At 39.1% G+C, this 60,948-nt stretch overlaps 2 protein-coding genes across 5 annotated transcripts; one reads left to right on the top strand and one right to left on the bottom strand.

Moving 5' to 3' along the window:
• The first annotated feature begins 815 nt into the window (after nt 1-815).
• Nucleotides 816-37,934, top strand: LOC149019232 (acyl-CoA-binding domain-containing protein 4-like). Of its 2 annotated transcripts, XM_089153269.1 has the most exons (19): nt 816-1,130; nt 1,706-1,776; nt 3,575-3,638; nt 3,741-3,812; nt 13,544-13,741; nt 13,851-13,928; nt 18,109-18,219; nt 18,314-18,380; nt 18,493-18,554; nt 18,721-18,863; nt 19,626-19,752; nt 19,835-19,949; nt 29,424-29,512; nt 30,035-30,118; nt 30,199-30,384; nt 30,632-30,787; nt 34,474-34,533; nt 36,609-36,796; nt 37,097-37,934. In XM_089153269.1, the coding sequence occupies exons 1-18, from the start codon at nt 972-974 to the stop codon at nt 36,774-36,776; spliced, it is 2,010 nt and encodes a 669-aa protein (XP_089009395.1). In that variant the 5' UTR covers nt 816-971; the 3' UTR covers nt 36,777-36,796; nt 37,097-37,934. The 2 variants fall into 2 exon arrangements, with proteins under 2 accessions (XP_089009395.1, XP_089009394.1); XM_089153268.1 differs by lacking the exon at nt 37,097-37,934 and having other exon boundaries at nt 36,609-37,089.
• Nucleotides 37,935-38,574: 640 nt separating this feature from the next.
• LOC149019231 (mitochondrial thiamine diphosphate carrier 2-like) lies at nt 38,575-57,349 on the bottom strand. 3 transcript variants are annotated; one of them, XM_089153271.1, is made up of 9 exons: nt 56,810-57,349; nt 56,236-56,647; nt 50,389-50,527; nt 49,581-49,697; nt 47,339-47,450; nt 42,874-43,001; nt 41,128-41,280; nt 40,560-40,688; nt 38,577-39,152 (listed from the first exon to the last, which is right to left on the bottom strand). In XM_089153271.1, the coding sequence occupies exons 3-9, from the start codon at nt 50,503-50,505 to the stop codon at nt 38,904-38,906; spliced, it is 1,005 nt and encodes a 334-aa protein (XP_089009397.1). In that variant the 5' UTR covers nt 50,506-50,527; nt 56,236-56,647; nt 56,810-57,349; the 3' UTR covers nt 38,577-38,903. The 3 variants fall into 3 exon arrangements, with proteins under 3 accessions (XP_089009398.1, XP_089009397.1, XP_089009396.1); XM_089153272.1 differs by lacking the exons at nt 56,236-56,647; nt 56,810-57,349 and adding an exon at nt 50,628-56,179 and having other exon boundaries at nt 38,575-39,152; XM_089153270.1 differs by having other exon boundaries at nt 56,236-57,349.
• Nucleotides 57,350-60,948: the final 3,599 nt, after the last annotated feature.

The following is a 60,948-nucleotide window of genomic DNA, read 5'->3' as shown; positions in this document are numbered from 1 at the left end:
GGGTGTGATAGAAGCAAACTAGATCATAAGCATTTCAATAAGACAAACCCTTTATAAATACCCAAAAGCGATCATGATGCTACGACTAAAGGAGGGGAATAGGGTACATGATAAGCGACCAAACTCTAACACATCCATCCTCGGCCCCAGAGATTAATAGTGAATCACCTTCTATGAGTACTAAGCCATGGCTTCTGAACCATGGATTTTTAGTTATCTAGTTCCACAACCATGGGTTGATCATGCTAAGATGAAGTGTGCATCCTCACTACAACCCAAAAAAAATCCTAATTCATAATTGATTCAAGTTTGACTGACCTCTTAATTTTTTTTTTTTTTTTTTGGGGGGGGGGGGGGGTGTGTTTCAATGGTATTCAATTCACATATTTTCCATGTTTCACCATACCATTAAAGGGTTGTATATCATGTGGTATTATTTTTTTTTGTGTGGGGGGATTCAGAATTTTATTTAAGGTTGAAACCTATAAAGAAAATTACAACCTAAATGATCTATAAAGTAGTGGCCAACACTTTCGGTTGTTTGTGTTTTGGGGGGGGGGGGGGGACGATCAAGTTTGTTCATTATTACTGCAGAAAGCCAGTGAATTTATTGACATACGGAAACCGGTTCGTTCAAATAAAAAATCAGGCCGGACCAATTGGATAGGGAAATGCTGGCGTACTCCGCGCGCTATACTTACGTTGACTATTTCGACTCATTCGTATGGTGAAGACCAGCAACCTGTGTGAGAGAGGGAGAGGCACTTAAGCAGTGAAAGACACTTGACCCCGCGAAAGACAGCGAAGAGGTTTTACCACTCGTTATTTTATGTACCTGCAACTCTTTTAAATTTCGAAGCTCACCTGACGCAGAAGCGTTTTGGTTAGTCTTGCACCGAAGGCAACTCGGCTTTCGTCTTAAGCATCCATATTGCCCTTACAGTTTGTTCTTCTGTTTTTTAACTGGCAGAATGGCGATGGCGAGAGCAAGCTCTGGCCTCGCTTACCCGCAGAGATTCCATGCTGCCGCTGCGTATGTTGGTTTTGATGGATCTTCGGATTCCTCCAAAGGCGTGATTTCAAAGTTCCAGAACGATACGGCTTTATTGCTCTACGGATTATATCAACAGGTAAGCATCTAATTGTATAAAACGACTGAGTGCCGGCGCTATTGTGGGGAATATTATGTTGTTTTTTTCACATTTTTTTGGTTTAATCCTCCAATTTGCGGACATATTTTGCGTATGTGTGGTACTGCGTTGTTATAGTTTGTCAATTGTGTTAGTTGATGTAATTTGATCGAGGAACTTAAAAATTCAGTTAGATCCGGGTTCATAATTCCATAACATTCTGTAGATTTTCTCAAGCCGGAATCGGCAAAAGCAGATCGATTATTAAACACCGATCTTTCGACGAGATCTCTGCTTGAACATCCTGAAAACATTTATTCTGTGCTGAGGGTTGTTTTTTTTCTAGTAATTCCGTGAAGACGAAGGAATTATAATGCTTTTATTGTTGAGTTTTGTTCAAAATAGGCTTCTCTGCATGGTTTGAGATTATTTAAAACATGAGATGCCACTGAAAGCGCACCGTTATCTTGAACTTTGGAATTAGTATATTAGTCATCCTCTGCTTTCAAAAGAACAATAAAACAAAAAAGTTACACGAATGTAACCTACAAACTGAATTTGGTATGTCATTGCAGGCAACAGTGGGACCCTGTAACATTCCTAAACCTCGAGCTTGGAATCCTGTTGAGCAAAGCAAATGGACAAGGTACCATCTATGAACAGAGTAGCAATTGCTCCTTGTCAGTGTTATATCTTCAGTTTGAAGTTGAAGTACAAGTCCTTCTGGATTGCTTATAAAGTTGAGGAAAGTGAAGTTCGTGCTATCAAGGTTTAATTTTATATTCATGATACGCTCAGTTTGTTTCTCAATATTGTATATTGAGGATTCCAATATGCATAACCGTGTTGGTCACAATTAGACTGTAGCCATGACTTTGATTCAGCCATGTTATAGCTTAAATGGAGTGAAAAGTTTTGGATACATAGATTTCCAGGTCTACTGTTCATATGTCAAATCTCATTATGTTCAGAGTTCGTGACAAGGCAAAACGAAATTAGAACTACATGAGTGTTGATGGGATTATAGTGGGTATATGGATGTATGTATGTATACATATGGGAGTCCATGGCCTTAGACGAGGGTAATGAATGAATTAGAAGCTAAAATTTGAGACTATTCAAGCTAAGCGATTCCTTAGATATTCAACAGCACATCATTTGCTTTTGTGGGGCAAAACTGGGTCTTGGACTCATGGTTACAAACCTACTTGGTAATCAATGTCTTGTAAGTGATTTATTTTTTATTTTATTTGTAGAATTACCCTGTTCCAAATTGGATTGTTGGCAAAACCTGGCCTCATTCAAATCTCTAGAACCCTGGCCAGAAAAAGAAAATAAGAGGTGGAAGAAAGTTGTGGAGCATACAATGAACAGAGGGGATTCTCTTTCCTCAAAAGTGGATGGCAATTGGCAAGCTTTTGTAAAACATGCATTTAGCAGTTTCAATATAACATCGATACAGTTACCTGACTACCATAGCCAGCTGGGTGCAATTGCACCACAATTATTGTAATTCAATTATTGGCATAATCCATGCATCAATCATATACTAGTATAGCAAACTTTGAACATCACAGATCAGGTCTGGGGACTGAATTTAATTTTATAAAATCTGAAAAAGTTTGTAGAGGAACATTTTTTCCCCCTCTTTGCTTCCCTTCAGGGTTTGGCAATGAATTTCTTTATTCATCACCCGTCCAAAAAAAATCGATAGTCACTTGACCACCAAAGTCAGCTGGGTGCAATTGCAGTGCAATAATTGTAATTACAATTAGGTTTTTATTTTTTATTTTTTTTACCCTTTGACCTTAAAATGATCCCATGCTTCTTGTTACATGGTAACTAAGGATACGACCAATATTTTGTGATGTTAGGGAATAAATTTTATCATTTAGGAAACCAAAAAAAAAGAAAAAGAAAATGAAATATAAGTATAAGATGTCAAAAAGCAACCACTTAGCCAATAAAGCGTTAATAAGTCGTACAAGGCGTCGCCTAGAGACTAAGGTGTGGATCTTTTTGCACATTCAAAAGGTGGACCATGGCCTTGGTGCCCATAAAATGCCTTGTCATTAAGGTGTCACTTTGCAGATGCTTTGATAATTATGCCCCTGATTGCTTTCAAGTTTCTTTCTAGATTGTCCTTTATCCCCCACCCTCTCCAAAAAGAGTAAAAAGAATAAAAATAACATAAAATATATTTAGTGGTGTGCTAAATTTGTTTGTCTTACTAACAAGAAAAGAAAACTTGTTTGGTTCATCTCTTCACCCTAATCAGGCTTCAGCCTAATCTCGTGATGGAGCATTCCAATCACAGAGCATTCCATCTCGAATTTTAATGTAGTTATTTCAATTGTGGTTTTCTATTGCATTGATATTTAATTATTGATCAGTTGTCACTATGATTTTTCATTTTCTTCTTAAATATGTTTCAACTTTTACAGTTGGCATGGTCTGGGAAACATGGCCTCAACAGAAGCGATGCGTCTTTTTGTTAAGATCTTGGAGGTGCCAAGAGAGTCTTTAGCAGTTCCCTCCCCACTTTATGTTATGATGGAATGTTTAAACTTTCAGTGATCTTATTATTTCTTGTGTGATTTGTTTTTATAGGAAGAAGAACCAGAGTGGTATTCAAAGGTACCTGAATTTGTGATTGAACCCGTTGTGGATGTGGAGGTTAATGTGAGTTCTTCAAATTTGATTGAGAGTTTGATCCCACTCCCCTAGTCTTAATTTTTTAAGTTATATGTTAGTCTATTATGAACTTCCTGTTTTCGTTGTATTTGTTTTTACGGAGAACCAATTTGGGTTTATGCCGGGAAGATCTACAACGGAGGCTATTTACTTAATTAGGAGACTTATGGAAAGGTATAGAGAATGTAGGAAAGATCTTTATATGGTTTTTATTGACCTAGAAAAAGCTTATGATAGAGTCCCTATAGCGTTAATTTGGGAAGTACTAGAGAAAAGAAGTGTTGCAAGTAAATATATAGATATAGTTAAGGATATGTATGATGGTTCGGTGACTAGTGTTAGAACAGTGGGGGGACAAAGTAATGAATTCCCGATAACAGTTGGATTACATCAAGGGTCAACTTTAAGCCCATATCTATTTGCATTGGTAATGGATGAATTAACCAAAGACATTCAAGATGAGGTCCCCTGGTGTATGCTTTTTGCGGATGATATTGTGTTGATTGATGAGACCCAAGTGGGGATTAATACCAAATTAGAATCATGGAGATTAGCTTTGGAATCAAAAGGCTTTAAACTTAGTAGATCGAAGACAGAATATTTAGTTTGTAACTTTAGTCATGATCGGGCAGATGATGAGGTGGTGATACTTGACAATAAAGAGATTCCTCAGAGTGATTGCTTTAGGTACCTAGGTTCAATCATAAGTAAAAGAGGTGATTTAGAAGATGAGGTTTCCCAAAGGATTAAAATAGGGTGGATGAAGTGGAGAGGTGCGTCTGGGGTCTTATGTGATCGGCGTATTCCATTAAAGCTTAAAGGAAAATTTTATAGGACCGTTGTTCGACCAGCTATGATGTACGGTGCAAAGTGTTGGGCTGTTAAAAAGAATCATATAGATAAACTCAGTGTAGCAGAAATGAGAATGCTAAGATGGATGAGTGGCAAAACTAGGATGGATAAGATAAGAAACGATCATATTAGAGTTGGTTTGGGAGTTGCTCCCATAAGTGATAAGCTTAGAGAAAGTCGTTTGAGGTGGCACGGCCACGTTCAACGGAGACCTATAAATGCTCTTGTACGGAGAAGTGATATAATCCATATTGAAGGAACTAGAAGAGCTAGGGGTAGACCTAAGATAACTTTAGGAGAAGTGGTGAGAAAGGATATGTATAGCTTAGGCCTTGTATCTAGCATGGCCTCGAACAGAACTGATTGGAGGGCAAGAATCCATGTAGCCGACCCCATTTAGTTGGGACAAGGCTTATTGTTGTTGTTGTTGTTGTTGTTGTTGTTGTATTTTAACTTCCTCTTCCGTATGATTATTTTTGAGCTATTTGCTTTTAATATCAGTTTTAATTAATTTTCTAGAGTGATGCTTCTATGAATTAAGAGGATTAGCCTTGGCGCAACAGTAAATGTTGCTCCATTGTGACCAAGTTGTCTAGGGTTCAAGTCTTGAAATAGCCTTTTCACAACAGCAAGGTTAAGGCTGCCTATGTTATGACCCTCATCAGATGTTGCAAGTGGTGGGAGCCTTGTGCACTAGGTGTGCTTGTTCTTTTATGAAACACTTCTTTGCTTCTTACGAGTGATTCTTATAGCAAATGATACTTACCAACTTACCCTAAATGATACCTCTAATCTATATGAAGCCACCCTAGAAGACCTCCCTCGACCCTCCAGGAAAACAATAAATATAGAGCAAATTACATATAGACGCCTAAGGTTTGCAATCAATTACAGCTACTACCCCTTAAAAAATAAAGTACAAACACACCCTTAAAACTACTACCCCTAAAAAATCATTTACAAACACACCCTTAAGAGTTAACACTATTAAGTTTGAAACTGAGAAGACCATAATACCATTACTTATCCATCTTAACATTAGTTGACATGACTTAGCTACCCTTACTAAGAACCCAAGTTGAATTTATCCCACAACCCAGTTTGGCCTTCTTCCCCTCATCAAGCGTGCAGTGTTTGGTATATAACATCTTGGTGGGAGTGTAGGCCACTGGCGAGAACAAAGACAGCTCCGTGAGTGTGCAACATGTGGATGATGTGAACCAGATCCGGGGCCACTCAAGAGCCAAAACAGGGCAGCAGCCCAACACCTGATAGCCCTAAAGGAAATTTTTCATAAAGTAGGACTAGTTGGATTCAGCATGTTAGTAGGAGTTCAAATCTACTTTTGTTTTGGTATTTGGTTTAGTTTTAGTCAAGTAATGAGAGAGTCCTAGTCAAGTTAGGAGTACTACACAGAGAGGGATTCTTTTAATGGTAGTCCAAGTTCTACTGGGAGAATAATCCTACTCATGTTTTGTAATTTGAATCATCCGAGGATGAGTTAAGTTAGAGTCCAAGGTAAAATAGGAGTCCTAGTCTGATTTACTTTCAAATGTTGAGTCCTAGTATGAATTCTTCATGTAGGCTATAAATATAGCCTATTGCTTGTAAAGAAAACAGCTTATAGTTATTGAATAAACTTGTGTTGAAAGAGAATTGATCAAGTCGGGGCCTCGGGGGTTTCCAAGAGGAGGCCTGTGGCTGCTGGTGCTCTTATTTTCTGCAAGTTTTCGACTCCCCTCTCCCTTACAAGTAAGTACCAAAATCTGCCATCCCTGCCTCTTCCCTTCTTCTTCACTCTTCTCCATTGCACCTTTCTTTTTTGCTTCCCCCTAGCTTACGGCAATCCCTGTCCCCTTCCCCAATCCTAGTTCTCCTAATCCCAATTCCTTACCCCATTGCAGCCATCATTCTTCCCCTCCCCTAGCCTGCAGCAGCCTTGTGCCTTTTCCCCTAGTCCTAATTTTCAGCTTCCCTAACCCCATTAGAGCCGCCCTTCTTCCTTTCCCTGTCTTTCTTGCGGCAGCCCTAGTTCTTTTCCTCCCCTCACCCCCCCCCCAAAAAAAAAAAAAAAGAAAAAAAGAAGAGGAAAAGCCTAGACCCTAGGTCTCCATTCCATTACCGAAATCCCAATCCTGTTCAGCTGAATCACCCCTTCCCCTTTCCTAACATCTGGTCCCCATCCCCATCCCCATCCCTAATTTCTTCTCAAAACACTAAAACGTTCTGCACATTATCCTCTTCCCCAAACCGTAGAAACCCTTTCTTCTAATTAGATCTTTTAATCTCTTCAAAAGAATCCTAATTTCTTTTTAGATTCATCATCCCTTACCCCTCCTTTACCTTCGACCTTATCCCTAATCCTAGCCACCCCCTTGAAACCCTAAATTCTAGAAGAAAACCCTAATCTTCCTAAACCCTAGCCTTGAAGTTTCAAATATGAACTTAAAATTACAGCAAGGTTCAGTTGTAAAAATTCACTGAACTCTAGCGTCTAAGCCCTACCCAAACCTATAGGCCCTATCCCCAAGCCCTAGAACCATTCAAGACAGCCCTACACCATTCCTTTGTTCCATTGTCACTCAAGGAGAGTTTTCACTTGTGAATGAAGTTACATGATAGAGTTCTTATTTTTACTACTTTACTCAAGAATTGTTCAATGAATCTGTTGATTTGGAATCATGGGATGAATAGATGTGGCAGATGATGAATCAATCTTTCTTTCTACTTTGGTCGCTTTATCTTTGCTAGTGCTGTCTATAATAATAATGTAATGACTGACGAATCAAAACTTTCAAGTGGAACTTCTTTTGTCAGTTGGTATTTTTTTCTTATCCATTATCCGTGGGTCTTTAAAAAAAAATGAAATTTATAAGTGTTGTAGGGTTGTAGAACCCTAATTTTACTGCTTGTTCACTTAAATTGATCCTGAAAACTGTCCGTCGATTTGGGGTCACATCAGTGGACCAGAAGTTTACAAGTTTGGTGACTAGAGTAATGTTCTTTTCAATGCATGAAAAGACCACCATTGTAAAAGTTTACGAGTTTTGTTGTTCTTGGGAGATGACCATAGCCAAAGGGGATAGAGAGAGTTCTGCGCAAATTCTTCCTTTCTACGTACTATTTATGAATTTAAGGGTTGTCAGTTGTGTTTTGTTCATTCCCTCCTGTTATCGATGATCTCCTTCAGGTGGTGAGGGAATTCTGCTGGGTCCTCTGTCGCTGATGCTGTGCAATTTGGCATATTGGTTTATAATGTAATCAGGATCAAAGCAGAACCCATCTGGCTAGTTATAGTGCCTGTTTGTGTGCTCTTTTGATGTTTCAAAAACCAGCCTGGGTTCGAGGACACGATGATAAGTTAGTTTTCCCGGGAGTAGTCAAACCTTGAAGGGTGATTGGCAGATGAGGACACCATGGGAAATCAAAGATGCAGAGGAGGTGAAGATCAGGATCGACATGCCGGGGCTACCCAAGGAAGAGGTGAAGGGTGTTTTTGGTTCTCCGAGGCCTCAAGGCAGATGGGTCCTCTCTCTCTTGATGTCTCACAAAGTTCTCCCTCAATCAATCATGGGGTTTCTCTTGTTTGTGAAAAGGGAAAGAGAGAGAAAAAGAGGCTTGGGTTGGTTTGGGTAGAGAAGACAAAAAACAGAGAAGGATGTGTGAACCACAATGTTCATTGAGATGTTGAGATGACTTTTGTTTTTAGGTTAAAACCTTTCACCTTCCTTAAGGAAGAAGATAGAAAAAAGATATGATATGGTAAAATTGGCATTATGAAAAATACCTAAATAAGAGTAATATTGGCAAATATTTGTTTAGTGATGACATCATCACTTAACAGTAGGGGTGCACTTGTAATTGATTTTTTTAGGGGTTGTAATTGATTGCAAATCCGGGGGTTTGTATGTTATTTGCTCTAAAATATTAAATAAATAAATAACAATCTATGGAATCAAAGATCTATTTCAGCGTCACTCTTTGAAATTAAGTTGAAACTCCCTTGCAGGCTCTATTGCTGATTTCTGGAGTAGTTGGATGTGCATTCTTTGTTGTAGAAATAATGGCTGTCAAGGTGTAATCTTGGCCCCACAACATAGGTATCCATCCTCCTTAGGTCCTGGCGGGTACCTTGATTGTCACAAGCACCTTGTGGATGTTGCTCCATGTTAAGGATACTCTATGTGTTTGGTCAAATAGAAGCTGAGACAACTATGGTATAAAAACATTTGGTTGAGAATAACTATGTCCAGATTCATTGTATGTGGGATAGGACTTAGGAGTTGACTGTGAAAAGCCTTTTACCCAGTCCTCCTACCTTAAGTGTAACATTTGTTCTCGTTATTTATAAAAGCAGCCTCTGTCATATGTGACAAGCCAAAATTATTCTCTCTTTCTCTTTCTCAACTTATTCCATGTCTGAAAATTAGATAAAGTCATCCTGAAGTGATTGGTATTCGACGCTGAGGATCCCTTGAATTTCATTTCATATCCAATTCAACTTTTCAGCTATTGTGCAACTGCAAATGTCAGAATTATTGCAAAGCTAGTGATGAAGAAACACCACTAAACAAAGCTTATTCTAATGGGAATAGGTCCACGGTAGGGTATATATGTAAGGCCTTTGATCCCATGAGTTTTCAATGTAACAGGCCATTTTAATGGACCTGAAGTCCGTGTAATAAGCTTGCATACGTAATTAGCTAGGTTGTTTCTTTATTTTGCTTATTTTGTTTATTTTTAATTGTTAGATCAGTTCAACCTGTTCTATGTGGTCCAGTTTAAGTAGCAGATCACTGTACAGTTATTTTAATTGGGCGAGATTAGGATTCTATAGGTTCACATCTATTTCCTTTGATATTTCATTTTCATAGTCAGTTTAGTATACCTTATTAATGAAGGTTGGGTTAGGCTTTGTTTTGCAATGCAAGAGTCTACTTCTGATTAATGAAAAGTTTTTTCTTGCTCTTCGCTTCTTCAGCCATTTCCAAATAGGGACTTGTTTGGTAACAACTTGAGAATTGTTTTCCTGCTGTTGACAGCATTTGGGACTCGAAAATGGGAAGACGGTAATTGGTATTCCTTAAAACCGGGCTTTGTTTCTGTGCCAAAGATTAAGCATGGTTCGGAAACATGCTGAAGCACCTTTTGAACCGAGTGGGGTAAAGGGTGAAAGTCACTTACTGGATTTCCTCGCTTCTTTATCTTCTTCTCCTCCCTTGCATCATCTCCCACACCGATGTCGTCCCTTCCCCTGAAACTCTGCAAAGCATTCTCTCCATCCTCAATTCCTTAAAATTGAAGGGCTCCTGGATCCAGTTTCAGCAGATTCTACATCCTTGCCCCCAAATCTTCCCTCCAAATGTCGATCCCACTGATTTTGTTGCTGTCTTCGAATTCCTGGCCACTGAAGTCACAGCGTTTCCTGCTGAATTGGGCCTGATATAGTCCATAGATGTTTTGGTGGTTCTTATTTCAGGTTTTCTCCTAGGACAGGATGAATCTGATCCTGTTGGTTGGAAAACTGGGTTAGTATCTGGTACTGAGTTGTCTTTGAAACAGTAAAGCAGGACAGTACATGTATATTCTGTTATCTTGTACTGTATGGACCTACCAGCAGGATACCACATGCATGTTCTGGTTTTTTTTTTTAAAGGTTTGAACTACCAGCTGTGGAATCTTGGTATTCTGCTTCTTTTAAATGCTCTTTTACAGTTTATGAATGATTAGTGGATGTTTGTATTGGAAAAAAATAAAAGTGATTATTGGATATAAACAGTCAGTCTATTGTTTTTCTGGTGGTAATTGATCTGTATGAAAGCTTGAAAATTTGGTGACCTGGCAATTGTCGTCCTATTTTGTCCTAACTATCAACGTCTTTGACTCTTTGTTTTTCAATTTAAAATTTGCTCTTATAAAAGGAATGGTTATATAAATATTTAGTGCAGATTCCAGGTGTCCCCTTTCCTCTCTTATTCCTTTCTTTTATACTTGGCATTTTACTTTTTGTTTATTTATTTATTTATTTGAGTGGAAATATTTAGGCAAATAATATACAAATCCTATGAGTTTGTTGCTTTGAGCTTGTAATGTGGAATTGGGAAAACAGGATTATTGTAGTTGACCTAGTATTTGGAATGTGGCTTTGTGTAGTTGTCCTTTATATTACATGGGCATGATAATTATAAAGCTTATGTATGAAAATGCTGGTCATGACTGATAACCTTGCAAGTTGCAACGGGGGTGATGCAGGTCCAAGCACCAAATTGGCCAACTTCCCTTTTAAATCAACATAGCATTGATAGATATGGGTGATAGGGCTTTTGTTCGGCAGGTTTATGTAGTCATAGGCCAATATGGCCCATAGGTTTAATGTTTAGGCCAAGCAAGGAAGTAAGTTTTTATTTCAGTTTTATTGGTCTAATTATCTAAATTCTGTCCAACTTAGGTTCTGAGGGCAGAGTAGTCTTTTTAATCTTTTATTTTAGTTTAAGTTATGTGTGATTCAGTCTAGGATATAATAAGGAGTCCTTTTAAGTTTAGTTGTAAGAGCCCTATTTGAATTTGACTAGTATGTTGGGTACAAGTGTACAACTAGGAAAATCAGTATCTAAGTCCTACTTTCACTAGGACTTCTTATGTAAGGCTATAAATAAAGCTCTAGGCATGCAACAAATGACCGAATGGAGAAAATAATTAATAAATAGGGTTGCAGCCTAAGAGCCAGGTGTTGGTAGAGCTTCTCATCAGTGGTAAGGGATCTCCATGTGATCAGGTAAGCAACTTAGGGTTTTAATTTGAAGGATTCTCCTCCACTAGTGCTTGCAGCCTACCTCCACTATTCCATCTCCATCTCATCCGGTCATCCCATTACCAGACTTGTGTTACAGGTCAGTAACAAGTCAGCAGTTCATTCCATTCCCCTTCTAATATCATCTTTATTTTTTATTTTCTTGAATTTTTGACTCTCAAGAGACCCAAAATTCAAGGTCAGATTTACGCTAATCTAACCATTACATCTGTCCAAACTTTAGGTACATCAGCCCCCAACCCTAGTGACCTTAGAACTCAATTTGACCCCATTCTGACTGCCTGATTTCAAGATATAAATTTTGCTTGAGTTTTCATACTCCTTAAGATCTCCAAAATAAGGACACCCTTATATCTTCTAATCTAACCATCCAAAACCAACCAAACTTGGGGGATCATATCCTTAAACATTACCTACACTCCCTAAAAGTTTCGCTCCATTCCCATGACTTTTCATTCCAATTTTACAAGAACCTGCCCCATCCCACCGGATATTCCACCGTTTTAAATTTCTCCTAATCTAACACCCTGTTATCCTTGATATTCTTCCATAGCGATTAATCCAACCAGGGAAAGATAGCCTGTAGTTTAAGTGCAATTGAGGAAACACCCATAATCCACACCATATCCCATAACCAAAATTTCAAGAAACCCTTTCTTGGTCTTATATGAGTTGGTCCTCTTAAATTTTTTTTAGAAGAATTGGGTCTCATTCACTTGAGGCTAAATCAAGGGGTGGGGGTGTGTTGCTAGGGTCAGAGGTGTAGAGTATAGCAGGGATTGGGGGGGGGTGTGCGGGCAGGGTTTGGGGTGTGAAGTACTGCAACAGGGTGGCGTAGCGAGTGCATTGTGGTGGCAGTGTGTGTGTGGGTTGTCAAGTGCAGCATGGTTGCATTAGTGCAGGAATTGCAGCTGGGCGAAGGGCAACAATAATGTGCTTTGGCATGGTGGCAAGAAGGGTTGGGTAATGCAGTCATATTAAATTAGATTTAAGTCATTCTTATGTCATATTTTTCTTGAGGTTTTCGTAAAGAGGGGGGAAAAATCAATTGGTAGTGGTACTAAATTTCTGTGTTATCAGTTTTTACCAGACACCCAATAATCATTTGCAGAATGATTTTTCAATTAAGAAACCAAAAAAGATCATTCTGTCAGAGGATAGCATTCTCAGCATGGGGTCGTTACTGAACAGGCTCTTCGCCTTTTTTCAAATTTCTACAACTAGGCATTTTTTTGATATTAAGCAGAACAGCCGTCTGATTTGACTGAAAGTAACTGAATCTTAAAAATCCTTACTTGAGTTGGTTCAAGTTTCACTCAATTCTGACCAGCTGATTGGCTACTGAAATGAAACCTATACTTTACCTTTTGCCTTGTTAGACCCTATTTTTAGATTTGATTCTAGTTCTGATTTGCTGAACCTATCAAGCTATTGTTTATAGGTTATTTTCATGTATACCTATCATCAATAGTCAAGTTGCCCTTTTACTTCTCATTCCTCTCTCTACTAGGAATCTTCCAACTCCAAAATTTAACCACCTGGTATAGTTGTAACTTTCTGCATATCTTATGGACACTCGAGTGCTCAACCTAAGTTTCAAGCGCATCGAACCACCTAAGTTTCTTTTATAAAGATTTACCTAAATCTGAACTGACCTTTTTTAGAAAATTCTGTTTTAGTTTCTTGCTGTGAGTGCTTCAAATCCAGAACTACATTAGCAAGAGCCTGTTCCTCCAGGTCCAAATATGATCATTGAAAATGACTTGTTTGGAATGCTGTCTGGCCTGACTAATTGAGTTTAAACAGTGCAGAAATATGCAAAAAATTCATCTCGTCTTTGGGTAGAAAAGGTGTGAATGTACTTTATGTTCTCTCGTTTTTGTTACTAGTGCATGTGATGCCAGTGTGGATTGACCATGTGAGGGTGCATAATGTTTCCTCCTGTAGTCAATACCCTCTTGTGTTCCTCTGGTTTCATTATATTGTAATCGATCACATAAGCATGCCTTGTTGTTTGAATTTCTATGTTGACTTTGTTAATTCTTGGTCTCTGCAGAATCCAAAATCTGAGTCTGAGTCACTCACTCAGAATGGGAACTCTTTTCCTGAGCCAAAAACTATCTTCTGTGAAAATGGGAGCAGCATGGAGACCCAGGATAAGGACATTGTATTGGAGGGCCTTGGTTCAGTTGGTGTTTATGATCAATGGGTTCAACCTTCAATATCTGGGCAACGCCCAAAAGCACGATATGAGGTTTGATTTCTATCCTTTTGACTTGTTTGTCAGTATGATGTTTCCCTACATGTTGATGTCTCTTCTTTGCTGTAATATGCTGTATCTTCAATGTTTTCCATCTTTGTAGCATGGAGCAACTGTGGTTCAAGATAAAATGTATATTTTCGGTGGAAACCAAAATGGTCGTTATCTTAGTGATCTTCAGGTATGCTATTGAGGCTGCTCTGGTTCTATATCATAAACTATTATTGATTTGTGCAGAAGCAACAGATTCTTTTATTAGGTACAGGGCCTGCTTTTTGAATGAGGATTTAGTTGTAGGCACCTTGATGAAGGAATCCACTCTGTTTTGTGAGAGATAATCAGTCTCTCTCCTATGGAACCATGTTTTGTCATTCAGAAAATTTGTGTCAAAAACTCTGTTTATTTGTTCTTCATTAGTGTTGATGCAATTTTTTCATGAGGTTTTGAGAAGTATTGGACCATGGTTTGGTATATTATAAAGAAGTTTTGGAGTTCGCTTTTGAAAGATGGAGTCATGAAGAACCTGGGTAGGACTGAAACAGCTTTAAATGGACCAACTGCATCAGGTTAAGCCAGCTCAGTAGGTCTTCTAGAAGGGCCAAAAGAGGCCAAAACCGTGTTCACATGAACAGTGTCACAGCCTCAGTTTTTGGGTCTTGGTGGATCACTATTTGAAATTCTATGGGCCCCATTACTATATATCATTAGATGTTTTGTGAAGACTGACGATGCTTTAGAAGTTTCTAAATATGCTATTTCCCTCAAGTTTCTGTTTCTCTTGGTTTCTAATTTCTGAATTGTAAAGTTTCTTATTTTTTATTGCTGGGAATATTAGCTAAATAACGCAGCAAACTCTAGTTTCTATTTTTTGTTGACCAAACCTTTGCTCCATATAATTGTGTAATTGGTTGTTCACAGCCCGTAATGATGATTTGAATATTGATCAATGGAAAGTTGCTTTGAGTATCTATCTTATTCTCTTCTCCAGTATGAGTGATACGAAGGACTGTGGAATATGGACTTTGCTGCGGATTGCTAAATCCTGAGGCTGAAGGAACCTTTCTAAGAAGGCTATAATCCACCTATCCTTGTCTCCTTTTTCCCTGTTCAAAGCCAGCTGCTCTTGAACTGCTGCTGAGATCATCAAGCTGAAGAGATTGCACTCCCAGAAATCCCAAGCTACCGTTATAGCTGGCTGCTAATCCTCTACTTCGAATTTGGTGACTGACTGAAAACTGAACTGCTGAAGCCTCCTTCCCCTCCCCTCTCCCGCTCTCAAACCCCCCCCCCCAAAAAAAAAAAAAAAATTTTTTTTTTTTTTTTCACAAACCCTCTTCGGTTTATTGGTCTTCCATCCCATCTCACATTCCCCTTCCTTCAGTCCATATTTCCATCCATCATCTTGTTCTTCTATTGCACATAAACTTTCAAGCCACCTTCATAAGCAAGGGTTACCACTTACCATTGCATTAGTCTTAAATTTGCACCAATGCCTTCTTGTGTTTGAAACTCCCCTTGGTCCAAGTTTGAGAGCCATCTACTGGTTGATCTTGTCCTACAGCACAAACTTCTCTATTTCTGAAACTGTTTTTTTTTTTTTTTTTTAAAGCTTTGGGGGTGATCATTTTCATATCTTCAAGCCAACTGTTGGAATTGTTGAAACTTGTAGCAGTTGTTTACTACCATGCACACTGCATTTGAACCAAGGGTGATCATAGTTTTGGTGGCTGGTTTATGCAGGCCTTAAGTTACTAATTGTTGTCCTTGTTTCTGATTTACTGATGTATGGTTTAGTTAGGGGCCTAGGGCAAAGTGTTCCTAACCTTAGCTTTACATTATGGAACGTTCATCCCCCACCCATCAAAGGGAAAAAAGAAAAATAGGTTAGTTTCTTCTTCTTTCAATTGCAGATTTAACACTTTCTTACCCACATGGTGGTTGGAGAACAAAAATTTGTGAGGTAAGATTATATGGATTATGGATCAAAGTTTTTAATCTTCATCCTGGTAAATTCTTAAACTGCCCTCTTAGTTAACCTATGAAAGCCTGGTCCATTGTACACCATCAGCCCTTTTAACGCTGAAACCCTGTAAAATTTGTTGCCAGATCCTTAAAAAGCCATTGATGCCATTTTTCTTTTTGATTGTTCTCGAGAATCCAGCTTTCCCTCTATGGAAATGGAAATTCCAAATTTCCAATATAAACAAGCGACCTCCTTGGCTGTTATTTTTGCGTTCTGTTTTGAACTAACTCCATTCCTTTTGCTAAACTGATCGACCTCTACCTTCTACACTAACTTTTGTAGGATACCAAAATTTCCTTTTTACATCATCAATGGAAATTTTCCGTTATACATTATCAATAAAAAATTTCCTATCTACGTTATCAATGAAAGATTTTCATTATCCCAAATGTGAACCTTTAGTTCATTGATATGAGGTACATTCTTTTGTGGCATTGGAACATTATCTCTTTGATTCTTGGTGTTGTAAACATTTTTCTTTTGGGTGAATGAAGAATTTCATTACCAAAGAACCTTGAAAAGAAGAGGTGAAGGATGTACAAGTGACTAGGCAGGAATGATAGAGAGCCAAGATCCCTAGTAACAATGACCAGACTGTTCCTTCGGGTATTCAAAACTGGGGGCTGGGTGTGAGGAAAAAACTGAAGTCTAGCAGGACATCAAAGGAGATGGCTTTCCAAACCAAGTTAAGAGATCTGGAGTTGGGAGGTCCATCTCCTAAGGTTCCGTTCCCACCATAAGTGAAAGATTGTAGCACCAAATACACCTACTTACCAACCATATCACAAACATATGAGCTAGAAAGCGATCTCAAAAGCCATCCTATCTTTGAAGAACCCAAAGGAGCGTCAAAAGCAAGATGAAATGGATGAGGTGGCTTCTCCCATATGGAATAGGAGAGGGGATAAAGAGAAAAAGGTGATTAATGTCTTCAAGGCCATTCCGAAAAAGGATGCAGTTGGGGTTGACGACTAGGTGTCTTTAGATGAGGAACAATTGGGTAGAAAGACAAAGATTAATGGCGTTCTAGACTGTGAAGGCGTGATGGAGGATGTGGCCTTTGAACCAAACTATTGAGTGCCAAGCGACCGTTGACTAGGGGTGCCGGGCAGGTTCCAAGTAAAGGAGGAGGAGGAGTGGGGCGAGGGGTTCCTGATAGTTTGCATGAAGGATGGGGTGTAAGGAGGGGAGCTTGAACCAAACCGAAGTGATACTAGCAAGGTGGAGGGGGATTCAAGAGTTTCCAGAGATGAAGGTAGATTATGAAGTGGACTTAGGGATATGTGTAGCATAGACTTGGCAGGGGCCCAGTTGGTTGAAGTGGACACCTGACAAATGCCAAAGGTCAAGCTAGAAGGAGGTGGAGGTGTCATAGGCGACCGAGTGGTGATAGCTGAGGGAGAGGGAGGGTCTGAGGAGTTCTTGCCAGACCCAAGATGGGTTTTTTTTTTTTGGGGGGGGGGGGGTTGCAGTCTAGATGAAGTCCGATCTCAACAAGCAGGATTAAACCCTATTGAAGTGGAGATATTCTAGATGTGCTGTTACAGGTGGAGGAAGATCGGGTGTTGCCTGCTAACCATGTGGCACCCTCAAGAACTCTGTCCTTTTCAGCAATTGTGGGAAATTTGAAGAGGAAAACATCTTTATCATGACAGCATGTTTCCAGGTTGCTGGGAACCTTCCATTATTTGGCGAGGGAAGATTTGACAACATTGAAAGGGGGGGGGGGGATGAGATCCAAGAAATTGGCCTACAAGGGCGTAATGCCATTTCAGAATACTGGGTTCAAGGCAGAATTTGGGTAGCGGGCAGTGGGCACGAACAGAGGGACCATCAACAGTCTTTTTGGGGGGGGGGGGTGTTGAAGCAAAGGTTGTGGCTTGAGGAGAAAGACGGTTCAGGAGCAGAGAACAGGGAGGCAATGAGTGAGGAGGAGAAGAGGTGGCAGATTTTTTTTTTGTTTTTTGGGGGGTGGGTGGGTGGGAAGAAGGCTGGGGGATGGAGGCAGTCCAAGTCATTGGAGATGGAGCAGGTGATTGGGGAGGATTCTGGAAGGTCATCGGAGATGGGGCAGGCTTAGGTCCTTTCACTTGTGTTGTAAACATTATAATGGTGCCTCAATCTATTTTTGTGATCTGTCTTTGGAAGTTTAGTTTCTTCCAAATTCTTCATGCTTGCTTATTTTTTTCTTGGATAAATAAATTGATAATACTAAACTGCAATCATTAGGCAAAATTTAAGATTTTAGATCTATTAATTCTGTGTCATTAGAAGCCAAAATTAAAATCCAGATTTTTTTTACTGTGGTGCAATTTTTCTTTATCTTTGGAAAATCCAGGTTCTGGATTTGAGAAGTTTGACATGGTCAAGAGTAGAGGTTAAGGCAGGCACTGAGTCTCTAGAATCATCGTCTGCGGTACCTATGGCTCCCTGTGCTGGTCACTCGTTGGTTAGTATTGAATGAGTTTTTCCTTATGCTTATATCTGAGCCATGTATCTATCCTTTTTCATTGACATCATTTGGTGTATCCTTTCATGTCTAGATACCATGGGAAAATAAACTTATTTCTATTGCTGGACATACAAAAGATCCTTCAGAGACTGTAACAGGTTCAGTCCATATTACTTTGCTTTGTACTTTTGTTTTCATTTTGTAAACTTCTCCTTGCCTTTTCTGTTTCTTTGTTTGATTTCTTCTAACATTCTTGGTTTTCATTTACAGTGAAGGTGTTCGATCTGCAGACATGTACTTGGTCAACCATAAAGACTTATGGAAAACCACCCGTATGAAATGTGCTTTTCCCTTTACTTGTTGATGAATCTTCCTTTCGTTCATAATTTGTATTGCAATTATACTTCCAGATTCTTTCTGGGTCTTTTGTAACTTATGGATGTGCCTGCATTTTGTTGCTTAACCATCTATTACAACACGTTGGTTCTGTGTTTGCAGGTCTCACGGGGAGGTCAGTCAGTGACCCTTGTTGGGTCGACAACTTTAGTCATGTTTGGTGGTGAAGATGCAAAAAGAGCGCTCCTTAATGATTTGCACATTCTTGACCTTGAAACCATGACATGGGATGAAATTGATGCTGTGTAAGAGATTTCTTTGGAATAACCACTTTGTTTCAATGTCTAATCTTTGGTTGGATCATTAAGTAATATTGGAGGCTGTAAAGGAGCCATCAGACATGAATAGTCCTGGTGATTTCCCATTCTTCTGTATCAAAGTTTAACATGCATATTGAGATCTACAAATTCTTCAGCATTTCTTGATTAAGATGTGGCAAGACCCATTATACTGCCTTCAAAATGCTGGTGGACATAACTTTGTTCGCCATTCATCAGCCTGAGTCCTGAAATTTCAGTCATTCTGGGGAAAAGATTGCTACACTGCCCAAGTCCTTTATATCCTTCACATAATAAACAGTGAGCCTACTGTGGACCCCATATGGATGACTCCGTATTCCAACCCTTGTTGTTTAAAGAATGAAGTCTTAGTTGCTTAATTTATTGGGTTCATGCATAATCAAAGCAGATATGGCAACGTGGTGGATAAGAATATTGTTGAAAAATGTAGTAGGTGTGGAACTAGAAGAAACAAAAAGAAACATAGGCAGTTAGATAATCGTAAAAGTCATCCTTATATCCTGAGGCTGTCTCAAGGTAACCATGTAAACCTTAAATTCTCTTCATTAGTCAAAACTGAATTGAAACTTTCTGAGCCCGGCCAAATGTCATAACTAAGCTAAATCTCAAGGAAACATTTTCTTTTAAATGGTTAAATGATCATACGAGATGGACCTGTCGTGGTTTTACCTCTGTGTTGGAATCTTATCCCCTTCTATCATCTTGTAGAGGTATACCACCGTCTCCAAGGTCTGACCATGCTGCCGCTGTACATGCTGAGAGGTTCCTACTTATCTTTGGTGGGGGTTCACATGCCACATGTTTCAATGACCTCCATGTCCTTGACCTGCAGACAGTAAGAAATCTGCTTTGCTAGACAAAGTTTATGTACTTATGTTTTAAGATATCACTTTTAACATTTTCCCTGGATATTGCAGATGGAGTGGTCAAGACCAACACCACAGGGTGATATACCAAGTCCTAGGGCTGGCCATGCGGGAGTAACAGTAGGGGAGAACTGGTTTATTGCTGGTGGAGGCAATAATAAGAGTGGTATTTGATTTGATTCTTGAAGCTTCTGTTTTCCATAGCCACAAAGACTTTTAGTTTACATCATTGTAGTATCAATGACAACTGTAGAGAAGGATGTGTCACTGAGGATTAGCTCTAGTTAGTAGTTATGTTGGAGTCCATGTGGACTGGTCACCATGCTTCAGTCTAACTGCAATATAGTTTGCTTGCTTGTTTGAGTGTTTTTGGATGTATTTGTAATCAATGGATCTGATCCAATATTCCTATCATCGGCTATGTATATAATTTGGTCGTGGTCATGTATAAAGTTAAAGCCCATTGTTGGTAGTCTGACTATTCTCAAAGTAAGCTTTTAATTTCAAGACTTAACTTGGATCAATCTGTAGTGCCAATTGGTTGGTTGATATTGGCTGAAACTGATCCAACACCCTGTCTTGATCCAAGTATCCAACTACCTTGAACCATGAATAAGCTGTTGCCCCAGAAAATTATAAAATTAATTGTACTGTAAAGTTGAAAATACTATTTGTACTAGGAATCTTAATTCAACAAGAGAAGAATTGCATGAAACAAGAAAAAGGTTGATTTTTTCTCAAGTTTAGTGCAACTGGATGGGTAAGATCTACTCCCTAGTAGTGATGTTACACCCCGATGCGTATGGGGGTAATAATTATAATTGAATCTGAATGGCTGAGAGATGAGAGTTAGAGGAACCAAACAATAGCTCAACTGTGAAACAAGTTCAGGAATATGAAATGAAATAAAAAACTGAAAATTTTTGGGTAATTATACTCGAGGCTTTAGTAATTGGGTGAAGGAAGAATACGTAAGCTTCAAGCAAAGTGAAATGTGAAAAAACTTTGTTAAGCAAGGTTAGGAAATATGCTGACTCTTCAGTAATGAGCAGAGGATCAGTATTTGATGTTGGACAACCATAGGATAATGCAAATCCCACAGTGAATTGGCCTATTTTCCTTTTGAATCAACCTAGGTTGATAGATATAGATGTTGGGCCTTTGTTTATTATGTCTTTGTGGTCATTGGTCTATTCTATGGGCCCAAAATTCAGCGTCTAGGTCAAGTATGGAAATAGGTTTGTTTATTAGTTTAATTGGTCTAATCATGTAAATTATGTTCAACTTAATTTATTAGGGCAGAATAGTCTGTCTTATGTTCTATTTAATTTTAGCAGTCTTAAGTTAGTTTGATTCTATTTTCGTAGTTTAAGTCGGTTTCTAAAATCCTAATTTTGCTAGGATTTCTTTTGTAAGACTGTAAATGCTCCTGCTCCCATAGATTAGAATATATGACAGTTGATTAATAGATTATTTTCCCTTCAAGGCTTCAAGCCTTGAGTGCTTTTATGTGTGCATAGCTGCCAACTACTGGTTCTCAACTTTGGTTAGAGAAGATCCAAAAGTTGAGTATCCTGTTGAGGTTCTTGGTGAAGTGATGCCAAATCCTTGCTATGGCTGAATGGACAGCCTTCAAGTAGCCATTCCATTTGGCCCAAGCATTGCTCCTCATCCAAGTATTTGGTCGCTTACACTCCATTCCCCTTCTCATAACACCCATTTTAAACTTTTCTTGAATTTTTTGAATTTTCAGACTCAACATTCCTTACTATATAGATTTGGTCATTTATTCAAGATTTTAGTAGCACCATTATTATCATGGCGTGATGGCATCGGAGGCATTTTAGGCCAGGTGAAATGCTTAGCCGGTGTAGAGGCAGTTATGGCGGTTTAAGTGTACATACATCCCCCTTTTCTTTCTTTTGTTTTTCCCCAACACAAATGCAGCCTTATATCACCAGGATTAAGCCATTAATGTCATCAAAACAACAAAAAGCGTACATGATAGATCAGCCTTCTCTTACTTACTAATTCACTAAGTCCTAATATACATTATAATTTTATTTTAAAAACAGTAATTATTATTATCACTTATTTAATTATAGATGGTAAGAAAATGGAATCAAGAATCTGGCTACCAACTGTTAAAAAAAATAAATAAATTACTAATAAGCATTATATTTTTTCAAATTTTAGACAATAAGTTGCAGTATTGTAGGAGTAAATTTGATAAACAAATAACAAAAAAGAGGATAATATCATGGGCCGGGGGAAAAACTGGGTAAGTCTTTCGTCACATTACTCCATTAGCAGTTGCCAGAGGAAGAAGAACAACTAGCTTCAGGTGCTGCCATGCTGATGTCGCTGGCTGGAGGTAAGGAAGGGGAAAAAATGGAAGTGTGAAACCAAGGGGAAGAAAAATAAAAAGAAAAAAGTTACCTGAGCTGAGTGTTGCAGTCACTGGAGGAGGTTGCAGGCAAAAAAGCAGAAGCAGCTGGAGAAATGGAAAGGAGAAGAAAACTGAAAATTGCAGCAAGTAACCCAGAATTGAACCGTAGAGATATGATAGAGCATGTAGCAGCTGATGCGAAGCGGAACCAGGGCCATCCCTAGAGAGGACCAAGGGCCAAAGAAAGGCCTAGGGTTGCTGCCCAGCACCCTACGGCGTTTGGTGGGAAATCTCACCAAGTGAAGGGTAATCTGGAACTTGGGAAATCTTAACCAGGCCCAGTTAGGGTTAGTTGGATTCGGCACGTTAGGAGTCCAAATCTGATCTTGTTTTGATATTTGAATAAGTCCTTGTCAAGCTTTGAAAGAGTGCTAGTCTAGTTAGGAGTAGGGTGTGACGTTTTGGCGAAATTCACCGGTTCGCTTAAATTTCGGCCGAAACATTGGCAAGTTTTGGTCAGATTTCAACCCCCCATTTCGGGGGGTATTTTAGGTCATTTTGGGTCCAAATTTGGTGTCTAGCCTGATTTGATGACAATAAACACACTAGAATTTGTTGGTTTTGCCCAAAACCTCACTTTAATTGGTGTTCTTGATTGGCCCATACATGACTGTATACGAGCAAAACTTGAATTCTAGAACATTATTTTAAACAATTAAACCAAAATAAATATGAACAAGATAATAAATATCATTATACAATACTAGTATACAAATACAACTAAGTATGTACGTGTCTTGGCACCACCTGTATCATGTCAATACCAAGTACTATGCCTTTGTCGATCCATCTGCTGTGAGTCCTGTGATTCATGTCTCATGCTAGAAGGCTCAAAGGCTACAGTTATGAGCTTCTTGTCCATCATTTTTTGAAGTCGGCTCCATGACATTTCATGCTGATGATTATTGAGGTACAGAGAAACTAAACCTCTGTTCGCATCATCTATTGATGCAAAACTACTCCTGTCAGGAGGGTAATGAGAATAGAGATATGGAAGAGAGTCAAGAGACCCTGGTGATTGTGGTGGTGGTTCATATGATGGTAGGTTTGGTCACATACCATATTGGTATATTGACTCCAACATACTAGTTGTCCTGGAGCCACTGGGAGGGATAATCAGGACACTCTAATGACAATGACCCCAACCATTATAACCCCCAATTAGATGTGGTCCATGTGGTGCCTCTAAAGTCATCCAAGCTCATGGATGATCCATTATCGTACCCATAGTAGTGCAAACTCCTGTAAGATGGGTATGTACCATCGTGTCCATAAGCTGGAGGGACACCATAACCATAAGCCCCATAGCCATAAGTAGATGTGGAGCCTATAGACTCCTCCAAGTTCATGGATCCCATCCCTCCCAACAAGCTGTTTGTTGGATCGAAATGGCTGTATGAGCCATATGATCAAGTATCATCACTATAACCATGGCCATGCATGTGCTACTCCTCCTCCCATGGCCCCTGCCCCTCCCTGACCGAGTGTGGCTCGTACGACCATGATGAAGCTCACCACCATGATCATCATCCTGGGTGGCATACATGTACTGAGTATCTCAAGTGTATCTCTCTGGGGGATGCTGTGTTTCTGATAATGGAGCATATAATCGCTCTTGTACTCCACCACCAGGACCGGTCGTCGTCGTCATCATCATCATCATCCTTCCGAGTCTGACTGGGATTGGGAGCAAGGGTGTCATCCGGATTGTCCTCACGTTTGTTAGGCTCCACCATTCAATCCTCATCCGCGGTGGCAGCAGCCACCGGTGCATGTGCATGCCCTTCTTGAGATGTGATATACTCATCTACATCAACTCCCGCAACTTGAGCAATATATAGGTCTGGCCTACCTCCATGCTGGTTTAACACCGGTTTGCCCTTGCCCAACAACCAATCAGTGAGGGGATGCTGCTCATCTGCAGTGACCTCGAAGATATCATTGAGCTGGATGTCCCTCTCTTGCAAACCACGATTAGCATGTATACTAGCATGCTTTATCTTCAACCTTGTGTTGTAGTGGCAATACATGAGGTCATTCAGATGCTGACTTTCCAACCTGTTCCCTCCTCTTGAAGTGAATCATGCCAAATGTACTCTAGTTTCTCTTGCACCTAGAAGCAGAGCAAGTCTAGTAGAGGATTTTCACTGCCACTCTACGAAGGTTGTCTGCATTGCCGCTATACAGAACCCACCACTCAGTTGCATTGTCACAAATATTAAGTTAATACTTTAATGCCTAATAAAAAATCTTACTTATATGTAAAATATAATAATAATAATAATAATGCATCTAACCTGGATCATAATATTGTCGACTCTGTATAGCAGCATCGGAACCATAGGCCCCAAGTGCATCCTTAAACATCTTTATCTACAATCATTTTATTGATGGTTAGCTAAATTCTTTCAAAAATAAAAAGCAAGCACTAAGTTTTAAATCCCTAATATCTCACCTCCATGTGGAAATTTGACTGGACCACTGGGTTCGCCTCCAACTTTGAAATAATCTGCATGACGGCATTGAGCAGGTCTAACCTTAACCCCAAATTTTCGCTATACTGATATTTGGGATTGAGATAATAGGCTGCACAATTCACAAACTCACAGTTAGAGACTTAGAGCTGTGATTAAATGAATTACTAATATCAACTACAATACAAATTAATAACCCACACTAATTACTTACCTGCCCTATGCATCGGATGTGTTAAATGATCAGTTCATCAAGCATGCACAGTATTCAAGTAAGTAGTGTGACCTTTGGGGTTTGCTCTTTGTATGGCTATTTTTATGCGCTTAAGGGCTGCATAAATGTGGGGGCATAGTGACCCCCCTTAGGGAGGAGTCAGTCATACGCAAGACCTTAATTATGGGCTTTAAGGTCTCCAACACAATAGTCACATTCCTTCAGAAGTCATCAGATGTGATCGTCGCCTGTGTTGTGCACCCACTATTCGTACTAAATTATCACAAACACATTAAGTTAGTAATAGATACTACATATTCATAGTATAAATGTTTAAGAACTTTCTAAATGAAATGATAAATAGAAAAATCCTTACTTGGATCCAACCCAAGAAAACCACTCCTCCGATGCAAGCATAGCTTTGAGGCCCACCTCCCTTTCCTGGATACTGTTGAGGGCGACGAAATTCGTGGTGAATCTTGTCGGACTGGTTCGCACCAACTCACCCTCACATGCTCGCTCATCATATCCAAAGCAGTGCTATGAATTTATGATTATAGATGAAATTAGTTACCTGCCTGGCCCTCTTCAGTGTGGTCTGGATAATACTAATCTTATCGATGTCCTTTAACATGAGGTCAATACAGTGAGCTGTGCCAGGGTGTCCACTAGAGATTATACCCAAGTGTATTCATCAGTACCTCACCTGCCTTTTTTAAATTGGAACCATTGTTGGTGACAATCTACACTACATTATTCTTCCCAACCTCATCAATAACATCATGTAGGAGTCCAAGTATATACCTGTGGTCTTTTGTTTGGCTAGTAGCATCCACAAATTTAAGAAAAGGGTCCTTCTGTCATAATACACCGTAAAGTTGATGATAGACAGTCTTGTTAGACCGGTCTATCAACTCCATCCATCACATAATGGTGCACCCATATGACCCCCACTAGGATCTCAAACTACCGATGTACTCCTGCAGCTCCTTCTCTTTAGTCAGTAAGGTGGTCATCGCCTCTGTAGGGATAGGACCAGCATATCCAGGATCTGCGTCTGCAATAGTGTCAATCATATTCTTGTAATATGGACCCTGTGCTTTGTTTGCTGGAATAGAACTGTAATAAATCTACTTTGCCACTGTCTTCTTCACATTTTTAGCCATCCCTTTTTATGCACTTGTAATCTTGGGCTACTTGGCCCTCTTCTTTCTAAAAATGTCAGGATTCTGCTTTAAGATAGGATCCCTCTTGTGTGGATAGTCAAATGGTGCCGGACAATTTGTTGTAGGAGTGGCCCTCTGACTCTGTGAATAGCTGAACATACCACGTATACCACCCCTATCCCTAGATCTAGATGCTTCAGCCTTTACAGCCCTAGAGGGACCAACTCCTATAAATCTAGCTCTGCCCCTTTCCTGCTTCTAGTACTGCATCTCCCTGCTCTCAGCCATTGCCTGTCTGATATCCCTCTCCTCTTGCTCTCTGATATCAACGGGATCAACATCTCTATTAGAATCCGAGTCAACTCTATATGATGATAATGCCTGCACCGCCTCGTCCAAGGCAACATTCACCCGCCTCTTCTCCTGTTTCTTATTCCCCTTTGCTTTCTCCATCTCTCTTACTACCTTTACTATATCAGTATGCACCTCAGTGCATGTGGCCACATCTTTCGAACGCCCAGTGATGTGAGCCTTGAACCTGCTAATGCCACCTGAGTTCAACTCCTTACCACATAAGTTACATCTTGTCCTACTTTTGTTGGCATCAATAGCAACACAACATTGCCATGTTGGATCAGCCCTCCCCCTCACTGCAACTCCCTGTGGCTGTGGTTGTCCCTGTCCCCGTCCCTGCTGTCCACCTTGTGAACCGGCTCCTCTCCCACTGCTAGACATGTTAACTGTTGCATCGAAAATGATTGCATAAGTCATTAAACAATACAAAAATAAATTTCTCTACACAAAGAAACAATCATGTACCTTACTAGCAACTTTTTTCTATTTTTTTAAATACAAAAATAAATATCAAAAATTTTTTTGATAGAAAAAAGGTTTCTCATATCAAAACCAGCAATGAAACCACACGAACAACACTTGAAAACGCTTATATAACTATTCAATAATTTTCTTAAATTTTCGAAATCCTTTTCCTTAATTTTTCCTCCTCTTTCCGCAATTATTTATATTTTATATTAATATTGTAATAATTTTCAAAAAATGAAATAATTATTTATTGGGTGGAAAAATATTCTGACTTCGTGATTCGGTGATTGTGTAGATCGGCCCATGGAGATTCACATATGTTTTTTCGATCATGATACAACCCATATATCATGCAAAAAATAAAAATAAAATTTAGTGTAGAACATACAATTTTTTATGCCTGAAAATAAATAAATAAATTACTTAGCCAAAAAAATTCCAACACCATAAGTTCGTACTTTGGCCTACGATGTTCAACATACTTTAATTGCATACCCATCCAACAACATTATGCATGCATTTTGGAAAAAAAAAATAGTTTGGAGAACAATGATTACCTCTTAAATGAAAAAACTCCACAAAACTCCCAGATCTGTGTGAAATCTCGCTTGATCATCGCAAACAATGCTATACTCATCAATAATGAAGCGAGATCTACTGCTATATGTCGAAGATCGAAGAAAATATGGGAAGAATGCAAGAAGTAGGAGAGAGAAGTTCTGGAGAAGAGAGAGAAATTCAGGAAAAATAGGTTGGAAATTTGTGGATAAATCAGCAAAATTTTGGTTTATATCGCGGAAAATATCAATATTTTCGGCGATTTATTGCAAAATATCACCGAGATATAGGCAATATCGGCGAATTGTTTTTCCCCTTTAGTTGTAGTCCAAACTTTACTAGGAGACTAGTCCTACTCTTGTTGTGTAAGTTGACTCATTTCAGGATGAGACAAGTGAGAGTCCTTAGTAGAGTAGGAGTCTCGACTCTCAAGTAAGAAGTCCTTTTATGTTTGCAATTTATTTTTAGTTAGGAGTCCTTGTTTCTTTGCTTCACAATTTGAGTCTAAGTAAGAGTCCTTCAATTTAAGGCTATAAATATAGCCCATCACTTGAAAACAATTCAATTTTGATGATCAATAAAATTTGGTTGGAGATACCGAGTGGAGTCGTGGGTTTCCAAGGGAGAAAACCTGCGGCAGCTTTGAGCATTCTAATTTTCTGCAATTTGTCGAACTGCTCTCATCTTCAAGAAGTAACATTCCCAACCCCTGCCCCTACCCTTCCTCTTCTCTTTTTCCCCATCGCAACCCTAACTTCCCCCGTCTCTCTTGATTGTAGCATCCTTTTTCTCCCCTCCTGCAAATCCTAAACCCTAGGTATCCCCCATTCCCTCACCCAAATCCCATCCCCTTCTGGAAAAGTTGAGTTTACCAGTCTAGTTTGATTCTTTCTGGGGAGTATTCCTGGTCCATCTAATTGAACTGTCAATTTTCTATAATTTGGTATGTTCATGCTTTCAAAAGGAGTAAATGGAACATTATCATAAGCTTTACATCTCATTATGAGGAAATGATTGTATGTTATGCTAGATTTATGAATAGGGTTTTGGACTCAGTAACCCCCTTCCCCACTGCTACTCTTGCCCCGCACCAGAAATGGAAAAACTTTATGTTTACCCTGTCTGTTCTATTCTTCTTGAAAACAGAATCAGATTTTAATGGTGCTTTTCCATATATTTGAGTCCCAAGCTGATTCCCAGGCCACTTTTTGGGACCTGTAGCAAGTTTTGATTAGTTGTTACCACGTGCATAAATGTTGTTGGTAATTGGTATTCAGGTTCAAGTGGGAAAGGGCAACACCATTGAGGTAATTCCTTTCCCAGGACCTCACTGCACCCTCTGTTCTTGGATATGACTTGATAATGGTAAGCAGCATCCAAACAGTGTGTTGGTCTAGCATGATATTTGGTGGGGCATTGCTAGTTGAAACTCAAGTGTGTACCCAGTGCATGAGGCTTCTGTCACTGTGGGGCCTGGCAAGGGTCATAATTTACAGACTTTCCCACTGCTTTCACAGAGGGCTGTATCAGTTGCTAATTGGAACTCATTATGGGAAAGTGGGGTGCTGGTTGAACATCTCATTCTCATGGTCATCTAGAAACAACCATTCACCTTAGGAAATTATCTTTCTGAATGATGCATTTTCAGGTGAACTTGTATTGATAATTGAGGTTTTTTTATTCAATCTTTTGGTAGAGATTCTACATTGTCACCTACAACTTTATCGTATTCTTATCCAATATAATTTTCATTGCTGATCGATTTTTTTTTCCCTGCTTATAATTTTTCTTTTCTAGAGAATGCATCTTAATTCTAACTTGTGAATAGCAATAATTAAAATTATAGGGATGTTGTATTTTAAAGAAGAGAAAATTAAGCAAGCTGTTTCTTTTGTTTCTTTTACCCCCTTGAAATTGGTTCTAATATATAATTTTTTATTTCTGTTTTCTGTCATAGGGGTTTCTGAAACTGTTGTGCTTAATATGTCCACTCTTGTTTGGTCAATTGTAACGACTGTCCAAGGACGAGTACCTCTAGCAAGTGAGGTGTGCCATCTTTCTTGAGATATCTCATAATCAGACTCATTTCAATATGACTTACAACTCAATAAAATTTCTTGTATAAATGACAATACTGTTGCTTAAAATGTACAAAAGGAGGTTTGAAGGAGTAACCTCATCTGTAAACTTAAAAATCTTGTCATAGAAGTCCTTTTTTGTCAGGCACCTCAGACTGCTTGAAGATAGTTTTAATCTCATAACCATGAAGCAGATATTTTCAGTTGCAATGGCTTTGTCTTAGATTTTAGGATTACTTGTTCTGAGCATCATTTTTTGGTTGAGAATTCATTTGTCCTAGTGAAAGAATAAACTCAAATGATGACTTGTTCATTGGCTTAGTCACAGCATTCTTTATCTCTTGATAAGAGTTATATCAATTCACTTGATTTATTTTGAGGAGCATTTACATCTCTCTCTCTCTCTCTCTCTCTCTCTCTGTGGGTAAGGAAGGTCATGATAACCCTGGTTTCCAATTATTTCTTAGTCTCTGAATGTCACCTCTTACAGGGCTTGAGTTTGGTTGTGAGCTCCTGCAATGGTGAAGATATTCTAGTGTCCTTTGGAGGATACAATGGGCGGTACAGCAATGAGGTTAATTTTTGTTTTGTGAAGGGTGTCTAATTTCTTAATATGAATTCCTTTTCTCAAACTACTTCCCCCCTGTTGTTTAGGTTTATGTTCTCAAGCCAAGCCACAAATATACATTGCAATCTAAGATGATGGAGGGGACTGTGGCTGACAGTGTTGTTACTCATAATCCAACGAATGCTACTAGAGATTTGGAGTCTGAATTTGAAGCAGGCCAAGAAGGAAAAACAAGGGAAATTGTGGTGGATGACATTGATTCAGAGTCCTTGGTAATGTATTTGTTTGTTCGAATCCTGGTTCATAATTTTCTTTAAGGAGGAGCATGGGTTTTATTCATGCAGATACGAACAGTATAACATGTATAATCAATGTCAATGCTCTCAAACTCTTCAATCAGCCAGAGCTAATTTAATTGATATGGCTTACTGATTGATCACGTCTCTTTTCCCTGTTGGAATTAACCATCCACTCTCAATTCATCATCCTCAAATTGAATTCTACAAATTACTTGTGCAGAATATAAAAGACGAGGAAAACAAAGAAAACATTCTAGCAGCCTTAAGGGCAGAAAAAGAAGAACTAGAAGCATCACTTTCACAGGAGCAGTTGCTGTCTCTTCAGTTGAAGCAACAATTAGCAGAAACCGCAGCACGAAACACAGACCTTGTGAAGGTAACCTTTTCTTTTACTTTATATAGTACAACCTTTGCCAGTTGGTTGGTTGGGAATGGGGAGGGAGGTTGGCAATAGGAAACGTACTTATCTCAGTATCATATGACATACTAAAATTACATGGACGCTTCAGACATTGAAGAATAACTTCTATTGTGTAGTCATTTTCAGATTGTCGATAATTTTCAAAACCAATATGAATTTTTTAGGGTTTGTTACATGTACCTGCTTGGGGTTACATTCCTTTTACATCTGCCACCTCAGAAATCAAACCTTACATTCACCCTGCCCCCTGAAATAGGGTCTAGAATGACAAACCAGTCCAATCTGTTAAGAGGCTGCCGCTTAAATTCTAATATATCTTTCAAAATGGTTATAGTACCGACAACTTTACCCCTTTCTCTTTCTTCAGTTTTTATAAGAGACCACTGGACTTAAATCAACCATTTGCACTAATCCATCAATAATCCCATGGTGCAGACTGGCACCAGATCCACAGCTACCATATCCATTGCTTGCATTAGGGCAAACAAGTGTATAAACAAATCTGCCTTCAAAGAGATGAAGACCTCCAAGATTCGAAGATCCTCAATTGCCAGATTCAAGAAATCCACCCCATCATGTGTTCTTTGCTTAACTTACCTAATCATCCCTATGTTTTCTTCTTCTTCTCCTGATTATCTTGCCTAATTGTTCCTTCACTGCCATTTCTTTTCATAGCCTGTGCAACTTTAATGTATTGACTGAGTTTCAGAACTGTTGTCAATTTGTTTACTGTTTTTAGTTCTGCACCCAGTGATGGTATTTGAATATCAGAGTCAAAAATTGCAGCTTCAAAACTTGGGATTCCATCACTACCCCCATATCTTTACTTGTCTCGGAATGATGATGCAATTCTTACGGGAGCTAATTATGAATCTGGTGGAGCTGGACAGAGCGGTAGCCCCTCAATTAGCAAGCAGACTGATGCAGATCCAGCACCAAATTGGCCTATCTTCCTATGAAATGAACCTAGGGTTGATAGATATAAGTGTTGGGCCTATTTTCCTTCGAGATCAATGTAGGGTTTATGGGTATACCCGTATAGGTGATGTGAACCAAAAATCTCCCCTTGGCCGATACCCTAAGTTGGGCCCAAAACCCATACATAGGGGGAAGCTTCCCTAAGCTGGCCAAACCATTGGGGGGGGGGGAAATCTTGTCCTTTTTGCCCCTTAAGACTAATTAATCCTCTAATTTCAGCATGTGTCCTTAGTTAATTAGGTTTTAGTTTAAGCATTCGAGTCTTTAGTTTTTTTAATTCCAGCATATGTCAATTAGAGTCTTTAGTTGAATAGGATCATCATGTGTCATTTAGAGTCTTTGGTATTTAGGATTTTAGTTTCAGCATGTGTTAATTAGTGTCCTTATTTAAGGGTTGAAATTCATCTTGTAAGGAGACCCTAATCTACTAAGGACTCCCATCTAGATTAGGAGACTTTTTATAAAGGCTATAAATAGCCCCTCTACCTCATTGTAAAGCTCGAGTCTGGATAAATAAAATTGATTGAGAAGTGCAGGCAATAAGGTGCAGTAGTGTCTTATTTGGATAGGACCTTGCAGTTGTCTAGCTCTCTCCTAATTCCCTGCTATCAAGCACTCAAATCCAGCAATTACAGCAGTCTTCCTCTTCCAGTTCGGGTACGCACGGCCCCTCCCCTCTCTTCTTCTCATTGCAAGACCTCCCCTCGCCCTCCCCTTCGATTACAGCAACCCTAGGATCCCTTCCCTACCTTCGCAGCCCTCTCCCTCCTTCTCCCCTTCAGTCACAGCAACTCCAGCCCCTTCCCTGTTCTACTGTTCAATGTAGCCTTAGGATTCCCTTCCCCTTGCTGCTGCACCTTGGCAGCAGCCTTCCAACCCCTGCGACACCCTAATCCCTTCCCCTACCCCCCCCCTCCTGCAACATAGGCTAGCCCCATCCCTCTCCTACCCTGATGAAGCCTCTTTCCCTCTCTTCATCACAGCCTCCCCTCCCTCTTTCTTTCTTGCGGCAGAACAAGAAAACAGAAAAAAGAAAAACGAAAAGAAGAAAAGAAAAAAAGAAAAGAAAGAAAAGAAAGAAATAATAAAGAGAGAAAAAGAGAAAAGATAGAAGAGGATAGAACAAGAAAGAAAATATCCTTCACTTTTTCTAGATCCAACCCATATCCATTACACCATCATCCAATTTGGGTTTGTTGACACCCTAAAAACCTCCCCACTCCTAACGGCAGAGTTTCTAGGAAGATTTGGTACATCCCATATTTCTTTGTTAAGCCTCAAATCCCATATAATTTTGTTAATCCCATACCCTACGCATAACCTCTACAGTTGGATACTTGGATCTCCATCTTTATTTAACAATATTATGCATCCCCCATTATTCTGTTACATCCCATATTGATACACTGCTACCCATTAAACCCATCCCATCTTAGGTTTTGTTAAAACCTCCCATATTTCCCAAATTATTCAACCCAAAATTAACCATACTATTCATTAGAGGGCAACCCCTAAGTTTAGGGAAATCATCAGAGAAACCTAACCCAAAAATTGGGTTTCACGTCAATAGGTTTATGTGGTCATGGGTCTATTCTATGGGCCCAAACGTCAGCATCTAGGTTAAGTATGATAATAAGTTTATTAGTTTAATTGGTCTATTCTTTCTTTCTTGTCTTCTTTTCTTTCCTTTTCTTTTCTTCTTCTTTTTTTTTTTTTTTTTTCCTTCAATTCTGCAGCAAGATTCAGGAAAAAAAATTAAAGAAAACAGAAAAGGGGGAGAGGGTTCTCTTGCTGCCGCAAGGGGAAAAGGGGGCTGTAGGGGCTGCAAAGGTGAGGGAAGGGACTGGGATAGGGCTGCGATGGAGGGAGGGGCTGTACTTACTTGGGAAGAAGGTCACTGCTGCTGTAATGGAAGGATGCTTGCTTTGAGTTGAAGAAGGATGCTGGAATTCTCAGAACATGAAGTGTGGTTGACTTCATGACTCCAAGCTTCATTCATTAATCTTCAATTGATTTTACAATGGAGTGCGGTGGCTATTTATAGCCTTACATAAAGAAACTTGGACTTAGACTAGGACTTAACAACCTAATATGACTTCATCACAAAATGGAATATTATTGATCAAAAACTGGTTTGTCACAGAAGTTGGCCTTTGAATTTATAGCCAATAAGATAAGACTCCAAGTAGAACTCATTACTAGGGGGTTTTACTTTTAGAAAGATCTAAGACTCAAACTTGGACTCAAACACCTATTCATAACTTACAATCTGAAATAAAGACTCAATTAGGACTCTTCTAATTAGAAAGGATCCCACAAGATAAAATAAAAAAGAATTAAATTTAGGATAAAGGACCAAAATACCACTAAGGTTTGTGCAAGGACCTATCGGCAGCTATGGCTTCTTGCAGCTCTTGGGGGGGGGAAATGTTTGGCGACAAATAAGGGGAAATCTGCATTTTTTTTATGTGCCATGTGGTTTACATGGGACATGAAATTGAACGTGGCGAACCTAGTGAAATTCCCCTCCATCAAATAGGCTTTTACGTTATGTCAGCAACATCTGGCAAAACTCTGCGCCACTAATGTTTTTGTTATATATCAAATGTTATAGAGCTGTCTGTAAGTAGTTTATCTCAATTTCATCATATGTGCTTTTGCAGGAGCTTCAATCTGTCCGTGGTCAGCTTGCTGCTGAGCAATCAAGATGCTTTAAACTTGAGGTATTTTCTTGTCTCAACTTTATTCTTTCATAGCTTCTTCATTAATGTTTTGTTCCGGTAGTCAGTAAATATTCTTACCATGGTCTTGACACCTCGACCAACGAATATCTGTCAGTTGTACACTGCCTTTTTCTTCCCCCCCCCCCCCCCCCTTCCTGGATGAGTAACCAAATTTATTAGAAAGAAATCAAGGAAGCATTTACGTTATGTCAGCAACAATATTTATTTGTTGATCCTGAGTATTAAACAAAATGCAGACCTGGATAGGGCTGCTATGGTGGGCTTTGACACAAGGAGAACTAAAAGAGTAGGAAGGAGAAGGAAATATCGCATAAGAAGGTGGGAGGGTGCCACACACACACACACGTGCCAGAAGGCTCTCACAAATCTCACAAATTTTACTCAAAATCATAGTTTCATCCTCTGTCTAATTATAGGGGATTAGGCAATAGACAATATCTATAGAAAATTAAGACCAACTTTTGAACTAGGACACTAACTCCTGAAGAATTCGAAATAAAATATCCTACAAATCTAACTTCTTTTATAAATAATATAAAATAAATCAAGACATTATTTCCCCAAATAATATATTTCCGAAAATCCTACTACACCCATGACTCAAATTGGACCTAGTTCATCTTGGTCTAGAACCCAGTTGGGTTTGGGTCAGCCTAGGGCTGTGTTTCTGTATCAAAAACAACTTAAACAGCAACAGAGTAACAGTAATAAGAATTTCAAGGTATTTGTTGGGGAAGAAGGGGGCAGAGAAAATTATTCGTGTAAAGAGTATATGACCAAGGTCGACAGTTTTAGCATTGTTATCAAGTTTGTCCTCTAGAGTCTAGATTGGGTTTAGATGTCAGTGATAAAGTTCCCAAGCTCCACACTGTTTCCTTTTTGTGTCGTACGTGATCAAGGCTAGCTTTTCACTGAATCAATTTTTCAGGAAAAACTCATCATTTTTTATGCAAGACATTGAATTTTTTTTCTCACTAGGATGAATTGAAATGCCCTCCCAAATCCAACCCGCCCCCGGGCCCCAACAAAAAAAAAAAGAAGTTAGGCATATGACACCATCACGTGGCAAAAGGGGAGCACAATACCATAGAGACAGCAACAAGTAACCCCTTGCACCTAGCATGGGTTGGACTTCTGACCTCCTAGCTTTGATACCATGTTACAAGAACTTACCCTAAAAGCTTAGGTTCCTATGGGCAACAAGATGATAATAGAGTATCAACAGACACCAAAATGCAACTAATCTTGTGCAAAATCAACCATCTTGTTGATTTTGATCATAAAAGCATATCCACTAGCATGAATTGGAATGAATTATGCGGAGTTGTTTACTGCACTGAGCTTCTAACTATTTGAAGCGAGATAATACTCAAACCTCTTACCTAAGACGAGAAGAATAGCTGATTCTGGAATCCTTTAATGGTATGGGGCCAACACACTCTCCACTAGTCCATCTGGTGATAACAGTGACTTGTATTATTACATGTTACTAGAACTGAACTCAGACTGGGTTATTGTACTCAATTGTTCTTGAAATCTCAACTGCTACAGTGAAGTTGCACTTGACACACATGATATATTGAATTATGCATCCCTGCCTCGACGGAGCTAATACAGATAAATTTCTGTTTAAGATCAAAATTATTATATTGATGAGGTGAAAGGTTGGAAAAGGATGAGTTTGCAGTCCCTTTTCTTTTTTTAAACTTTATTTGGACCGTGATTGGTCAAGTTAAGTAGACATTGATTTATTCCTCTTCTGACATTCTCTGCAATGTGGAATCCTACACATGCACCCACACGCTCTCTTCCAAATTGGTCTGGTCTGATGTACCATGCATATTCTACTACTTTACACTGATTGTCCTATACAGTTTCCACTATGTATGTACCATAACTCACTACCTTATGTTTTGTTTCTAAATGATACCTTTAAAGCAAAACAGTTCATAACCATCCCTTCCTAGGGAGAGATTGTTCTGTTTATTCCTGAACAAGCTGAGAAGAAGCAGAGAAGAATCAAGATTTTTAATGAATTAATGTTGCGACTACAGGTTGATGTTGCAGAGCTGCGGCAGAAGCTACAACCTATGGAGACCTTACAAAAGGAACTTGAGCTGCTTCAAAGGCAAAAAGCTGCCTCTGAACAGGCAGCTTTAAATGCAAAACAGCAGAGCTCAGGTGGTGTCTGGGGCTGGCTTGCAGGAGCCCCATCAAACTAGAAAGCTGATGAAGCTTCATGGTAACATGTAGTTTTTTGTCTCATTCTCTCTCCCATTATTCCTTTCTGCCAACCCTTCCTCCAGCTTAAAAAGTTTCCCAATCCTTAAGTCGTCATTTTCTTTTGTAGTGATGGCAATAAGATATTTATGTCAATTAATTTTTGAAGCCTAGGGCTTCTGTTTTATCATATTTTGTTAGTCCACCCTAGTTACATGCGGCTTATTAGCATCTTGTTTTGCTTGTTACCATTGTTATCCGAGAAGTTAATTCTAGAGGAAGAGTCTGTGCAATGAAATATATCTATTTCTAAATTTGGCAGGCACTGGGGGAAGAGATGCCGATCTATACAACTACTAGAATTAGAGCTCAATGGATGTAACCAACCTTAACCTGGCTCATGAAAAGGGGTGTCTGTGCCCAAGGTTTTTGCACAAGCAGGGCCTATTACGTAAAGGGGGAACTGAACGCGCTCTTTTCTTTCTTCGGTAGAAGTCTTTTTTTCTTTTTCTTTTTTCTTTTTTTTTTTTGGGGGGGATGGGGGATGATTTTCCTGTGTAGATTAATCCCTGGAATTTTTGCTAGCTCATGGAATCCTCTTAAAATCAAATGGTTTCATCACCCTTTGTCAAAAAAGAAAGAGAGACGTATCTTTTTAATGGCTTGGTCTGTTTCTGCAGAAGTACGCTAGGAGTCGTTTGAAATGCAAATAGAGACTTGGTCTCAAAAGTTATAAATTTGTCAATTGAAATGTACACCCCGAAGCTTGGAAAATGGTTCTAGTTGTAAATCTCTGTGAGTTCACTATAAAAGTGGTGATAGATCTGGTTGTAAATCTAAGAAGTTCACAGTAAAAGTGGTGATACCTTGGTGAATGATATGCATATGGTTACCACCACCTAGGGTTCTACAGTATCTGATTGTGTATCAGGAATTCATAAAATCGATATGGTGATGATAGACTGATTATGTTGGAACAGAAATTATATGGTTACCACCACCTAGGGTTCTACAGTATCTGATTGGGTGTCAGGAATTCATAAAATCGATATGGAAGAAATGGTAATGATGGACTGATTATGTTGGAACAGAAATTATCTGAAAATTCATGAGAAGTAGGTTTGTTGTTTGAACCTTTGTTTCCAAATTAGTATGTCATCAGTTTATATGGTATTGATACTTGGAACCATGCTACCACTGTCAATAGCCTGCTCCATTTTATGATCGAAGACTGTTATTTCACTAATGGTTATGCCTCCTTATCACCACATGAAGGAAGAAATTTAGGGAGGTGAAGTCTTACGATCCGAATTTGCTTCAAGCATGCTAGGAACAGTCTCTGGTATGACTTAGTGAAGTCTTAGTATCGTGTGCCTTAATCCTTTTCTATCCTGCAAAGGCCCATTAATATGATTCCGAGACTTTTATTTGCTTCTCATAGGTTCACAACACTGACACTCTAGAAATTCAGAAACTGTAATTACAAGGGGATAGTGATTACAATTGTTGGATAATTTTCTTACTCATCCAACGTCTTTTATCCTTCCTTTAAATGATTGCCAAGATGTGGAACTGTAAAGGTTGGTTCCTTATCACCTAGCATCGTCATTTTGGAGGTTGTAGAACTGTCAAAAGGTAAGAGTTTGTGTATTGGGGAATTAGAGAGAGACCTTCAAAAAAATATGACCAAGTTGACGGGAGCAACACACACGTGGACCAAGAGCCGCAACACAAAAGGAGAAACTCGACTGAAGTCGGGGAATATCAATTATCCTGAAAATACCTAGCCACCAGCACCACTAATCAAACAGATTTTGCTGCTATATTATGGTATTTGATTCATTTCCGGACACAACACAAATCCAGTTACGTCTGAGATATATATATATATCAACTCAACTATAAACAAATTCGCCAGATACACCAAGCTCTATTGCTTGGGGATTTTTTTTCTTCTCCTATGATAGTAACTTGTCAAACAGGCTCCAAAATAAACAGAGGAGAAGCCTGCTTTTCTCTTTTAAACTTGTGTGAGTCCTAACAAAAAGAATGGGGATCAATTCATTTAAAATGAAAAAATAAAAGAAAGAAAAAGAAGATAATGGGATCGCATTCCCCCCCCCCCCCCCCTACTTATTTTGTGATAGGGGGCGATTAGTCGTGTCAAGATGGACCTCTAACCAATCTGAAGTGAACTCATATGCAACAAACGTCACTGCACCTGCAGGGGCAGCTTTGAGAATGGATGGGAAAATGCCCTTGTAAAGGCCAGCCCAGCCCTCCATCTGCACGATCCGACGCAGGGCATCATACATGTTTTTGTACGCTCGTGGCTCAACTCGTGCCCCATATTTTGGATGCCTCCGTAATCCTTCAATCTACAGCAAAACCAGGAAAGACTTAGATACCTGTTCCAACAAAAACAGTAGTGTGTAGTTTATTGTCATGAATATTTTGACACAGGGGAACAGATGCGTGTTGGTCATGCTCTCCATGTGCACTATTGGTTGATGCCCCTAAATGTGCTGGCACCATGAACATGCACCAAGCAGCATTCTTCCTTTTTGACAATTAATTATTAATGGAATTGCCACAGCCACATTAAAAGGGTTTGGTCCCCACTAAAGATGGGTAGTTACAAGTTTTACTACCTCAATCTTAGCACCTTCAAACTGGTACATCCTTGATTGTCTATAAGATTTGTGATGTTCTCGATCACATGAACTAACTTATGTCACCAAATGTGCAGAAAACTACTAGGAAATATCTTTGCAACTCTGGTGACAACTATGACATATACAACCATGAATACAAGAAGACAAGACGTAAAAGTACCATACATCATGGTTCATAAGATGTGGAAACACCAAATGTGCAGAAAACTACTAGGAAAATCATTGCAACTATGGTGACAACTCTAACATATCCGACCATGAATACAAGAAGACAAGACGTAAAAGTACCATACATCATGGTTCATAAGATGATTCACATTTTCAACTCATTAGAGGAAAATAAATGTAATCCTCTGGGGAAGGAAAGCACACCACATGACTCGTCGCATAAGGACTAGTTTGGCATGTTCAAAATATTAGAAAAAGACCATTACCCCACCAGTCCATAATAGCTCAGCAATCTGGAGCATGGTGATCATCACACAAGGACAAAAGTATGACATTTTCAAATGCCTATTAACAGCATAAGCAATTTTTTCGTAACCAAGGCGCCCAGTGATCTGCTTACACGCACCTAAAATAATCCTTGGGAAAGACCAGTGCAGCAACCCACCATGATGGTGTCCCACTTAATAGCAGATGCTCAAATGGGGGAATCAAACCTGAGACTTGCACCTAACTATATAACATTATATCCCCTCTTCGCCCTATCCATCTGGGCTACACATGGATTGGTAACAGCATAAACAGCTCATCTCATAATCTAATCATGCTTACACATGCTTATCTGGATATTGGATCCTTTGAGTCATCCAAATATTTGCATCTTTTGGATATAAACTTGAGTGTAAACCACCCATGCATTAGGTGGTTATGAACAACCAACCAGGTCAACAGTCTATCATAGGAAGAAAACATAAAATGCCAGAGAAAAAAAAACCATCACCTGCTCCTGTGTCACACAAGGAGCAGGAGCTTTTGATCCTGGATAGATTAGATACTTTAGTTAAAAAGAATGCAAGGATGAAATATATGTAAGCAATCAAGTAATTCTAATAATTACATAGATAATAGTCTTGGAGGTAGATTCAAGAAGGTGCTGGAGATTACCTGGAACCTTTTCTTAACCACATCAAGTGGATGACAGACAGCTTTGGCACATGTTCCAGCTGCTAACCCACAGAAAAAGAGCTGGAAACTTGAAAGGCTTTCAGCTTTTGATCTGAACCTGTTCCAAGCCTACAAGAAACAAAGTATCAATGAAAAATTCAAGGTTGCAAGGCAACCTCGATGCCATTCCACCAAGACCAAACTAAAAAGTGCCCTGCAGCCCAACCCCACCCCATCCCCACACCCAAAAAACAATTACACCTCATAGAAGTTTTTGTCTTCTACCTACCATCTACCGTACCCATAAGACAATAAATGGTTCAAGGAAATATAGTAAGATCTCATAATGTTTCTCCACAACAGATATGAAGGCCATACTATTGTGGAATGACAGAAGGATCTTATGGAGTGAAACAGATTCAACAACTACCCACTAAACCCCTAAATAAAAGAGGTATCATGCTTTATTCTGTTCCCATTGACAGGTAATGCAAATGGATAGGAAAAATATTTGTGTATAATGAAGGCCTAAAATATACACACACCCCAAGGGGGGGAAGACCCTTACCATACCCCAGCGCTTGAATGTATCATAGGTACCAAATTGCAGGCCAGCATAAGGAATGATCTCAACCAGTGTGGGTGACAACCCAGCATACAATCCTTGAACTCCACGGGTTCTAACTATGTCAATTAATGCTGACCTCATCGTCAAATACACCTGGAAAAAAAGAAGAAAAAAAGAGACCATCTAAGAGTATCAACAGGAGCTTTCATAGATTATCTGTGTTCTGTTCAAGCGAATAGCCACTTTCACTTGGTACCATGGCAAAAGCTCAGGCTACCAGCATGAAGAAATAAAATACTAGTCTAGGGGAAGTAGCTACAAGCAAAAAATGCAGGATAGACTAGCCAGAATACACTACACCCAGGACCCTGTAGAAGAACCAGCTCTTCTGTATTTCAACTGCACGAGTGATTGTGGACACATTGAAATATCCCATATTTTAGAAGTATTTAAACATTTTCAATTTCTACAAGGGAGTGAGAAGAGATCTATATCAGCAACCAATCTAAAAATGTTGTACTTAATAGGATAGATGCTGACACACAGAATCTCTTCAACCCCGCCCCCTTTTTTTTCTTCTTTTAGCCAAAATGAAATAGACATCCATTTCCATCAATACATAGCATAAATACACAATAAGTTCAGGCTGCAACAGATTTAAGTTGGGCCAGGTTTTTTAAACCCTGAAACTGACCCTACAGGGCCAGACCAGGTGACACCAAGTCAATACTTAACCCTGACCCTGACCTAACCCTAACCACAAAACAATAAAAAAATCCATAAGCCCATATCGTTGCCCTAAATTTATCAACAAATTCCTATAAGCAGATAGGATCAGGCCAGGATAGACTGAGCCAGCCCAAGTCAAACACTCAATTCTAACCCTAATCCAGGGCCAGCCTGACCAGGTCCTAATCCCCCCTTTGTGGCCAGAATTTGGTCTCAGACCCTATTCGGGCTCAGGATGGGTTCAAGCAATCAAGGCTAAACTTGCAACCCTTAAGTAAGTTCAATTGACTCAACTCATGTTTCCCCAACACCCAAAGAGGAAGAGATAATGGTAATCATACTGGTCCAAAAGCACTTGCATCAACTAAGATTGTTCCTTCTTCTTTCCCTTTTAAATCTTTCACATTTTAGATATCACCATGCTTGTATTTAGTATTAAAAATAATTGTGGGTTTTGAGATAGTCATGCCTGCAGAATGAATTTGCTACAACGGAGGCTTCGTCGACAAATTGATCATTCAAAGATGATGCAATATATTGTTTCCATGTTAATCACACTTATACAATTATTCAAAAATGATCATAAGGGGATTTGAACTATCAAAACACAAATGTAGTAATTGAAAACATAACCAGTTTGCCTTTAACAAGAGAATAATATCAAAAAGATACATGTAGTCTTGGAAAAAGGACCCTAAAGGATGAATATGGTAGTACCTCACATGACATGATTACAAGAAAATGAGAATAGTTTTCTGACAGATAACATATAGAGGAATTACTTATAAATTATTTCATCCAAATTCCACTCAGTCACACAAGAATGGACAAACTACTTCCTCTTGAATGTTACTGCTTGGTTGTAAGAGGCTGTGCAATATGAGTTGTGATTCTTATCATTTGTGAAGCTTCAGTTGCTGACTTCTAGATTCTTTTTTTCATGACTTTAAATCTGTCCAAATATAATCGTTTATATTAATTGAGTGATGTCATTTCACATGCTTGAAAGAGGCATACCTTTGGCTCTCCCTGAGATGCTAAAATGGTACGGAGAAGATCAAATGGATATGATCCAACAGTTGCAGCACATCCAGCTAATGCTCCACTTAAATAAGACCAATAAGGACTCAAATGAATGTGTTCCTCTGCAAGGCCACAATACCAAACCAAGACAGGTAATAAAATGTTATAAACAGCTGGAATAGATGTCCTAGAGGAAGTACTATAATGTTGATGCTTTTAATCTTTTTTCAAAATTTAATTTCTGATGCTAAACAAGAAATTTGAAAATAACATAAAATTCATGTAGAAATCTATCACACAGGCATGAAATAATGTTAAACTCAGGGGTTCTGATTAAATCAATACCAAAGGTGACCTAAAACTCTTTGCCCTAGTAGCTTCTATCTCTCATCCCCCCCCCCGGTTCTATTGCATGTGTGTGTGTGTGAGTGGAGAGGGGTATATTGGGGACGAACTAAAAAATTTCATTACCAAAGAAGAGCTGAGCTACAAGGACTCCTCGAGAAAGAGGGAGAAAGCAAAAATAAAATACAAGCAAATTCAAGCTTAATCAAGAAGCAGCATGGGAAGGAATGAAAGTAAGAGGACACCTCAAGAATCCACAACCAGGGGCGGAGCTATCCCAGGGCCATGCCCCCCCCCCCCAACAAAAAAATAAAAAATTTTGAAATTTCCCCTTTTCCTTCCAAACTTTCTGAAAATTTCCCCATGACCCTCTTTCAATTTGTGAAATATCAGCATGTGGCCCCCTCCAATTTTTTGAAATTGCCCCATTTCCTTCCCCGATTTTTTGAGATTTCCCGTTTAGTGCTCTTTCAATGCGTGAATATTAGTACTTCGCCCCCGATTGGAGAAAAATTTTAACGGAAAATATAATGAGTAGACTAGTCATTGTTTTGTGTGAAATATTAGTATTTGGCCCCCTCCAATGTCAAATCCTGACTCCGCACTTGTACACAATTAGCCTATTTCAAGAGAGTCAATGCATTTAGTGGTGGTCAATGAGAGTTCTGTTCTAAAGTTAAAAGAATTAGTACTAATAATTTGCTACATCAATCTGGAGTTAAGAGACTACATTCTCAGACTATGTTTGAACCAGATATAGTAGACGGTAGCACCAAAGCCAAACCTTGCCCATAAAATCACATCTGGAAGCACCATCAAAAGTCATGCCCAGCAGTCCAACAATAATGATTCCATAGCAAAGGGCAAAATGCTTCTCTGAAAAATAGGACTCTGGCTTAATGGCTATTTATAGCCTTCAAATAGAGACTCTGGCTTGGGTTGAGATTCCCTAATACATGAGGATCCCAACTCTTGACTGAACACTCAAAATGAAATCTAGTAACTTAAAGACCTCAACCCTAGATTTGAAATCTACTAAACACACATGCTTAACTCAAGTTAACTTAAAAAGCACATGCTAATTAAAATAACTTGGGACTCAAACCAACAACTCTCCATCAAAATAAAACTCTTAAACAAAATGCAAACTAGGACTCTAACTAACCAAAGAAAAGTAGAAAAGGCTCCACAAAATTAGCTGGACTTATTCCAGAAAAATAGGACTCAAACCAGTGGTGCATAATGACTAAAATACCCCTGTCTTGGTTCAGCCCTCCCTGGGCTTGCCTCAAACTGCTAGTGGACCTGGGCCATCTTCCTACTCTTCTTGAGCTGTCCTTGGCTGGTTACATCAATTCTGCACTTGATATTCTTCCTCTAATTTCTGCAACTTTTCTTGAACTTCTGAAACCTTAAACTCATACAATTCAGACCTTCCCCAAGAAGTCCTAGAACCATTAAAAACTAAATCTGAAACTGCAGGACAGCAAGACAGTCAGTTCTGAAATTGCAGGACATCAAGACAGTCCCTCCCCTCCTACCCTAGCCGAAACCCCCCAAACCCTAGTTTTGACTTTTAGTTAAAATTCAGATCTGAATTACTTATAACAGCAGTGTTTTTCAGAGCATAGAATACCCTAAACATTCTGAATAAGCTTTCCTCTTTGCTGGAATTCCAGGGCAGCCCATAGATTTAGGAAAATTCCCATCTACCTTAACCCTAAATCTGGGTTTTTATCAGAGAATCTCGAAGGGTTCCAATGATCCAGCCAGACACAAGTAGCAGAGCCATCATGAGCACTTTCTTGCCCCAGACCCAGGGAATATAAAGGCTAAAAACCTTCCTCCAAATGCAAGGGGCATGAGGAGGAAGCACCAAAGGAGACAAGAGTAGACCCAGCCTTTCAGATGCTTTTTTCCCCCTCTTACAGCAAGTTTGCATACAAGTTTAAGAATGCCAATGGAATTGAAATACTTAATTCTTCTCAACCCAATATTCCCTCCTCCTTGGGGAGGCAAACCAAAGACCAAGTGATGGGTGTGAGGAAGTTGAAACAATTAATTCCTTCTTAAAGAAAGGCACACATAAAGGATTGGATCTTCATTTTTTTATTTTTTTTCTTGATGAATAAATAATTAAATATTAATAAAACTGCAAGTCCAAAAATGCCTGCCCACAATATGTAGGAAGATTGGAGCATAGATCTGATAAAGGTACAAAGCTCAAGCTACCGGATCAGGACAGCAACTTATCCTTCCAGAGCTGGAACTAATTGTGTATTGATCCAAAACAGGGTGCAATGGTCAGCCATAAGTCTAGAGATGTAATCAAAGGCAGGACTAGGTAGGAAGATGGTCTATTGGGCACCACGTTACATTGACAGCAGCCTGCTTAGCCAGGGAATTTAGACCCATAGGCCATAACATTCCAAATCAAGAGTGAATTAGACATGGAGAAGATGTAGAGAGGCACTGGAATGTCAGACACGGGGACCATTCCTCTGACTATAGGTACGATCATTCCTGGTAACAAGGGATCGAGAGGAGCTGGGGTTACCCTCCTAGGGGTGGGAGTTCTAATGACCGAGTCTCACACAAGTGCCCAAAAGTGCCAAGGGCATCTCAAAAATATTTGGGTCAATGAAGGAGCCAGACCCAAGGGAAAGGGGGGGAGGGGAAGGCCCCAGGATTGGGCCAAGGGGGATGAGGGTTACAGAAACCATCTAGGGAAGGGACCAAGGGGAACGGAAGAAGGGCCAAAGGGGAAGCAAAATGGGGGAGAGAGTTAGTGGGTCAGGTACATGGTTCAAGGGCACGATGTGCTGGTTGGAGCTCAGAAAGGAGTGGATGGGCCCCAATGGGTGGGATAAATGGGTGGGCCAAGTTCAGGACGCAAGAAGGAATGGATAAGAGGCGAAATGGGTAATCTGGTTCGGTTTAGGTGGCCCAAGAGAGAAGGGCGAGGGTCGCAAGAGACATTAACAAAAGGGAGAGAGGTGGGCCCCATAGGGGTAAAGGTGGAATGGCCCAAAAGGGGTTGATTCAAAGGGATAGCTAAGGCAGAGGAGACACAATACAGAGAGGGATCAGAGGGGGGCCTGCAAATAAGAAGAAACAGGGTTTGACAAAACGCAGGGTTTTTTTTTTTTTTTTTGGGGGGGGGGGGGGTCTTGCAGGTTTGAACAGCATCTAGGATTGGTGAGAATGGGACAGGACCCATCATTGTTCTCTGAATCGCTAGCAATTTTTAGGAGAGCTACCCAAGAAATCTGTAGATTTTGCCTTATGAGTTATGAGATAGAAATTGGCTGATCTCTATCAGAAGACAGCCATAAAACCCAGGATTTCACTTCCAAGAGAACAACAACAATGCTCTTATCAACTCAAAACTTGACAGGCTCAGGAGTCTCTTATTCCTTGCCCTTTGTCAAAAACCAGTGTCATCCCACTGACTGAGCTTGGTTCTCCCCCAGTTGTTGCCCTACAAGCCAACGGGGATGGTTAAAGCTTTGCAGGACTGCACAAATCACTCTTGCAGTCTCACCACTTAGCAAAGTCAATCTCATGAAGAGCCCAATCCAGTCTGAGTCTTCTTCTTCTCAAAGTCAACGTCAACTCACTCACAGATAGCCCCAAGGATGAGAGGCAAGTCCTTGACCATGTCTTAATCTTATCGTATTGCTTTCAATCTGTTCATTCTTTCTAGTTTCTACTACATACCATTCTCAACAGTGTCAAACAAACCTCAAGAATAATTTGAAGGCAACTTTTTCTTCTTCTATTAAATTCCTTTGTATCACTAGGAAGAGTGGAGAATGAAACTTGAGACCAATTGAAAGGACCTATCAGGGAGAAGTCTGAGCATCCAAAACAGTGGACCTATTCAAGGGAAGTAGACTATAAAGAGAGTATTTACTCACAAAAGTGAACTATCAATGAATTTCTTGTTCTTGAAATTATTTCCGATGGATGCAACTAAACAATTCCAATTTATTGACCAAAACTATTTGACTGTTTATCAACTTATTTCAAGAAATCAATGAAAAAACTAGAAACTCTAAAAAAAGGCCTACAAACTGTAAAGAGTTTAATTGCATGTACAACCAGTAGTCACCTGTCTTGGATGAACCAGATGCAAATGTCTTCAATTTATGTAGCACCACAAATTGTATAGCTGTATATGGCATAACCATAAGTAGCGCCGGCACATTGCCTCGCCAGAAACCCTGTGGTAGAAAGCATCTTCAATAATGTTTCATAAAGCTACAAGGTTTTTCCAAAACTGCTAGAAATTTTATCAAGGATTGCCCAACTGAAGATGGCATTACAAAACAAAGTAGCAAACCCAGAAATGTATTTGGTGAAAATCATACATACAATTACCAACAAACATTATTTAGGTACGCCCCTAGAGTCAAATCCTTTTCTATAAAATTAAAGATAACCCGATCAAGGGGCAAACATTAAAAAGAACAGCATATCAAAAGCCGATACCTAATCTGGTGGTTAAGATGTAGATATATAACCAAAAAAAAATGGAAAGCTCTAGTATTAAGATCTCTATCAGAGAGGGGAAAAGACCATAAAATGTAAGGAGAATCCGAAATTCACAGTTGTAAGAAAAAATATGATAAATGAAAGGCACCATGTACTCCTCATTCACCCCTTTAGAATGATGACTAATAAAAGGATAATTTTCATTTATATCCCTTGAGGTTTGACCCAAGTCAATTTTACTCGAAAACAAGTGACATTTTGCATTTGCCTCCCCTTTGGTATCCAAAAAAGACCAACTAAGGACACACCATTAATAACCAAACTGTTTCCGTTAGCTTAGTCATTTTTATGACCAAAATGCCCTTCTACCCATCTTCTTTATCTACAAGAAAAGCTTCCACCACCACTCCCATCTCCATTCGCCCCTGCCAATGCCAACACCCCCCCCCCGGTCCCCTGACCTCTGCTTTCTACATCTTCCTCAACTCTTACCTGCACCTCCTAGCCACCAAATTAGAAATAGTTCAATGAAGATAAGTAATGGATGGAAGGTGCTGCTTATACTGAAAATGTAGATAATAACTCATTATGACATCAGCTGTCTAAAGTTCCTATTTAAGATTGAAAAATTAGATGCACCATCTTCAACACGATTGACATTAACAGTTTTCAAATAATAAATCCAATTTCAGAAATAATGAAAATTAAGCAGCAAAACAAACCAGAAACAGGTTAAAATCACTTTTATCTTTTGGTCCTATTTCCCAACCGCAAAACCAGTTTCCAAAGCAATGCAGGCTCTGACACCAGTTCACAAAGCTAGATAGATAGAAACAGATACAGGATGCCCTTAATTAATTTGTTGACCATAAGAGAGGGAAAAGCCCAGGTTTTCTGAATCACTGAGAAAGGGGAGAAGACCAAGATTCGAAGACCCTGAGAAAGACCAAAGAAGCTTCTTGGAATTTCACTGACAATAAAGAAAGAAAAAAGTGTCCTTTCACGCAGTTGAGCCATTGTTTGTAAGGCAAAGGATTTGATGTGTATGTTCACCCAAAGAGAGGTGAATAGTCCTTCTGCGTTCAGGGTGTAATGGTTCACGTTCTGGAAAGGAAAGAAAATTCACCTTCTCTTTGCTGTAAGCTCCTATGGTTACTTCCTCAGTTTCGTATTAAAAGAGGAATCAACCATTACCAGACACATTTTCAATCTTCACAGTTCATTCGTGAAGGTTCTCTTTGTATAAAGAAGAAGGGTGAAAGGGCATAAGGGTATTTTAGTCATAAAAATGATTAAACTAATGAAAATGGCTTGATCACTGATGGTGTGTCCTTGGATAAGGGATGACTGAGTTTTGTGGTACCACCATATGAAACAAAACCAAATAAATTCATTCACAAGTCACAACAATAACTAAGCCTTATCCGAACTTCTCCAAGTAGTCGCAGAAATATATGAAAGCATATATTGACATTTTTCCCACCTAGATTTATGCTGCTGAAAAAGTTCCATGCATTGACTCATCAAGAAGAAAAGTATCCTATAAAGTCCCCTCTTAAAGAAAAAAAAAAAAACAGTCAATCAAATCCATGGATACTCTTAGTCAACTAGTAGAAGAACAAAGGATGAACCCAGTGCCAAAGGCTTCCACACAAGTAGTTTGGGGTGCAAATTTCTTACGCAGCCTTACCCCCAACAATTTTTGCTGAGGGGCTGTTTCAATGCCTTGACCTCAGGCTAAAACTGTGGCCTACATACCATTGTGCCAAGGCCCGTCCCCACTTAACTACTAGAAGAACATAACCTCAAAAATTAAAACGTCAGCTGATTAAAAGGTAACATAACAAGAGTAACTCAACCTGTAAGCCTTCCTCCCTAAATATGTCCCTAGCTGCTTGCGAGATACCAGTATACTTGGCTGTCCCATACAAATTTCTACGAGCCAAAGCCCATGAAGAAGTAGGCTCCAGTTGAACCTGCCAATGCCTACCAATCAGAAATTAAGTAGGTCCAGAATTTGGGCATGAAACAGATGCAAACAAAGAAGTTGTAAAATACACATCAAAGGATATGAGAACTAATGACATCATTAGGTAATAATTTGAAACCAAAAAACAATGTAACTTCTGACAAAACACAATCACATATTGCAATGCAATTCAAAATCAGCTACATTCAGCAGAACAAAAAAAAATTTCCCAACAATGTCTTGCCATCTATTGAGTAATGCAACTCAAGGCTTAACGTCCAAACTAACATGAATAAGATCTATATATTAGATATTGCTACATAAACCAAGAATGTGGATGGAACACAGAAATCATCATGTTTTCTTCTTATATAATTAGCAAGTTTTGGTTTCATGGATGCGGAAAGGAATTAAAAAAAAATTACAGCTAAGTTGGTGTATCTCGTGTGCTTTACAGGATTGTTGAATGATAACCTAAATTTTCTCCATCTTGAAAAAATAGCTAATGGAGCACATGAAATCATAAACTACAGTAGTATTTCTAGAAACAACTGCTAAACCATTAATACAACTGGAGGTAAGGCCAGGAATGTTTGGATTGTAAGCATGGCATATATACACTTCCACCTAAACAGATAAGATGTTTCAGCAATTTAGGCTAGCTAGCTGTAGAATACTGTAGAAAAACACAAACTGACCTGAAATCTGATTTTTATAACGTCCAGTGGCGAAGTGACAGTCCGTGAAATACCCCCTGCAATTGCACCAGCAGACGCATCTATGAATGCCCGTCTCAGTTGGCTTGGCTCTTCCATCACCCGACAACCACAAAATAAACTGCAACCACAGAAAACTTCTGGTTGGTTCCTCAACAATCTTGAAATTGAGAGTATAAATACAACCTAGGTAAGAGGAAACAAGTCAGGAAAAAATATACTTCTGCCAAACTAAATTACGGGAATGTCAGATTCTCATCAATCCATCCAAAGCAGTCAATTTTTGGCCCTAAATCCCACTGCAAATAAATTAGGTTTTCTTGAGGACAAATTCTACATGAAAAACGGAAGACAAAAACCTGCAGCCAAAAGCATGCAGTAATAGCAACAACAATCAAAGCCTTTTCCCAACCTAATGAGGTCTGATGGACCTAGAAGGCAGAAGCAAGACAGCAAAGAAAAAAGTGCGGGGCAGAAACAACATAGAACACAAAATATTAGGGCATCAACCATAGCTCTGAATCATTTCAAAACCTTCAGATGTTCCACTCTCAAGTCATAAAAAGGAGTCTGATAATAAACGGTAACAACACAAAACCAAATCCCAAGCTAAGAGAAGTCAATCTTAGGCCTTCCTCTGGTTCTTAAAGGTTCCCTCATTTGTACTTGGTCACTCTTAGGAACTGGGGCATTCAGGGGCCTCACTTGGATGTGGCGAAAGCCACCTAAAATGACACTCTAAGCTTATCATGTATCTCACAACTCCTAATTCAGTTAAAACAAGACCGTTTCTTAATTTTATCTCTTCTAGCTTTCACACATCCATGCTCAACATCCTCACATCTACAATAAAAAGCTTACTTATATGACCCTTCTTCAGCAAGAGCTCTGCTACATACATTATAGTCGGTTCAAAACAACTATATAAAATTTCCCTTTAAGCTTTAAAGGGATATGACAACCACACAAAATCCATGTCATGCCTCTCCATTTCATTGACCCTACTTTGATCCCTTGGGTTACATTATCATCTATATCTCCCTCCTTGTTTAGGATTGAACCCTAACATCTGATGTGATCACTTTAATAGATCTCCTTCCCATCAATATTCACTCCCTCATAGTAAGAGTAGTTGAAGTTAGACACAATATATTGAGCCTTAGTTCTGCTCATTTTCATGCCTTTAAATTCTAAAGCTGACTCCATAATTCTACTTCAGCGCATATCCCCTGTTTTTGTCTCATCAACCAAGTTACCTCATCTTGAATGTTTATGGTAAAGTCATCCATTATATGCACAAACAAAGGCTTGATGCAGATCCTTGGTGTAACCCTAATGAGTTTGGGCATTCACTCCCTTGGCGTTCTATCGATCCAACTTTAATCAACATGTTAGTGTATTGATCAAGTCCACATATAAATTAGGTATCTTCTCTTGTCTAAGGCATCCCAAAGTAACTCTTTGAGGACTCTATCATAGGCTCTTTCCTAGTCTATAAATACCATATGATGTCTTTCTTGCTCTCTGTATATCTTTCCATGAATCTCCTCATTAAGAAGATTGCCTCCATAGATGATCTGCCTAGCACAAATCTAAATTGGTTTAAAAAATAATAGTCTATTCTCCGAAGTGAATTCAATAATAAACTCCCACAACTTCATGTAATGACTCATTAACTTATACCTCTGCAGCTATTACAATTCTGGATAGCTCCTTTTAAAAATTGGAAGCAAAAAGCTTCTCCTCCACTCATTTGGCATTTTCCTCATGGTCTTATTGAATAACTTTGTTAACCAAGATACTCCACGACCACAAGTCCCATCTCTTTCACAGCTCAATTGGAATCTTGTCTGGACATATTGCATCACCAGCTTTCGTCTTTTTTAACCCTTGATTTACCTCTCACTGATTTTGTATACATATCCACACAAATTCCTTTGGAATAACACTCTTCCTTAGCATGGAAATTGGTTCGCTCCCCCCCCCCCCCCGTTTCAAAGGTCACATCCCATGCCACTTCTCATCTTGGAGAGCTTTAGAACCTTTGCCTTCCCACCAAAGCCTTCCACAACTTTCGGCACCTTAATGTTAACCCCAATTGTATCCTTTGTTGGAACAGCCCCAAAGATGAGGACCACCTCTTCTTCTCCAACCTTTCTCCTACTTCCGATGGGCGAAAGCCATCATTACCATTTGGCCCCGCTCTAGACAATTCTATGGCTTCCCCAAAGATTGGTCTTGGTTTTCCAGGCACTTCACGGTCCTCTACTTCTGAAACTGTTGACAAAATTGGTGTTTAATGCTTTGATTTCACACCTTTGGTTGGAGCGGAACCTTTAAAGATGGACCAAAAAACCAGATCTATTGACTCAATTTGGTGAGCCATCTACTATGATGTGTCTGCTAGTGCAATCTCTCCCCCATGGATACCCCACAGAACAAGCTCATTGTTGTATACTCGGGTCTTGGCTCCTCCTTAGTGCCTTCTAGTAGATTGTAAGCCCCCCGCCCCCTCTTTTTCTCTCTCTCTCTCTATACATTCCTTCCCCCCTTCGGGTTTTTGTTAATGATTATTTGATTCATCTGAAGAAAAAACACTTTCATTGGCTTTGCCCCCACTAGTGCAGCTTTGTTAACAAGCTCGAATAAGTACCTCCTCCATCACTTCTCTATGACTTCATCCTTATTAAGTACACAGCCTCCTCACTCTTAATGTAGGGAACATGGTCTAAATCTCTAATCCTCCTTTCACTTGCTTTAGCTATTTTAAAGATGGTTTTTCCCCTTCTTTTGAATTCAAGTTATTATAGAGATCATCATACTTCTTCATTCTTTTGGCACAATTTCTAGCAAGTTTATATCTTGGTAGATTCTAATTATTTGCCTCTTTAATGTTTTACGACCTTTTGAACTAGGCTTTCTTAGCCTTAATGGCTTCCAAGATTAAATGTCCCACCACCAAGTCTCTCTAGGGGCATGGCGGGGACCCTTTAGCCTCCCTTCTAAAACCCCTTTTAACGAGCTTTTTAAACAAAGTGCCATCTCAACCCACATCAAATTGGGGATCTCCAGTATCCTTGTTTGCCACTTCATTTAAGAGAGGGATCAAGTGTCCACCTTTTGATTTCCACCACTTTATCTTTGGGCAAGTATGCTCATGTAGCTTATGCTTATGTGAAGTGAGAAACATATCTAGGACCAGCATTATGTGTTGAGTAGATAAACTCTCCATAGGGATAACCTGACATCTTTACAAAATAATCTCTCACATTTCTAGTTAGGAAGAAATCAACTTGCCTAGAATGAGCCTATGAGGTCACCTTTTGTAGATAACAAGGTGATCCTCTCCCTTGTCAAAGTGTTCACAATGGCACGATCATAAGTATTGGTGAAGTCTAACATGGACAGTCCCCCTTCATTCCTTTCACCGAACCCATAAGCTTCATGAACACCTTCATAACCTCTATAATACTTCCCAACATGGCCGTTTACTTCACCCCCAAAGATAGTCTTTTCAGTCTACCTAAAGCCTTGTATGATTCATCTATGATCCCAGAGCTGTATCTCAACACTCCCGTTGACAACTTCTTCCCTCTATACAAGCCAGGTTGCTATAGTTCTATTTCCCACTCTTGTAACATCATAGACATGTTTCTTTAGATCTTTGGCAACCACTACTCCACTCCACCTTTACTATTATCGTCACCTAGATACCATAATTTAAAGAGAAAATTTCTCTTTGTTTCCCCTGCAAAGTAGTCAAGGCAAAGCCTAGGCATCCTAGCCTATTTTTTAGGTCAAGATGACCTGGGGTCGCCTTGTTGCCTTGGTTTTTGTTGCCTTCTATCACCTCAACCCTCCTTGTTGCCTTGACAACCCTGCTCTCTGTACTTGTTCACTATTTACTCTTACTCCCCTATCAAAAGTTTCACCTCTGATGAACTACTACCTCTCCCTCTCCCTCTCCCTTGATATTTCAAAATGAAAAAAATTATCCTTTTTTTTATCCCTTCAATGATTGTTGATTTTTTTTTCTCTGTTCTTCTTTGTCTTTTTCCTTTTCTCCCTCTTTTATAGGAAGCTATTACCCGTGATGCATTACTTTTATTATTTTAATTGTTTTTCTTTGTTCTTTATAGAAAGCCTTTTTGCCATTTCTCCCCCTTTTATAAGAATCAATTAAATTGGTTAGTCTTTTTTTTCTTTTTTTCTCCTCCATCTTTTAATAGCCATGAAAGGAGAAAGTATAACATTAAAAAAATTAAATTTGAAAACTTCCTATAAAAGAAGGAAAAGGGAAGAAAATCAAAAAATGAAAAACACCTAATCACATACAATGGAATCCTGTACAAGAGAGAGAAAGGAAGGGGGAAGAACTTGCTTTAACTGATTAAAGAGGTAAAAATGAAGGGTAATTAGGGCATTTTGAAATATCAGGGGAGAAGGAGAGATAATAAGGGGTTGTTTGGAAACCATCCCAGGGTGAGGGAGGTGATTATATGCTCAAATCCGTTTTGGGCACAGAATCACCTGAAATCTTGCTCGGTAAATAGGGTCAATCCCAGTATGCTGGTGGGATCAACCAGGTGTTTTGAGCACAATTTGCCCATTGAAGCTTCTTGTGCATGGGTACACTCTAGTGTAGAAATGTGGGGCACTGAGGGTTCTTGTTTTGGGGCTTCAAGGAAATACGAAAAGCCAAGAAAATATTTATTATATCTTAGAATTGAATGGAATGGCTTCTTGAAGGCAGTCTATTCAGCTGCAGCAAGGATTTGGCTTGACTTCACCGAGAACCCTATCGGAGTACTCAACTCTTGGACCTCCTCTCAACAAAGTTGACATTACACAAATAATAGTAGCAGCAACACATGAGTAAAAGCAACGACCGAGTGACAAGACATAAGTAAAAAAAACATAAGACAAAAAAATCCATGCAATAGGAGATTGGCAGTAATTAATAAAGGTGCCTGCTATCACCTGATGCACCAAAAGGATAGGTAAAATATGTGCACACACACACACCTGTGCAGGGCCGGACCCCAAAAAAGAAATTCAATAAGAGGGGAAACTCAACTGTTTGAACATCAAACAGCAAAACTGTGCATCCGTGATGGAATAACTAGATTAAATATGTACAAGATATGCAACAAGTCACAATGTGGTCAGCATAAACAACCTAACTCCATCAGGGGGAGGGGCAATACCTCAACTAAAAGCAACCTCTGTATCACAAAGAAACTCAATTTGAACTGCTTGTGCAGAGAAATTCAAGAAGTAGCAGGTGCTGTCCCAATCTTTGTAGCATGTATATGATACAAATGCTAGCAGGTAACAAATACACTATGCTGAATCCACTATCATATAATGCCGTGCCAAAAAGTGAATAAAATGAAGAGGTGAAAAAAAAAGTAAGAAAGACAAACCAAGAGTTACAAAGGACTAAAAACAGGCAAAATGCAATGTGTATCACCTGCACGGCGGCACCTAATTACTGAATATTAGCACTGTCAAGCATGCCACACAAATATGTAGCCAAGATGCACTTATGTCAGATGTGACAAGAAATTCTTAAGAGTAAAGTAAACATCAACGGCTCCGGCTACCAGTAATTGGAGAGGAAGCCCATTAATATAGGTAAAGCGCTGATCTTTGGGAAGGGATTTTCATCATGTCCCCTATTCCGAGGATCACTTGACCTCCCTTCCTTGTTAACTCATGGATGAAAATATAATACCTTTAATGGCTTGTTACGTCTACTTCCCTCCCTCCCTCAACCCCTCTGCACTCAAACACATACTCAGAATAAGAGATTAGTTTTCTTCAAACCTTGGGCAGCGCTTTCTTGCCTCGCCCTTCTTTCCCTGTTATTTCGGCTCTGCGCAGTCTACCTCTGCGCTCCTTTCTCTAATTCTCCGAGGCTTACTCTCCCGGCTCGAGTTCTTCGTTGCCTTAGTGCTACCTCAATAAGTTGAGAACTCCCACGCAAGTGATGGTGATTTAGGAAGTTAAGTGTGCACGGTAAAAGCATGTGGAAGAGGTTGAAAGAGAGAGTCCGGATTTGGGGAGAAATCAGGAGTTTGCAAGGGAATGGAAATTAAAATGAGATTGAGTAAACTTCCAGTTTTAAAGGGCAATTAGGGTTGCGTGAATCATGAGTCTGGAAGATTAGAAAGAGATCGAGATTTTTATGAGTTGGGACTTGGGATTAGGATGGAGAACAATGTTTCCGGACACACGGCTGTGATTGAAGGAACAAGAGAAAATCTAGGGTTAGGTAACCGTCAGAAGAGATCAAATTGAAAGTACCAGAAGAAAAGGGAAAAATAGAAGAAAAAGAAACGAAGCCGAGAGACAAAATCGGAGATAAAAAGGAGCTCCGCTGGTTGCAAGTATATCTTACTTGGTTGGTGCCTTCTTCGCTTTTCCGCAGCAAAAACAGCAAGCTCTCCGCCGCCGGACTTCCAGATCAAAAATTAGCGAAACAGCGAGAGAGCGATAGAACTGAACAGCAATTAGAAATTGTACCTTTGACAAAATAAGCTAGACGAAAGAACCGAGCCGCCATTAGAGATTAAGAAAAGGTCTTCTGCGCCGCCTTGGACGGCGACTAGAGAGACAGCGAGTCGATTCTGGGATCAGAAAAGGAAGTCTTTTGTCAATGGCGTTTTCATCTGACCGAGAAGGAAGATACGACCGGAGAGGGAAGTGACGCTCTGAATCAACCAGCAAGCTGCATGTGGTGTTTCTTGGATGGACCCTTAGATCGGTATCAGATGTGATGGTAATCATGCAGATATTCTGGATTGATTCTGATCTGACGTCATTGACAACCTATCAACCGTTGTCTGAGCCTTCCTTTCGCGCCACTTGGGCACCCAACACAAAAGCACCGGCGAATGAGATGTCATTTACCTTCACGCCCACCAAGACACAGGAAATACCAAAGATTCTACATAGACTAACCGGAAAGCACGTGACACCTGAACCAGTGGATGTATATTTACATAAATGTCCTTCCATGGAAGGACCTGCTCTTTAAAACAGGATTTTCTTTTTGAGGATTTTTCATGCTTTTTGCATGTTTTTCTTTCTTTTCTTTCTTTTTTTTTTTTTGGGGGGAGGTGGGGGTGGGGTTTGAATAAGGCCTTACTGAAAAGAAGTGGGACTTGGGCAACTTGGCAAAAGAAAAGAAGGGGGGACACAAAGCCCACCAAAAGTATGTTAAAAAGTTTTTTTTTTTTTTCAACAACTGCTAATCTTATATTAGCATATCCTCGTGATAAATTGAAAGAAAAGTCATTGTTTATACTCATAAAACGAGGTGGGATAAACCACCAAAACCTAAAAAGAGCAAATCTACGAGCAATAGTATTGCAGCAAGTTTGAGGTCTACTAGTAAACCTGAATTCAACAAAGGATAAATTTTCAACAAGCTGTTAAATTTTTCTAATAATACTTATACTCACCCAGTTAATGGATTGATTGCTACCATTTAAAATAGAAATAACAGACTGACAATCTAAGAATAAAATAACTCTATCCATATAAGAGTTTAAAGTTAAATGAAGTCCATCTCTAATAGCTTCACCATCCACAGTAGTGGTTGATGAGCTATGGCAGATCTTAGCTTAGGCAGCTATAAAACATCTAGCCAAATCCCATAAGATAGCTCCAAGTATGAGATTCATATGTGACAAGGACTTCTGGATCAAAGATAATAGACTTGGGAAAATATTTGGCTTTTAGGCATCTAACTCAAATTGTGCCGGTTTCAATAAGAATTTGCCAACCCTGCTTTATAACAAGGCCATGTTTATGTTTTCCATTTTTTTTTAAAACGTAGCCACTGTTATTTTGGGACACAACATTTATCCTAATAAATAAGAGAAAGATGCTTAGTAGGATTTGAATGTCCCAACCAAAATTGTTGGCGAAGGGAATCCATTTTCCTTCAAAAGTCTTAGGAAACAAGCAGTATTGGGGAGAGAGAGAGAGTTAGCTTTCCAACCTGGTAATCTCAAATGCATTTTTTTTTCTTTTGAGAATAGAGGCCAACTCCTTAAACCGAGCCCTGCCATGAAAAAATAAGTCCCTAGGTAGATAGCCTTATAACACATCTCTTTCAAGCCAAGAATGTTAAGTATTTTATCTTTATGGGGAGTAGGAATATTTCTACGAAGGCTTCACATTCATCCAAAAAAGCTTAGACGCTGATGTTAATAGAAAAAACAAAATAAGAGAGAGAGACAAAGAGCATATTTTAATATATGGGCAACAGACATGTTAGGTTGAGAATGTTTCAATTGTCGATATTGTAGCCCATCAATCAGGATTCATACAACAGGAGAAATTCTTAGTAATTGTACCCAAATGTTAAGTTGGCAAAAAAGTTAAATGTATTTCGAATTTTATTGGATTTAAATCAGTAAATCACATATAATATAAAGAAATCATAATATAAAATAATATTACTTGCGTTAAAAAGCATTGAAAAAATAATTTTGAAATAAACGTTAGTCATTTTTTTTGTACAAAGGGGTTTTATTAAGCTGGGAGATAGGGATATTAATATGCCTAAGCTATATTCAAACCCACAACCTCTTCATTAAGAAGTGTTGGTTTCAATCACTAAAACAGATTTGCGTTGAAAGAGATGTTAGTTATTATTACCAACCAAGCAACTCTGCAATGGAAAAAATCAAAATTTTGTTTGTTTACATTAGTGGGTAACTTCTTAGACTAACACAAACAAATATGTATATACTTTGAATAACTCTTTTATACAAATAATTTCCAAATTTGATACACTAACTATAGAATTACTTGAATAATTTTGAAAAAAAAAACCTTAAATGCTCAAATTAATTGTAGTTTTGTAGATTTAGTTGATGAATGGATTTGTGATTTGGTCACAAGAATAAAATAATAAGATAGTAAATCAAGGCAACTAATCCAAACAAATATTTCAACTAAATTTGCGTAGGAATGTTTGTAGTTATTATCTATGTATAATTCTTCGGGCTTTGCTTGGGTGCAGCAGCTGCACTTGCAACCAACCGTTGGATGGGCAGCCGTACACCCATCCAACATTTGAGCCGTTGAATTAAACGGCTTGGATTAATGTGAGACTACAGCTGCCCGTCCAGGCGTTGGCTGCACGGGTAGCCGTTGCACTGAAGCAAAAGCGTAATTCATCAATGACCATTTTTCAGGTGGAATTCTCTCCTAATTTTTCCCCTTTTTTGTATAAAGAACTCTCTCATGAATAACTATCTTTTAGTGTCACTTTTAATATTGACCTATATGATAAGGAAAACCAATAAATGGATCATAAAAAATGGAGATTTATACCCGTTTGGTTGTGTGAATCCCTAGATTTATGAAATCTAGAGATTCACCTTTTTACACTAAAAACGTGAATATGTAGATTTATGAGTATGAGGTGAACTATAGAGATTTCACCCCTACTATAAAAACATTAAACATTTGAACCATGATTCCATAAATGGTTTTTTAGGATCAATCTACAGATTTCATTCCAAACATTCAGGCTAACCAAACAATTAATTTTATGAACCATGACTCCATAGATTTGAAATCTCTAGATTTTTGAAATCTCCAGACTCAAGTAACAAAACAGGCCATAAATAAACCTTGGAGCAACTTTATGTTGTCTCAATGCCTCTTTTTAGGAATGTCAATAAAATCTTGTTGGCTCGAATTGGCCAAAGCTGCCCTAAGTATAGACTAACCTCAACCTAATTTTTTCAACCAAAGAGCGGACTTAGGGGCCGAGGTCAGTCTAAGTTCCGGTTTAGCCCTAGGCCAACTCATCCCAACCTTACCCTAGTTTAATTTAATTAAAAGTTTATTTAAATTGGCTTTGTATAATTGAGTTCTTGTAACTCTAAATAGTTAAATGTACTTGCATGAATCGCACATTCACACGTCAACAGTTGATTATGCTCCTCAACTCCATCCTTCTAACTGTGGCTCAAGAGACTTCAAGTCTCAATCTCAATCTCTATATCTGAAAATCTTAGGTCTTCACTTTTCCAATCAACCACGATATAATACTGTAGAAGGCTTTAAGTAAGTAAAGGATATCTCAAACTTCAAGCAGAGATTCATCAATTAGTTTCTACTTGGGATTTAACTACTTATTCCTTAAATATAGAGTTTTAATTGCAACCCTTGAATAATTATTAAGAATGACATTTTATACCCATTATTTTTACCTTTAAAAAATTATTTCAACAACTTGAGAGTGGGTAATGATATTTCACATGTGGAAAGAGAAAGGAAAGAAAAAAAAAAGGAAAGGAAATAACCAAAATTTCATAATTTTTTTTTGGGGGGGGTGGGGGATGGCCCCCTTGGCCCCTATGTAGTTCCACCATTGCTTCTCAGTCAAAATTTCTTTGAATTCACAATGATTTTTCTGTTCAATTGAAAAGTGTTACAAATGACGAGCACAAGTGTGGACACACGTACGTAAGGTCGGCATATCACTTGGGCTATAGCCCAACTTATTGGTCG

The sequence above is a fragment of the Hakea prostrata genome, chromosome 4 (assembly GCF_041222555.1).
Source record: "Hakea prostrata isolate BN-2017 chromosome 4, UWA_Hpros_2, whole genome shotgun sequence".
Lineage (NCBI taxonomy): Eukaryota > Viridiplantae > Streptophyta > Magnoliopsida > Proteales > Proteaceae > Hakea > Hakea prostrata.
This window is presented reverse-complemented; position numbering and strand designations above follow the sequence as displayed.

Excerpts from the sequence above, each read along its gene's own strand:
- LOC149019232 (XM_089153269.1), top strand. The coding sequence starts at position 972 with ATGGCGATGGCGAGAGCAAGCTCTGGCCTCGCTTACCCGCAGAGATTC. Across the intron at positions 3,639-3,740 it reads TTTTTGTTAAGATCTTGGAG|GAAGAAGAACCAGAGTGGTA; the intron begins GTGCCAAGAGAG and ends TTGTTTTTATAG. Across the intron at positions 30,385-30,631 it reads ACATTGATTCAGAGTCCTTG|AATATAAAAGACGAGGAAAA; the intron begins GTAATGTATTTG and ends TTACTTGTGCAG.
- LOC149019231 (XM_089153270.1), bottom strand. The coding sequence starts at position 50,505 with ATGGAAGAGCCAAGCCAACTGAGACGGGCATTCATAGATGCGTCTGCT. Across the intron at positions 43,002-47,338 it reads ATCTGGTTCATCCAAGACAG|AGGAACACATTCATTTGAGT; the intron begins GTGACTACTGGT and ends GTGGCCTTGCAG. Across the intron at positions 39,153-40,559 it reads TGGTTAAGAAAAGGTTCCAG|ATTGAAGGATTACGGAGGCA; the intron begins GTAATCTCCAGC and ends GTTTTGCTGTAG.